Source organism: Scardinius erythrophthalmus, assembly GCF_964197995.2.
Source record: "Scardinius erythrophthalmus genome assembly, chromosome: 22".
NCBI lineage: Eukaryota > Metazoa > Chordata > Actinopteri > Cypriniformes > Leuciscidae > Scardinius > Scardinius erythrophthalmus.
The window spans coordinates 26,505,893-26,577,981 of NC_138242.1; the positions used below are offsets into that span (position 1 = coordinate 26,505,893).

The 72,089-nt window shown below is 37.3% G+C and overlaps 1 protein-coding gene across 2 annotated transcripts; it reads right to left on the reverse strand.

Moving 5' to 3' along the window:
• Window positions 1-975: 975 nt before the first annotated feature.
• On the reverse strand, window positions 976-16,692 carry ptbp2a (polypyrimidine tract binding protein 2a). Of its 2 annotated transcripts, none has more exons than XM_081352348.1 (14): window positions 16,503-16,692; window positions 15,358-15,385; window positions 13,384-13,453; window positions 12,837-13,021; window positions 12,554-12,694; window positions 11,777-11,899; window positions 11,503-11,613; window positions 11,167-11,377; window positions 9,909-10,024; window positions 5,336-5,369; window positions 3,941-4,033; window positions 2,340-2,556; window positions 2,179-2,256; window positions 976-2,098 (listed from the first exon to the last, which is right to left on the reverse strand). In XM_081352348.1, the coding sequence occupies exons 1-14, from the start codon at window positions 16,508-16,510 to the stop codon at window positions 1,969-1,971; spliced, it is 1,545 nt and encodes a 514-aa protein (XP_081208474.1). In that variant the 5' UTR covers window positions 16,511-16,692; the 3' UTR covers window positions 976-1,968. The 2 variants fall into 2 exon arrangements, with proteins under 2 accessions (XP_081208474.1, XP_081208475.1); XM_081352349.1 differs by having other exon boundaries at window positions 11,179-11,377; window positions 16,503-16,680.
• Window positions 16,693-72,089: the final 55,397 nt, after the last annotated feature.

Genomic DNA, 72,089 nt, shown 5'->3' on the forward strand with positions numbered 1-72,089 from the left:
ATGAGAAATTGAACAGGTGTTCCTAATAATCCTTTAGGTGAGTGTATATATATATATATATATATACACACTCTTTTTTTCTAAGTGTGAAGGACATTTTAATAATCTGAAGAACCACTATAAAGAAGCCAAGATTCCACGGGGGTTAAAGGTTCTTCATGGAACCATAGATGCCAATAAAGAACCTTTATTTTTGTGTATAGCAAACACCATATAGTTCACATATGAGTGAATTTGAACACTGCACATTATGTACGACATCACATCCTGAATGATGAAAAACTAAAAATGGATCTGAAACAAAATCTTCTAAATTCCATCTTCAGGTCTGGCTTGTAAAAGAGATTACATGCCATTTTTTGCATTTCAGACTTCAACAGACATAATTAGCGGATTTCAGTCAAAAGACAAAAACAATCCTTTGAACACTTGGTCCACCACTCAATATCATAATTGAGGTAATTATGAATTGCTTGGTGTTACAGCAAACAAAGAGATCAGTCAGATCAACAAACATTCTGAAAAAAAATGAAGGTCATGGATTGGTTTACAAGTGCAAGCAAAATTACAGGTTAAAATAAATGCATCAAGTTCAGACCACTTTAAAAGAAAAAAGGTCATGTGATTGCTGAGAACTTCACTGCAAGGATCATTGTTTTTAATAGTGGAAGGGCAGGAGCACATGAACATGTGATGCAGAATCAGGTGTCAACTGAAGTGATCAACTAAAAGGCAAAGCAATAATCCAGGAAGGATGGATCGCTCACAAGCGGAAAGGATTTACAGGGTGGGAAATTGTTTCTTAACACTTGTGCTGCCAAACAAATATTTTTGTCCAAATCTGTTTTGCCAAAACCTTTGTGACTTCAAACTTCCTGAAGTTTTTCCCACCCTGGAAGAGAACAAGATGTCAGAACCATAAACGTAGTGAACAAACAGGAGTGAGGGGCGGAAGAGAGACAGCGAGAGAGTGAATGCAGAACTACACAAGTGTTTATTGAGCATGCTACGGATAAAAGCAGAAAATAGGAAGGAGAAAGATAAATCAAATCACAACAAAGTCAATCTCCCCACTTTTGTTAAAAAAAAAATCATTTAATTGTGCCACATCCAAACTATACCGAATAATACATTTCTACGAATGTAAAAAAAAAAAAAAAAGAATACACAAGATCCTTTTGTTCCTCTAAAAATATCATAGTGTGGATTTCCAATCAATATTATTTATTCTCATAAGCCTGTTCATGGGTCTCCTCTTCGCAGTAAACTGCTCAATCATGGAGTAAATTAAGACTATAGGCACATAAACTTTGGTCCCTTCTACTGTAGTTGTCTTTCCGAATCACACAAAGAAGTGATTTCCAGTCAATGCAACACTAGGAATAATGATTTCCTATCAATAACGTGAGGTTTGGCTGGATTGGTGAGTTAAGAGCGGGCCTAACATCTCAGTGATGAACACTAGAGAATCACAGGTTTATTTACAATTCCTAAACCAAAACATCACAGCCATTAAGAATTGAACAAACATAAAATGCAAAAAAAGAAAAACATTTCAAAGGCTTTTACACACTATACAGACACGAAAGGAAAAAAAATTTGTCTTAACAAAACTTAGTGTAATATCTCACGCTCAGAGGACTGCCTGGGTTTGAGAAAAATGAAGTATGAAAAGATTTATGTAAGTTTTGTAAGGCACATTCTTTTCTGCTTATTATAAGAGGTTCAGCCTTTACATCACGACACCCTTCCACCACTGAAGAGTATGTGCGTCAGAGCGCCAGTAAGAGGGAAAACGGGGTTAAAAAAAAAAGGTCCTTGAAAACAGTCACAATATTTCCTTCTTACAACATCTTCTTGAGGAATGAAACTTGGGAGAAGAAACTCAAAATTGTGGTCCCCAGTGTATTTGAACAGTCAACAGGTAACACTAAAAAAGAAGTTGGGAGCAAGACCTTTTGGGTTCCTTTAGATGGTTGATTTGGAGAAGGAGACCTTCAGGTGGTGGTTATTACCCATGTTGTAATTGTGAAGGTCGATCAGGCATTGAATAGCTTCTTCCACGGTTGTCATCTGAATTAGGGCCATTTTGTGATCTCTGCAGAGAAAAATCACGGCAAAAACGGTCACGCGAGAGAAAGAACAGGCAGAAGTGTAGCTAAATGGCGACATACTTACTGGAAAAACTTGAAAGCTTTCACAGTGCCACCGGAATTGGAGAACAGGACTCTGAGGTCTTCTTCACTTATGTCTTGCCTTCAAAACATGACAGAAAAATGACTTAGCTCTGCGACAACTGACACAAAGATTGACAAGTGGCGAATAGCACTTTTACTCACGGGATGTTTGACAGATGCAGTGTGCCAGAAGGAGGGAAGATGTTCTGAAAGTTCTTGGAGCCGGGCTTTTTGAAACGGTGCAGTGGGGAGTTTGTGAAGTCTTTTGTGAGACCCTGGTCGTCTAAACCATCTCTCGGTAACTGAACGGTCTGATGCTTCGACATCGTAACGCGAATGATCTTTGAATACATCTTCTGACCGTTTAGATGGCTCATAGCTGAGGATCAACCAAAGAGAAATGAGAAAGACATGGAGACTCATGACGTAAAGTGCAGACAAAACCCACTACCGTTTGGGGTCGGTATGATTTTTTTTATGTTCTCTATTTTAATATATTTTTATTCTGGTGATGGAAAAACTACATTTTCAGCAGCCATTTCTCCTGTAGCTGCGTTTACATGGACCATTTACATGTAATCGGACTTGTAGCACAGTCAGTCAGAATTGAAAAAAGTCTCATGTAACCATGTCAATCAGAAAGAACTGGCCAAATCCGATTAAAATTTTATTGGGACTGTAAGGAGTGGTTTAAACCTTTTCTAATCCGGTCGAGAGGACATGTAAACACTTGATCAGATTGAAAACCGAAACTGGAAAGTACTGGGCATGTGCAATGACGTCGAGATTGGCGTACTGACAAATGACGCGTGGAACGAGCTGTTGCTGTTGTCGAGTGAAGTGTCATAAATGACTGTTTTGTTGATCTAAAGTTTTCCTTCCACTCGTCTGTGAAGTGGAGTAGGACAACGTCCCACCAGTTCTTGTTTCAGACTCATTCACAGACGCCTTGTTTTAGGTGCTTGATAAATAAAAGCAGTATGGCACAACGGTTCATGTGCTCGTCGTCTCCCTAATTAGGACCCGAAATAAATAACTATTACTGATCTATTCTTTAAAGCAAAGAAGCAACATAGGAGAATGCACAAACAGCGGGAAACTCTGTATATTTGTTCAATGTTCACGTCAAAAAATATTTTGAGATTTGAAGCTTATAACAAATGCATACATCAACACAAATCACTTTATTTAGCATTCATGTAAACACTAAGTGTGCAATTAATTCATTCCGATTGAAGGAAAGGTGACAGTAGCTACTATCACATGATCCTTAATCCTAAATAAAGTACTAATTTATATCAAAATCTTACTGGCCCCAAACATTTGAACAGTAATATATATAAAAACCCACCAAATGTATAAACATACTACACACTAAGCATTCACAAACATTTAACTTCTGGAATGCGAGTTAAATTCAGAGGTAAATAATATGGACGGGGCCCAATTCCATCCATCAGGATTTGAGTGTTTTTCAGAAGTTTTTATTTTTGGTTAATATTATTGAGCCCCACCCACACTACCTTGGGAAAAGTTGTTTAAGAGGCAGCGAAAGCTATTCGATTTTGATGGATTTTTTTTCATTTTGAATGAATCCTGCACAATCAAACCAAGGACATTTATTCTGAATGAAATGAAATGTCTATTTTGATTTGATATCATCTTTAAAGCCTGAATGCAACTCAATTGGATTTGACTGGCGTGTAAACTTAGCCATGACAATAACTGTTGTGCTGTTAAGGATGTTTCTGGATGCATCTTACCAAGCTGAGCCTGGTTCATATCAGCCATCTGTATCAGTGCGCTGTCTTTCTTATTAAAAAGAATCTTCACACGCTGCACGTCCCCGTAAACTCCTGCGAACAGAGCAGCCAGCAGCCAGAGGAGAAGCGAGAGAGAGAGAGGGAGGAAAAAGTGAGGAGTGAGAGAGTGGAAAGATAGAACGACAGACTCAAAGAACGTTCATCGAAATGGAGAAAACTAATAACAACCTGACAGAAGACTCGGATATATACACCCTCAAATTCAAAATAAATTAAGAACTAGGATGGGACATAAAAACTGTGCAAACTGAACAAAGATCACATGCACTGAAACAAATTGTATACTTCAAAATAGTGAAAGAAAATAAAGCAAAAAACTTTTACTCTAAAAGCCAATTAATGGTAATGGTTTAAAGTCAGCATGAAATTAAATTTATAATCCATTTATACTTACATAATGTATTACCAAGAACATTCAACAAGAGAAAAAAAAGAAATGTAGGGCTGGATTTGAATCCATTCAGAACTGATTAACGTAGTGGACGGTCTATGCTAAAACAGAGTCTCAGTCGATTGTGAAGGACAACACAATCACTAGTACCCACTTTTGAGGTTAAATTTAAAAAGTTCATTGTTATTATGAAGTTAAAGGGATAGCTCACCCAAAAATAAAAATTCTGCCATCATTTATTCTGTCATCAACATTTCATCATCATCGATTCACCCTCAAGTTGTTCCAAACCTGTATGAATTTATTTCTTCTGCTAAACACAAAAGAAGATATTCTGAAGAAAGCTGGTAACCAAAAAGTTGATGGACCCCATTGACTTCAATAGTATTTTATTTTGTTCCATACTATGGAAGTCAATGGTGCCCATTAGCTGTTTACCCATATTCCTCTTTTGTGTTCAGTAGTTCATACACCCGTTCATACAGGTTTTGTACAACTTGAGTAAATGATGACAGAATTTTCATTTTTGGGTGAACTATCCCTTTAAGCAACAATAGTTATGGGTAAAATTTTAGAGAAGTTCCCTCAACAATTAATAATTAGCTATTTGACTATTGTTCACCAATAATAAACCCATATATCAAACCAATAACCAGTATTTAGTTAATCAGCTCTTTAACGTTAAGTTTACAGAAAAAGTTAGACATTAATTCTTTGTTGAGTGTGCTATATGTAGTCTTAAAGCAAATTAAATTTTTTTAGAAATTGCATATGGGTTATCAGACAAGCAATATCTATAAATAATAAATATCTACAGAAACGTGCATTATTGCTGGGTCAATTTTCATTTCATGTTGACTTTAAATAAAAGAATTAAAAGCACATGAATAATAATAATAACAACAGAAACCAAATGAAAAAATGTAGAGCTAACGAGAACATACCGAAGAGGGTAAACAGACTGTGGGGCGTAACCATCTTTAGAAGGAGAGAGGAGCAAGCGGACAGAGAGAAGAGTCGAGGAAGAGCGGAGATGAACAGATCATCCATAACGGAGGGTGGTTTCCGCAGAATGGTGAAGTGGTCATGGATCATGGTTCAGGGCGGTTAATTGGGGGGTCCGAAGTTTTGTTCAAGCAAAAAAAAGCATGAACAACGAGGTGTGGTCAAGGTGTGGCAAGAAGAAGGGACCAAAATTTAAAATAAAACAGGACAAGAGGGGGGAAAAGAAAGAGTGAGAGAGAGAGAGAGAGAGAGAGAGAGAGAGAGAGAGAGAGAGAGAGAGAGAGAGAGAGAGAGAGAGAGAGAGAGAGAGAGAGAGAGAGAGAGAGAGAGAGAGAGAGAGAGAGAGAGAGAGAGAGAGAGAGAGAGAGAAAGGCAGGATGGAAGAGAGGGATGAAATCAAAATGAAGAAAAGAGGGGGAAGCAAATGCAGAATATAAATAAAGGGGGGACAAAAAATATAATACAGGTCAGTACACAGGAAATGCAGGAGTTTGGTCAGAGAATGGCTGCTTTATGCATTTTTACATTATACAAGCAAATAATTGTGCCAAATGTAGTTACCCAGTTCCAGGGTAAGGATACATTCATACCAAAAAATAAAGAGGAGAATCTGATAATGATAACAATGATCTGAATAACAGCAGAGTTATGAAGTTTTAAAGATGCATGCAGGAGATTGAAGATCAGGAAAAGCCGAAAGAGTCACAGTTTCAAGCATCCGGTTCTTTGTGATTGCCATGCTTGTGTGGACATGAAAACCACCTTTTAAAGTTATGGTGTGAACAGACAAAGTCACTATTGACCTCACAGCAATACGTGCAGTCTGACATTTAAACAACACAAAAATTTGTCAATTATATCAAATGAGCGGAGCAATCCATGGTTCACTAACTTTCGCAGAGTGAGAGACAGAGTTTATAAAAGAGAAAATTAGTTGCTCTGTGGAACTTGATGGACAAACAGAAAGCTGTCAAAACACACAGAGACAAGCACTAACGGATAACTTCAGATAATACGATTAATGAGAGTTCGTTGTTATTCTAAAAACAAGTAGCTTTAAGAACGACATAAGCTAAACTCACAAAGAAATGCCTCAGTCATATTTCACCCCAAAATCAAAAGTAAAAAATCTGAAATTAAAAGAAAATTAAGTCCACTAAGTTGTATATTCCTTACAACAAATACCATGACTGAAATGTACAATTATATTTAAATTACAAGCAATAAAATTCACAAGTAAATATAGCATATATTAGTGGTGCATCACTAAACTCACGGTTTGGATCATATTATGGTTTTTGAGGCACGAAAGTAAGTGTGTGTGTGTGTGTGGGGGGGGGGGGGGGGTAATGTAACTGCTTTTCTTTTATTACTTAAAGCGCACTTTAAGTACTTCAACACCCCAGCAAAAATCTAGCTTTTAATTATAAAACATTATTAAAGACAAGTGAACACAAATTACATAAATACAATCTAAAGATATACAAATAAAGTAAGGACTAACAGTAGTATTCAGGTACAGAATTGTAATCATTAAAAGTAAAATAACACTATAGTGTTGACTGTATAAATTAAATATAGATTAATATTTGTTAAAGATGTGTTTTGTTGTTTGATTAACATTAATGACGAAGACAGCAGCAGATTTTTATAGGCTGCTGTCACTTTAAGACCTAATAAACGGATCACATTTAATGATACACATCGGATTTCTTTCTCAACTGTTTATGTTCACTTAAGACATAACCGAGTAGGGGTGGTGAAAAAAATCGATTATTGATTAATCGCGAGTATGTTATGGACGAGTATGAATCGATTATCAAATTTTCAAAAATCGATTTTTTATAAAAAAAAAAATAAAAAAAAAAATCCACTCTGCGTGCATTTAGAGCATGTTATGTTATGAGAGGCGAATCACAACTACTTCAGAAAACCCAGCACAGTATAGGAACTACCAGGCAGTGACGTATGTGTACGCTGAAATAAAAAGTATTTCACCTCAGAAAAACGGACGTTCCTGTCCTGTCAGCCGTTATACTGTACTCGTAGCGCACACTCTTCAATTGCACGCGCAAATGCGGAGGGGCGCGCCGTGTATCGCTTCACTGTATAGTGCAAAGTGCAAAGGAAACTACGAGCATGCAACGTTGTTCGTTGTAAATTAGTAAGTCATGAAATAAAAGTAAAATACCAATAAATCACGTTACTGGTACGTCGTGTGTTAGCTGAGAAGGATTTGCATGCAGGCATGATTTTCATTCTATTCACCAGGGGCCGGTTGCACCAGCTGTGCGTAAGTTATAACTTAGCCTAGTTTTGACGTAAATGGACACTAAGTTACGACTTACGCACTTCTAAATATTTTTGCGTTGCACCATTAAACTTAGTTGAAGCGTAACTCTACGTTTAAACTAAATATTTACGGCAGCCTCCGATCAGGAGTAACGGCTGGAATAAAATATCAAACACACTGAACTGCATCAATAAGCTATTCTTTTACCTGACAGACTTCAATTCTTAATACATATATAATGCAGACATTTACACTCGCTTACATTTTAAGAGAGAGAACATTATGTGAAAAGATTACTTTGTTAGAGGCTATCTTTAACACAAACCCATCCTAAACAGCATGTCGCTGTGTGCATCGGTCCATGGTGTGCATGTCAAATAGCCTATCAGTCATAGTCAATAAACGTAATTTCTTATGCTTTTTGTATCAATATTTATTTATTGATCCTTATTCATTTCATTTCAAATAAAGTTTCTGAATGTTACATATAAAAACACTTATGCTATTCATGATCAAGTATCGTATTTAATGGAAACTTATTTTTACCGTTAGTAACGTGAGGCAAAATAATGAAGGATAAACTGAAATTCACAGCATTTCAACACAACATCTGCTCACGTGTTTGAAGGCTGCTATTGGATAACCGAGGCTAAACGTCATATTATGCGACTACGAATTACTTTACGGAGAGCTTACGACCTACTAGCTACGTTCTGCCTTACGAACAAATGGTGCAACGGAATAAAGTACAGAGTTAGTTACAAACTAGCTAGTAGTTACTAAGCCTCTAGTGTGGACTTTACGTTCCAATTTAAGAAAGAACTTACGAACGGCTGGTGCAACCCTACCCAGGAGCAGTTTCCATGTTTCATTAACAGTTCTTGTTAGTATTGTGTATTCACCATGGTAACTGTCGTTTCAATATTAACGCCAAAATGCCACTTTATTTTCACTTTGTGTTATTTTTTATATTTGTAATATACTGTGGTGGCTCATACCAACATTGTATTAAAAGCTAGTTTGGTTCAACTTGATGAGTCACAACACAATGTGATGTATTCATTTCTGTGTTCTACAGAACATAAGCTACATACAAATAATTCTGAAGTTATAACTACACGACACAGAAAGTGCTTTGAGTTGTTACTCAATAAAAGAGTTAAGTAATTCAGCAGCTGACTTTTTTTAATACTGCAATCACTTAGTGTATTTTTGTTTACTGTTGTGAACTGGAAAATCAATAATCGCTAATCGAAAATCGTTAATAATCGAAAATCGACTGTAATCGAATCGGGACTTCAATAATCGTAATCGAATCGAATCGGGAAATCAGACAGATTAACCACCCCTATAACCGAGCTTACGAGAAATTACTAGCAGAGATGGGTATTTTAACATAATTTTGTGTGTCCATTCAAGCGCAAGAAGAGGAATCAATTCGGTGTTCACGCGCTATCTGAAACGCGCCTCTCCGTGTCGAGTTCTCTTTCGCTTCTTCTTTCTGGTTTAAAATCGCTGGAATGTGTAAATTGTCAAGTAAAATGATTAACTTTTACTCTATGATGGTTAAACTTAGCAATTAGTCTACAAATGGGGCCGGGTCCGTAAGGGTCACGGATCAACTGCAATCATTGCACACCTAATATATATTAATTAATTAGTTACATATTTAAAAGATTTTTATATTTAAAACTTAAGGCTTTTTTAGCGCAATTTTCCAACGGACAAAATTGCGATTGTTAACTCATGATTTCTGTTCTGTCTGTGCGCACCAATCTTGCACTTCTATCTCCTCCTCAACCAGACCACCTAGAGACTTCGGGTTTTCGGCATTATGTTAAGGAAGGTCTAATCTCGGGAACGCACAAAAAAAACAACAAAAAAAAAACATAAGATTTACTATCTCTTAGTGTTGTGATCCCATGACGTCAGAAAATTGCGCTAAAACACTCACTGGGTTTTTATTACTTGTTTTATTTTGGGGTTCAAACATGACCAGGGAATTTCAGTTGAGTTTTGGTTAAGTTTTTGTATGCATTACATGTACAGAGTGAATGTACAAGGTAAAATGAGACTACAACACTCGGCAATTACAAATTGGACAATCTTATAGTTTATAAGTAAAGGAAGTGTCACTTTCTGAGTCTAAGCAAATAACATGGCATGACAAACAGAAATATGTAAATGTGAGGGAGAGGCTGAGATGCAAGCACACTGACCTCTTCGTTTAGATTGCTAACAAGCAGCACTCCACCAGACCCCGTGTGCCCGGACAGAGCGACTCTTCCAGCCGCTGCAGCAGCCGCCGCGGCCGCACTCAATGGGCTCAGGGCACCTGCAATCACACAGGTACACATAAATAGGCATTCTACTCCAGAAGTTCAATTAAATGTGATATTACATACATGAACAGCACAAAACAAAGTTCTTACATAAAGTAAAACATATTAAGTTCTTTATCCTGATGTTAGAGGGACCTGGTTGAAACCATGTGGGGTTTTAAAACCTAATAATTTTAAGCCTAATATCAATAAAATAACTGCTTGATTATGTGACAAGGGAAATGTCAAATTGCATTTTTAAATTAAGAGGCCTTATGAGCAGATCTCCGGGAAAAGGTCACTCGAGCACTCAGAGACACAGGCCTACATGACATTTTACAGTACTTAAGAGCACATTCCAATTATACTCAGTCTTTCATAAACACAGCTTTCTATTTTCATTTTCATACTATTCAGCTGATTGAAATACTGTCCTTATTCAGCGGTGCTCAGAATCAAGCAGGTCTTAAATGGGTGATGGTTTGGATGACAAATAAATGTTTAGAATTGAACAGACAACCAATGATCAACAGATAAATAGACAAACATCTTTGGAAGCTGCATCACGCCTTGCTATTTTTTAAGCATCTCGCGCCATGAGCGTCACGCTTTTTAAGAGCGAGTTGTGTCAAGCTTAAAAAAAAAGTTCCTTTAAAAAAAAAATCTCTCTCAGGACACCTTGAGTGAACACCCCAGTGTGTTTAGCATAGCTCTGGACTGAAAGTCACTGCTAAGAGTGTTTATGCAAATTTAATCCTGAAAATAATTTATTTGTAATGACAATCGACTGTATTAACAGTTCTCGAAAATATATTCTTCATGTCAATGAGACAAAATATTTGCACAATTACTGTTGGTAACACTATTTCGATGGTCCACTTTAGACATTACTTGTCAACTTATTCTACTAACCTGAACCTATAATATAACAGTCTACTAATATTCTAATGAGAGTTAGTTAAAATGTAGTTGCAAAGTTACTTATAGATAGTAAAACATCTAAAGTGGACCATCAAAATAAATTGTAACCATAGTGTTTCCTTTTCTACAGGTTTGTAACGTGGGAGTGTTAGGGCATGTGAATGAAGACAATAAACACTGGATCACATACAAAATAGATAGAAAAAAAAAACAAAAAAACAAGAGAGGCAAGTACCTGGGATCTTACCAAGCAGGGAACTGGAGTCTTTACCCAGGGCAGCAGCCATAGAGGGATCCAGAGAGGGCTGCCCATCTCCAGCAGGAAGATCCGGTCTGGTGTAGTCCCTGCTCTTATCGTTATTGTATTTCACATTCAGGTTGACAAGTTTTGAGTAGTCTATCCGAAGGGTACAGCAGGAATTGTAAATGTTCTGACCATCTAGAGCCTAAAAGACAACCGAAAAAGATAGAAAAAAGAGCAAGGTGGAGAGACAGAGAGAAAGAATGTGTCGTCTTCGTAGAGCACTAAAAACGTGCTTTTCACATGAACTTCCGCTGAGAGCAAACCCACCACTTTAGCTTGCTGTGCATTGGTTGGATCGTTGAACTGCAACAGGGCCTGAAACTGATTGTTCTTGGTGAATGTGATGATTTTCATGACGGTGCCAAACTTTGAGAAGATCTATTGACAGAGAAAGCAGAGCATTGAGGGGAGCTATCAACAGAGGGGAAAAAGACATTACAAAAAAAAAAAAAACAGAATTAACACACAGCATCACCAGGACATCAACTTGTCACTAATATAAACTGAATAAGAGGCTGATCCAAACTGTGGCGTCCCCCACCTGCTGCAGCACATCCAGGGTGACGGGGTAAAACATATTATCAATGATTATTCTCAGCACTGGACTGGAGGGCGCACCGCCACCGTTGCTAGAGTTGGACCCTGATGTGGGAGTACCACCTGACTGGAGATCAGACACAAGCACGATTTAAACATACAAAACACAATAACTTGTCATTTGGTCCTCATGGCAACTCATTCTGGCCAAGAACTGCCCATTTAGACAGGAAGAAACCGTCTGAATTACATGTAAAGTGACTAACAACAGATTGTTTTTTTACTTGCCATTACTGTTATTTTTAATTATATACCACAACAATAGAAAAACAGTCAAAAGTTTGGGTCAAAAAAAATTCAAAAAAGTAAAAAAAATTATACTTATATTTAGCAAAGAGACATTAAATTGATCAAAAGTGACAGTAAAGACATTAATAATGTAAAAAAGTTATTTTAAATTGTAATAATATTTCAAAATTATTATTATTTTTACTGTATTTTTTATCAAATAAATGCAGCCTTGGTGAGCATGAGAGATTCTTTTTTTTTTTTTTTAAAGCATCAAAAAAAAAATCTTACAGATCACAAACTTTTTAACAGTAGTGTAAATTCACTATGCACATGCACACCGTAAATAGTAGAAACTGTCTATTGACTGTTTTTCTCAAAGCAAAATCTCACTGGTCCAAATCAGCGCTGTTGGCTTTAAAGATCAATTATCTTCTGATTGGCTGTTGTTTGAAGTATTTTGACTTTATGGATAAGTTAAGTCATTTGTTACCTGGTTTGAATTGTCTGTCTTGAGTTCTTTGTGATTAGAATACTGTATGTAGACAGGCATGCTACGGACGTGAGGCGTCACAGCCGAGTAATAATTGACCATTGTCATGGCAGCTTCCTCAGTGCTGAGCTCCAGAAACGCCTAAAGACAAAGATGATTTCAGTGAAGAGGCAAGATGAACTCAATGAACTCAAAACTGTTAGTCGGACCAGAAATAGCAAATCTCTCTCAAGAACCAACTCTGACAAAAGTGAAATTGAAAACATTTCAGCTGGCCACGCACCTGGTTTTTGCCTTTCAGCGTGAGGATATTAGTGACCTTTCCGAAAGGAAGCCCAAGGGCAATGATCTCTGTTTCCGAGACATCATTGGGTAACTTTCTGATGTGGAGAACGCGTGACGGTGGAGCTTCGCCGACTCTTTCTTCAACTCTGAGTTTTTTGCTGTCACTGCCATTGGATGTCGTATCTGCCAAAGGTGGCCAGAAAGTGGACATTACACAGGGAATCAAAAGAGAACACATTTCTTTATAGAAGGAACCCGAGAAACAAAGATTCCCTTAATTGTGGAAAGGCTTTCGTCTACTGAATAGGATACTGAAACTATTGTTGGAGAAGCTGTAATAAGATGCAGAGCACATAATCTCAATTCCGGTCACATGCTTTTAAGCGTGGGTGCCCACCTACAGGAGATCGTAAGGTTATTCGCAGATTGGATCTTCTCAGATCAGATATCACGCTGAAACATCTGTTATAATTTGATCATTCTAATGCGGTTCATGGTGGAGAAAACGGCATATTTTTGGGATGAGGGAAGTCAGGGACACTTACCGCTGATACTGCTCAGCCCAGAACTGGGGCTGTTATACATGCCGCCGGACAGCAGCTCATCTGATCCTCTCTGCGGAGGCACACAAAGAGAAAGATAAAATCCCGCCCTCCAATAAAGACATTCTACCTTCACAATCTCCTCAACCAAACAATGAAATACAGCTCTCTGCGGACAGCTTAAAGAATCACGGCACATAAAACACACGTCCAGGCGCTCCAGCCTTTCCGCCTTATTTTTCTAGATTGTTGCTTTAATCTTGTTGAGTCTAAGATGTCAGACACTGTCATCTCATCCTGAGCTGCCCACGTTCCCAAAGGGCCCCGGCGCGATCAGGCCGCCGCTTGAAGTGCAGCTAAAAGTGAAGGATGGGATGGCAGGCAAATAACGAACCGGCGCAAACAAAACTTCCTAATAGGATCATCTCAGGTTCGTGCCTCCCAAAAATTCCACCGAATTGTTCTTTATGGACGTGGCTTTTACACCGCCAATAAACTCGCCGCCGCGCCTGCCTTCTGGGCATCGACGCTACAAACAATCAAGGGAATGGTGAAATTTTACATCGAAACGACAAAGCAGAAGAATGTATTAAGAGATGGCAAGGTCTTAGCCTCAGCATCAAAACTGATTAGAAAGGAAGGGTGGAAAAAAACATAACTTTAAAGCAATAAAATCAAATGCTTCTTTTTCCACCTGCTTTCCCAGAAAGACTGGATAACGTTGTTTTCCGGGGAGGAAAATTCTGTTGTTGGCAAACAAACCGAGTTAAAAGGCATGTGTTCAGAAGGCATCTCTGAGAAAGAACAAGTTCTTCTCTAACTACCTTGGACATAAACTGCCCCCATTCAATTACTACCAGCCTAATTTTATGAAAAGCGGAGATGGAGACCTGTAACAGGCCTGTATCTAATATATAAGGGACAATTCTACATTTCCGCACAACACTTTTCTTTCAGCGACATAATATCCAATAATGCACTTAAATGGCTTGGCAATTCTTTGTCCATTCAAAAACAAATTATGTTTGCATCACCCAAGGCTTCTTTGTCTTTTTTCTTGTGGATTTGACGCCACACAATACGCAAATAAGTTTTTAAAAAAGGGAGACAAATTATGCCCCTGACAGCAATACTAAAAAAGCATACATTATATTTTTGAACGAGGTAAGTGTGAAATTGGCGAAGACATATTCTACCCTATAGCTTGCAAATCAGACAGGACAGCAACAATTAAAGACAAAACTGCACTAACACTAACACACATATATGTAATGTCTGATGTCAGCACTGAAATAAGGCCCCAGCCGACACCATCCCATTTCAGAAGTAATTATTAATCTCCCTCCAACAATGTTTGTGAGGGAATGGCATAATGCATAATAATTTTCCAACATTTAATAAAAATAATTAATCAATATGTCATTGCTAAAATATAACATTATGGGTGGCTGGATTCCATACAACATGAAACAGAAAATGTGATATTTGTACATCATTTTAAAAACTATTAACATAATAGGCTAATAGTAATTATATTCCAGTTCTATTTTTGTGTACAAAGCATTAAAATCACCATTTTACTATAAGGTTCAAAGAACCATGTGAATAAATGGCTTCATCTGTAATTAAGCTTAAAATGCCTGCCTTAAAATCATGACTGCCATATTATTAAATATTTCATTATTTAAAAAATGCCCTACTTTGCTATGTAACAGTGGCAAAGGAATGCCAGCACTGCTCTCGTATCCATGGGGTCAAATTTCTGTTGTGGTTTCCACTTGGTCTCACCAGTGCAACAGGCAGGCATCTATTACAAAACTAAATTCCACAACATTATGATCATATTCATAGCAATGTTGTACTGTTTCCTTTGTCAGGTTGCTATTGCACTGCAAAATCCCCCAAGAGGTTACTTGAATTATTCATCCATCAGCCAGACTACATAAATGCAGAAAGGAAACTGAAAACAGTGTTTACCTTTACACCAACTGCGACATCACCAATGCTGTTGAAAACAAAAGTGAGATTTGATCAGACAGATACTAAACACCAGGAATTGACATGCAAGAGAGGGAGGGCTTGAAATCCTTTAATCTGAATCTTTTCAAATCCCCTCCATTATTCAATGACAACAAATTAAGCTGATGAACATTTCACCATTTCATTACTGTATCCCACTCTTCCTCCAACAGGCCAGGAATGCAACTATAATGCTCAAAAGTGCTGTCTAGGTAGGCAGCTTAATAAGGCTTCAAGACTATAGAGTTCAAAAAGGTTGCTTAGATATCTAGCAAAATAGATTTTGAGACATAAATACTAAAAAATGCTGTCTAGATAAACAGATCACTTGGTAACGAGACTCAAAACATGGAAACTAGGTAGGCAGATCAAAAGTTTTTGGCACCATGATGTCCAAAATGCAGTCTAGGTAGGCAGCTTTCTAGATTTTGGGACCGTAATGTCCAGAATGCAGTCTATGTAACAACCACTCACTAGTCACTAGGTTTTGACACAGACCTAGAGTACAGTCTTTAGTATCAAAAAATTTAAGTTTTTCCGTTTTAAATTCAACTCTAGAGCTTTGATAGCCACTAAAAGGTTGATTGATTTTATTAGTTTAATTAAATATGTAAGTTACATTTATTTGTAGGTAACGTTACAAAAGCTAACGCGAGGCTAACAAAAGAAACATAATTACAACCTACATAAACCCATAATGAGGTCCACTGGGAAATTAAATCACATTCTAGCCCATTAACGTAATAATTACAAATCAAACTAGTCAAAAGACTTGTTAAATTAAACTCATGTTTAATTGTGTGTGGACAACATGAGCAAACACACAGCTAGTGAAGCTAACCTGCTAACGCATGCTTTCTGTTGTGGACTCATTTTTGTTATGTTTACTAATATGAGGTATTGCGGATTTTTTCTATTGACATGTTGTATAAGGCAAAACCACCGATACGGTGAGATTATATATTTACAATTGTTTAGGTGTTTCAATACAGCGTTAGCATGTTAGCAGCGTTAGCATTTCAATAAGTGTGAATACACTCTTCTAATTCACATTTAAATTATTATTTCATATACACATAAACGAAGAGCGTTTTGATGCTCACCCGTCCATTTCTGGTGATCTGTATAAAAATAAACCCGCTGAAGAGTGAGTGTGTTATTCCTCCTCACTGGCTTTAGCTCAGACACACAAACACACACACACACCAGTTACAAAATGGAGGCGGAAACTGAGACGTGAGTAACACACACACACACACACACACACACACACACACACACACACACACACACACACACACATACACACAGCTACTGTAAACACACAATACATATGAGACACATACACACAGCTATTGTAAACGCAAAGACCATGTATTGTTAGCCGGTAATGTATAAAATAAGGCAGGTATTAAGCACACACATACTACCAACTGTAAATAGGCTAGTGTAGCCTTATATTTTATTGTAAACCAGCAATACATAAAAAAATTATAGAGGAGGTAATAATGTTCAATTGCTCAGTGCTTGTTTTTTCACATTTCAGGTGACTTTGAACTTTTTCCACAGATAGAATTCCTCCTATAATACTTCTGAGGAATAAAATAAACACAAATGAGAAATTGTTGCATAATTTAATCTATACAATTTAGATTGGATAACTCAAAAAAAAAAAGTTGCTGCCATACATTTTTAGGTAGGATACAACCAACTTCGATATCGAAGTAATTTCAACTTAAAACACATTAAACTGACTTAAAATTAATTGAATCTTGTATAGCTTTTTAAACTTCTTAACTAGGCAATGTAAAAATATATGTTGTCATAACTTATTGATCATGTCTTTTTTTTTTTACAGTGGAGAATACTGCCATGCATTATTACAAGTCATGCATCATAAACCAATACATAATTTATTAAATACATTATATGTGAGACAGTTTTATAATCCACCTTCCGTAAACATGTAAAACAATTTTTTGTCAATAATATTGTTATTTAGTTTTTGTTATCACTTTTGTTTTCATTAAATAATAATAAGAACATAATTGTAGTGAATTACGTATATATCTTAATTAAACTGATTATGCATAACACTTAATATTCAACAAGTCAGTCAAAACCACTGTAGCAGGCAGTTAGATATCATTGACTGTGACAGACTTACATAATGGTATGTTGGCTTCTTGCTTGATGCCCCAGGTGAAATTAAAGTCTAACAGCTTATCTTAAAGAACTTGGGATTTAATTAAAAATGACATTTCCCAAAACAGTTGGGTGTAGTTTTGCTTCTAAGGCTGCCATGTTGGAATTAGATTCCAGGATCCCTTTGAGCAAATCCTGAATTCTGAGGAAATAAGAAAACCGTCAGCTGATCAACAAATCTCAAACGTTTATCATTTGGTTCTTGGCAAACAACAGCCTGGCAGTTCTTGACACCAAGTCCCAGCTGCCATAAAACAAGCAACATTCCTTTTAGCAGAATCAGGCAATGTGACATGATTCCCAACACATTGATAGATGACCTCAACTGCTGTAACTGTGCCTATATACTTTTTTCTATATATTTAAAAAAAAATTCCCCACCAGTTTTGGTTTCTTTTTTTTCTTTTTCAGTTTACTACCTAAATAGCCTTGCAATATGACAAATTAATTTTAAATGTACAAATATTCTCTATATTCGCTCAATTAAATTTAAGTCATAAAACAGCATGTATTACAGTTCAAATAATAACGAAAGAAAATTAATGAAAGGTTATTACCATTAACTAAAACTATTGAAGACATGTTTGTTAACTGAAATAAAGTTGAAATATAATAAAAATATTAGATGAAAAACCTAAACTGAACAAAAATTTGAAATGTTGCAGCTGAAGAATTACTAAAACTAAAATAAAAATAAATGTAACAATGTACAAAAAAATGAAAAAGCACAAAACAAAATGACTAAAAAATAAACAAAATTAATTAATAAAAACTATAATAACATAATACTAAATTAAATTTGCTTTATAGTTCTGTCAAATTGATGAATCGCAATTAATCACATTGAACATAAAAGTTTGTAAATGTAGTGTGTGTGTGTGTAAATATAAATATGATAAATATAAAATAATCATTTTGGCAGCACTATTTGATACATAATAATAGAGACAAAATTTGTGTTTAAAATAGTTTTAGATGGCGTATAGCATGTCACACTTTATTTTCCACTGTGCCCAGTAATCCTACTGAGGCATAACAGAGCTTTGTCAACAGATGTGCCACTGTCATGTTTTGTCAGGCATGATGTCATTCTTCTGATATCATCATGGGATTGATAGTCAGGAGTGATATCACTGTATCTGACCCCAGTGTTGTAAAATGTACTCTGAACTGACAGCCTCGTGTTAGAAATACACACAAATCAAATATGTTAGCAGTCTGGTACATCCTTTTAGTTACCTTACATTGCAGTGAAAGCTGACCAAGATGTGGAATTCTCCTCATAATGACCTAAATATATCATAGGGTGCTCAGAAAGCGATTGTTAGATCCCAGCAAATCACTATGTAATTATTATATACATTCTGTACAAGCAAATTCTGCATGAAACTTCAATCATATGACCAACCTATAGAGAATAATGACTGACAGGTTTATAGATTCATTTAAAAGACCTTTTCGACCGTTCTCCACATGACTGCTACCTCGGACCATTCTACATTAATGGCATTGTGATGCCTGCCATTTTCTTTAATTACCAAAGCAGCACTGCTTCTGCAATATTAAAACCTTGCATTGATCTTAATTTTTCTACGTACGTGTTCTTGCGTCTCACCTGCTTCCAGGACGCAGGGCTGCCATCTCGGTCCAGCTGTGCCAAATCAATGTCTTGATGGCTGCAAAACCCGCTAAAATTCCAATTTAGCACTCTATTGAAAATCTTGCAGCCATCTTTTGGAAAGGCCAAACTCATCCCCATGGCTCTGTTTGTGTATTCGATCATATCGTGTGTTTCTTATAAAGCATTCTGATGAAAATGGTTTTTTGAGTGCATTGCACCAGGCATAGAATTGAACACCATCATGCAGTGACTACTGTTACCTAGTATGGGTATTTTCCACCAGAACCTGAATGAGTTTACCTTTTGAATGTTCTCCTGAGAGTGTGTGTTAGAGAAATGTTTTTACACTGTAAAAAATGATCGTAATTTTAACGGTAAAAGACTGTAAAAATGCTACAGTGAAAAACTGTTAATTGGTTAACAGAAAGTTTCCGTACTATATACGGTAAATAACTGTGATAGATCTAACGGTACATTTAATGTAATTTTACTGTAACATACTGTTAAATTTACAGTTTTTGAAAGTGAAAAAACAACTCATTGTATAATTTACAGTGAAAAAACGTAAATTGACATTCCCACAATTCCCTGTGACACTTCACATTTGATGTATTTTTGTTGAAATAACTATGTTTGTTTCTTCATAGTTTTCTTCGTTTTTTTCTAATTAGTTATGCACATTAGGGGTTTATGTTACATTTAATGTTGTTAAATTAATGTTTATTGCATTTTTAAAATTTCATGTGTTACCATGATGGTGTTTAATGTTTGTGTGAATGACACTGTGCAGCTTCTATATATATTAGTATTAACTTTCTTGTGGAAGAACTGCTTGTGTTGAGCTCTGATTGATCATCTGACTCTCATCACTGCTGTGATTGGTGGTTATCAGTGTACAAAACAGATATTAATACTTCAATAGGACGGTAAATTAATATTATATCATATTACTGAAATCCAATGTTAAATATACCGTTTTTTTCCCGTAAAAACAACGGGAAGAAATTACCTTTTTTTTACAGTATTTTTCCGTTTTTTAACAGAAATTTTCTGGCGCCCCTACTGCCAGAAAATTGCCATTTTTTTTTTTTTACTTTTAAAAAGATGGATGGATGGATGGATGGATGGATGGATGGATGGATGGATGGAAAAAATATTTTGTGCATACGCATCATATGAACACACTGTGTCATATGAAGGATCTAACCAAAAAAGCCTGATTTGAACATAAAATCAGAATTGAGCATGTTTGATTTGCAGTGTGAACATATAGCCAAAGGAAATATGTGTGACAAAACACAACACGTTTTGGTCAAATACTTTCAGAAACATTTCATTATTGACTGTTGAGTCAGTTTAGTCAGAAAGACCTGGCAGCCTTGCTGTTTGCTGAATTTAATCACGCCAGATTTCAAGCTGTGTGGGAGACGCAAAGCATGGCTAACATGGGCAATTGGGAAATATGCATGTTGAAATCTACATAAACAGAACATATAGCAACCTTGCTGATGGTCCAAATTATAATCAGTAATCAAAAGTCCAGAAATATGAATGCTTTCATCTTAACGTTTAGTCTGTCTGTGGAATACTGATAACTTGCCCTTACATAAATATCTTCCTGTTTAAGCCAAGATGTTGCTTTGTAATAAAAACAACCGCATGTCTGAAAATGGAAATGTTGCTTAGAAGAAAATAAACAGCATTAAAGATCCCACACAATTCAGAACTATTACATTATTTCAGCAGTGACAAGATTATCAAAGGGAATTTAACATCCGTTGAAGAGTAATAAACAGTCGGTCGTGATCACAAGGTCATTTATGATCAAATATTAATGTGCCAGTGTGTTGGCAAATGAGACTATTGTGTTGGTCTGAAGGACATAACACAGTTTTCAGTTTTAAATTCATCTGTGTGGAGACAACACGTCAACACTGAGTGCTGTTTTTAAGAACGGGACACATGTAAATATATTTTCTTACTAGTTTTAGACATTTAATTTTTTGAAGACGACGAATACGAATGCACTGCTATCTTGCAAGTCGGTTGCAAGTATGAGGGGGAGGCTTCTGATTGGACAGAAATCTGTGTAGTGCATGATGAGTCATCAAAATTGTTAATTAACTGTAAAAAAAAAGTAATTTAATGAAAAAAGCTAAGTAAATAAATAAATAAGACCTATATGGTTATTTAAAAGAATAGACAAACATTTCAATTTAAAACTTTAAAAGTCTTTAAAGTGGTGCACTGTTGCAAATATTGTCTCTGCATCTGAAATCACGTACTCTCTAAGTAGTTATACATTTGAATTAACTTTGTGACCGTTTCTTTCTCTACCGAATATAGGTAGTATGAATGAAATTCGGATGTACTACATCCGCCATGTTGTCACTGTCATGTGACCAACCAGCGAAAGTTGCGTCGCTTCCATTCATAAATCCCCTCCCGTGGCCTCAAAGGATAGTAAAGTGTCCATCGTATGCGCATCTCAGCGGAAGTAGTAGGTCTTTTCGCCTACTGTTTTTCTAATACTACGTACTCGGTTTTGCCGTACTGTTTTTCGCATACTATATAGTAGGGATTTTGGATGCAGCGAGTGTTTCTTTTTTTTTTTACCCATGAAGCTTAGTCAAGGGAATGTTAGTATAGTGGAGGGAAATAGAATTGGGTCCATTTTTCTAAATTTGATCCAATTTCCATGATTCTCAAGTCTCCCTTTTAGACGCTCATTTAGTTCCATGCAGAGCCCAGACCTGGACATTTCCTCTGTAATATAATCATGTTTTCTCCTAATGTGGCCCACACAATATTGGCACAGCTGTAGCTCTAGGATGCCTTATGATTATGAAAATGGGATAAAACGGAGAACAGCAAGCTGTCATGTGTCTCTTGCGGTCCATCACCTTCATGGCAGACACGCTGAGACCAGCACCAGCCACTAAACCCGTGCCGGTGCTTCCTGGTGTTATTGTTCTCAACCATTACCTTACCCTCCATGTTGCCTTTTATTGTCTTTATAAGCCATTTGCCTGTGGTGAAAAGCCCAGTGAGTAGAACAGCCTGTGTGAATTTCACAGCTGATGAGTCTTGCGATGAGATGAACAAGTTGCCAATGTTAACTCGCTCTCTGACTTTTGAGAGATAAGCACAGATAGTGTTGATGAGCTTCTAGTAAAGTCAAAAGGTTAACAAACAGATCCATTAGTTGTGGTAATCCAGTGGTTTAGAGCAGATTTAGCTGGATCTAGCCCCTGCTGGAAGATATCGTAACAACACCATTCACCAACGACGCGCCTGCAAAAAAAAAAAAAAAAAAAAAAAAAAAACTATAAATACAAAAGATTTCATTAGATTAAAGTATGGCAGATGTTTTACCAGGCATGGTTAGTTTTAGAAGGCTCTTAAGTGTGAAATTATGCTGTTCACAATTAATTTTGAACACCATTGTACAGGCTTCTCGTTCAAATGTGATTGCTTCATGTTAAATTGACTTTGAAAGGTTACTCTTTGGCTTAACTCAATATTTTCATTCTGAAAGAACACATTTCAATCAAGTAGCTTGATCAAAAAAAAGGGGACTTACTTCACATACTGTTCTTCCAGGGCTGAATGTGCCAGTCAAGCAATTGCCATTTAGATGAATGGAAACAGATGGGAAAAGTAGTAGCAGCACATCACATGTGAAGCTGACATGTCACTGACAGGAAATTAGATGTATCCAAAGCACGTAGGAGTGAAGCTCAGCGGAGAGACAGAAAGCCCAGCGAGTGGATCCAAACAACGAGGACGATAGATGAGGCCAGTGACCCGTCAAGACCTCACTAAACTCAGCAATCAAAGATGAACCAGGGCTACAAAAGCTCTCATCACCTCTATCCAGAGCCCTCACAACACTCATTTCTGTCCACCAGGTTCCACCATTTTGATCATAATTTAAAAATGGACTCCTTTCAATTCATGAATTGAAATTTAAATTGATCACATGATGCACAGGATTGGAGTTCACAGTCACATATTTTTTTGCAACAAAAACAAATTACACTTATTTGGACTAATTGTGCTTTTTTATTCAAATATTTTTGTTTAATATCTTATTTAAACTTAATTAAACAACTTTTTTATTAATATCAAAATATTAAGAATACAGCGGATTATAAATATTTCTCTAAACTATTTTGAAAAGTAAAAAACAGCTTTTAATTTTGTTATAGGGCCTACTGTATTAACTGAAAAATACTTATAGTTTTGAATTCATTTTATATAAATGCATAGATATAAATTAAATACAAAATTGTAAAGGTGGCATTTCAAACATTACTAATTAATATAATCGACTGTAAATATCCCATTCGTTGTGTATATGATGCCATTTATGAGAAATGCATACAGAAAAAATGTCTTAAATTCTTTGAATTTCTATGAATCCTGCATTAAAAAGGCAAACCAATGGCACACAACCATTTTTATAGATAGCTGGATCGAAATAAATATTTCCCATCAGAATGCAAGACAGAGTGTTTCCCTTGTTGAGATCACAATATTTACACGTTTACACAGTATTTGCATATAGAAGCTTAGAGGCATAAAGCATGTTTTGTCTCAAATGACAGTGTTCATGGCTTCTGGGCTTCTCAGTGTCTCACGGCTTTCAGTCCTGAGAAAGATAGATGATAGATAGATAAAGAAATGTTCTTTATTGATCCCTGGAAATTCAGGAAAATCATTGTGTGCAGCATATTGGGCCTGCGGAGTTGCACTTTCACCTATGGGGCATTGCTGCCAAGGGCAGGATGGTGTTAAAAGTCAAAGGGCAAATATTGTTTTTGTGGGTTAGGCGCACACGCACACACACACACACACACACACACACACACACACACACACACACACACACACACACAAAACAGAGGTAGTGGGGGGGGGGTATTTCAAAGTGCAAAGTAAGAAAATGAAAATCTGGGTAAAAAACTTTGTTGTGTTGAGTTGAGCTGAAGCTAGCAATATTATATTGTCCTTCTCAAGCTAATTATTGGCAGGGATGATCAGCGATTAGGTCAATTGCTCGGTTTTTAATATTCATCTACTGTAAATACCAGTTAAAGGGTTAGTTTACTCAAAAACGAAAACTCTTGTCATGATTTACTCACCCTCATGTCATTCCAAATTGTGTTCTAATGGTGAATGAAAGTCTTATGGGTTAGGAACAACAGAATTTTCATTTTTCGGTGAACTATCCCTTTAACATCTGCTTCTAATCAGATAAACTGTTGATAAGAGTAAAATAAGAGTTGATAAGGATATACAAATTATTTAGAAGGCTCTAGGTTGTAGTTCTCTTCTTCCTTACGAAGTGAAATCTTTTTCCATTTCCTGGCACAAAAGAAACAACTATACTGCTCAACAACTTATCATGCATTTACATGTCAGCTTTATTGTTGTGGAGTGTTCCTTTCTTTTGGTGGTGTAATGGCTGCTGACAGAGTCTGAGGTAATTTGACATCGCTGCATGGTTTCCTCAGACTTTCTTTCCTTCAAGAATTGTTCTGTTGTGACAGCAATATAATTTCACCACAAGGTAACCAATTCAGACCGCATTTTAAATCAACAATTCCTCTTTAATCTAAGTGGCAAAGACATGTGGTTTAAACGTTTAGAGTGATTTGCATATGGCCAGTGTGCCTCTTATATCACTATGACTCTCATTCAACAGGCGTATTTTATCTAAAGTGACTAACAGTTCTCAAATTGCATGGGTACTGCTGCTGGTGCGTCCAGGGGTTAAATGTTTATCTCATAGACACAATGATAAAGCTACATCATTCAGCTAAAACTATTCAGATCATTGTCTTCAAAATGTTTTCATCATAATCCTGTTCATAATCTTCACCCCAGATGATGATTTTATTGCTTTAAAGTTGTTCCTTTATAGCTCCCTACTGGAGTTCTCAACTATATATCTGATGTTTTTACGTAGTACACTACAATTTTTTTTTTTAATAATAATAATATCTTGTTTTCCAGTACAAATATCTAAACATTCTTAAATCAAGATATGTTTATTTCAGAAGCCAAATGACAAGATATTAAGTCTTGTTTTCTATATTAAATGTATCAAAATTAAGTGAGTTTTTGCTTAAAGCTACACTGTGTAATTTTTTAAGTTGATTCTTAGCAAAAAACACTTTGTTCTTTCAAAATGATATGTGCTCATTAATGTGTAATTACTTCAACCAACTAATCAAGTATTCTCGTCAGCGTAGAATCTGGCGTTTAGAATATAAACGAGCGAGTTGCTCGAATGGCGGCAGCCATGTTGCGCCTCCATCTTGAAAGTACATTAGCCAAAGAGGGACATACCTGGAAATTCAAGCTTCGCCTTTCGCGTTTTGACACTCAGTGGCACCGTGACGAATGCGAGGGGGAGATTACTCATGACTGCCGGCAGATTTGAAATAATACGGCCACCGTAGGAGTTAAAACGCCCTCGAAATGGGACGGGCAAGAAAGTAATAGTCAGTTGGTAGTCATAAACAATTTCACCGCTAGATGGGAGAAAATCCTAGCCTGGGAAAACCCAGACTACTTCCGGCGAATTTTAATTCTCTCTCCAGGATAGTCTGGAGAAGAGCCCATTCAAACTCATTTCTGTGCCGCCGAAATCGCGGCACCAATCAGAAACGTTTGGGGAGGGATTTACATGATGACGACAGCGCAGCGACACTGAAGGGGATTTCATTACAAAGATGGATGCCGCCGTGGAACATCACTCGTTCGAATCATAGACAGTATATAAACGAATCAGTTATCGCGTCTGTTTTGAGCGATTTAAACTTACCATTTTCGTTAAAACCGGAGCAAAGAACAACACTCAAAGCATCTCCTTCATCGATCTGATTGGTTTTAAGACTATCCAATTGCGCCCTGAGGAATTTGAGCTACGTCGGTTGGTGACGCCCCTTTGGAAATGATTTGTCTACATAGCTTCGCCAGACCCTACACTCAGTTTCAACTGAGAAGGGTCTGGTTTTAACCAGGCTAAGAAAATCCTACACAGTGTAGCTTTAAAACGGGAGGGAAAATCTGCCAACAGAGTAAGAAAAATAATCTTTGTTTCCCTTTAAATCAAGTTAGCAGACCCAAATAGCAGATATTTTTTCTTGACATTTTTTGTTTGTTTCTCAAGTAGCCTAACTATATCTTGGTTTAAGCATGTTTAGATATTTGTACTGGAAAACAAGACAAAAAATACTAAGGAAGAAAATATTTTGCAGTAGGGCTGGGTAAAAAAGGGTAATTGTAAAATTATTCAGAAAATATGTGAGCAAGTAAGACATGCTGCTCCTGTACAATATAGCGTACATGAATTACCCACAGCAGATCTATACAGGTGGAGCTGGGGAAGGTGAAGGGTTTCTGAATGCGCACTGCAACTGCTACACTAAATGCTGAGCAAGTATTTGAAGGTTGAGCAGCGAGCTCATTGGCTACTGATACAGCAGGAACCAATCAGCTGTGCCCTATTGAGAACGATGCGATTGCAACCAGATTGAGTTAAGGACCTATCAGCCTGCGCCATCTAGAGTTTCATGACAGAACTTTGTATATCTCTACAAATGAGATATTGAGTCATAATATGGATGAACACAACAAGCAATGTGATTTGATGGCACAATGTGTGATTGAAAGGACTGTTGTCTTTACACTGCTCAAAATTCATCTGAGGACCACTGTGTAGTAAGATTCTCCACAGGCAATTTAAGAGACTCACATGTCTTTACAAGAAGGAAAAGAGGACAGACAGAATAAAAACGTCCTATTGATTAATGTGCAGAGAAAAAAAATGAAATGGGAAGTGCAGCATCTTCCATTGAGAAGCAATGGAAGAATCTGTTTCCTTTCAATATTTAGTTTTTTACTCTATAAATAATGGGCACTAGGGCTTGTCCTTTTCAAGCAGTGAGTTGCAGGACTGGAAAAGACAAACTTATGACACAGTCTTCAGTGTTTATACACTGCAGTGCTTCATCCTTCAGTCGACAGACTGCTGGAACCAGAAGTCAGCGCTGTGCGTTTCACAATTCTGTCCGGCTCCACAGAAGCCTGTGATTAATCAAACATCCATCTCGGCTTGGAAGAGCCGAGACACTTTAATCATTCCACATACTTGTGTGTTTAGCTGTAATAATTTGACTCTATCATGCTAGGACAGTTCCTGCGGTGATTTATGGGCGGCTCTCGACTGCCAGTAGACACATAGGAATAAAGCACTCTCTCGCTGCATTTTCCTTTCTCTCAACTCACGGCTCATCATTTTTATTCATTCAACAGGAAAATAAACACTCTGTGTCCAAATATGTGCACACTACATTGTATGCAAAAAGCAGTATGTTAAATGAGCAGGATGTTCAAATGAATCACCTGATGATCTACTGAGGGTTTTATACATTTGAGCGGATGCATTGGGCCAGATTGAGTCTGCGGCCTTCATCGAATGACCTGCACCAGAAATGATTGAGAGGAGTCTGTGTTTTTCATGACAGATGAAATAAACTAATAAATGGACAATTAAGCAACTCTCAATGTCTTAATTAATCAAATGCCGTCCATGTTTGAACTGAAGTCCATTCCTCCGCTAAACTCAAAGAGTCTTCTGTATATACCAGGATTGTTCTTTATTCAGGGTGATTAAAAAAAGATTAATTGCTGTGCTCATATGCAGTGTTGTTCTTTGATTAATTAAGCTTGAAACCCAAAGGGGTTGAAAAATGTGAGACGCAACTGGCTGACAGTTCCACCTGAGTTCTCACTTTTACGACATTCTTGTAGTATGCTTAGTGCTGTCATCACATTCATACTTTTAATGTTAATCTAATCATTTTGTACTTGTTAGGCTAATTGTACAAATTAATAAGTGGATAACAATTTGTACTTTCCTATTATTCTCAACTATCCTTTCCATTAAATGCAAACAGTGATATATATAATATTTAATAAATAAAATGTTGATTTTAAAACAATAGAATTTATTTATTAAATTATCAAATAAATGAAAAACAATGACATGGCTAATTTATTTTTGATGCTCATTTATCAACAAATGAATGAAGAGGTGCATGCATATGTGCTTATAAAATATACACACCATACATTATGTGATGCAAATGAAGCCCTACAATCAAATTCATCCTGACAAGTCTTTGCAAACCCCTGCTGCAGTCTCACACAATTATCCCACAGTAGCTCCAACAAGATAATGGCAGCGGCCACTCAGGCCTCAGGAGTGAGAATGTGATTAAACAGAGGTTGTTCTCCCTGTAGCTTTAGGGGGTTGAATATACTGCCTGCCGAATAAACAAATGCTTAGTTTAACTGAGTGGCCTTTAACAGAGGAGCTTCCTGGTTTACGATTTGGCTGTTGGAAATGTCACGGTAAAACTGTGGTGTCTGCTCTTGTTTATCTGACCATCTTGAAATGCTCAGCACCGAAAGCAGGTTTGCTGGCCCTGAGCTTTACAGGCTAGTTATGGGTTGGCCTTTCCGTTCCCGAGCCGCGCTGCAATTTCTCGCACGCTGACTTTTAAAAGCACATGACGGATAGCTTTGTTGCCGCTGCCCCCAAAATAAGCTGGAAAACGTATCGCTCAAAAGTTTTCTGTATTAAGCAAATATAGGCTGTAAAATGGATAAAATGGATTGGAAGACCTCCCAGTGAACCCGAGCCCCGCTGCTATACAGATTTAAATGATGCCACACATCAACGTGAAGAAGAAGGCTTCTCTCTCTGCGTCTGTCTAAAGCGGTCTGGAAACAACAGCAGATCCGGTCGGGACAGCTTCATTCAAATGTTGTTTTGAAGTTGTTAACCTTTTAAGAGGGCTATGGTCTTTTAAATTTTAGATTCAATGAGACTAAGTCTGCATGCGCCACACTGTGAGACATTAAGGAGAGCAGAAAGGCTGTTTTATTACCAGCCTAATAGTTTGTCTGTCAACTTTTAAAAAGCACCAAGCGCAACTTACTGTAATGTGTAGATGCAGATGAGAGACATGAGAGAAGTTCAACAACGTGAATGGAAACTCACTGAACATTAAACCAAATGTATCTGAAAAATAAAACATAATGCTGTGCCCTCAACATAAACATTGTCCCTTAAAGGAATAGTTCACTTTGAAATTAAATTTTGGTATGTTTTAGCTTACCTCAAGGGCATCCAAGATGTAGGTGTCTTTTTTTCCGCAGTAGTTTCAATTTTTATATTTTTAGGTCAAACCGTTCTTGTCTGACAGTCCTATAATGCAGGTCTATGGTCACTGTCTCAAAGAGCATGCACAGAGTCCAAATTAAACAATTCCCCATCGTTCAAATTAAACAATTCCCCATCGTAAGTACACATTGATGGCCTAAGACACGAAACGAGCGGTTTGTGTGAGAAAACGAACAGTATTTATATCGTTTTTACCTCTTATAACACAGCCACGTCCAAGTGATCTGAGGGCGCGGGCGCTTCCTGCTGTGTGACGTGTGCGCAGACTGGTGCATAGATATATATACACTAGATGTCGCCTTGGCTACAGCAGTTCATTGGAACGAATGTCTTTAATGCGACATCTAGTGTATATATATCTATGCACCAGTCTGCGCACACGTCACACAGCAGGAAGCGCCCGCGCCCTCAGATCACTTGGACGTGGTTGTGTACAAGAGGTAAAAACGATATAAATACTGTTCGTTTTCTCACACAAACCGCTCGTTTCGTGTCTTAGGCCATCAGTGTGTACTTACGATGGGGAATTGTTTTAATTTGGACTCTGTGCATGCTCTTTGAGGGGGTGACCATAGACCTGCATGATATGACTGTCAGACAAGAACGGTTTGACCTAAAAATATCAAAATTGAAACTACTGCGGAAAAAAAGACACCTACATCTTGGATGCCCTTGAGGTAAGCTAAAACATACCAAAATTTAATTTCAAAGTGAACTATCCCTTTAATGCTAAGTTTAACCATTTAGAGACACTATGAAATGGCATTCGCAATGTATTTAACTTCCTTGTGATGAAATTCTGAGTAAAATAGAATATTAGGTGGGAAATAATTTAGGATGGGACTTGATTTTATGTTAGCATTTCCATCTTTAATCTATGGAAAGTGTGTTTCCACTTCAGAGTCAAAAAAAGATAATTAAGCTAGTCGTGACTCATCATTGCATGACATAAAAAAAACTATAATAAAGTAATAAAATTTTAAAATATATATTTTAGACAGCTTACTCTTTTAGTAACTGAAATTAAAATGAATTAGAACTAAATGTATATACTGTATATATATATACATAGTTCTAATTCATTTTAATTTCAGTTGTAGTTATTGTGTATATATATATACAATAACAATATAACTAATAAACATGACAAAAACACACAATAAAAAAAATATAAAATAATTAAAAATATTGATAAAAACTATAAGAGTATCTCAGTTATACTAAAGTAACATTGGTTGTGACATAAAGGTATAAAATAATAAAAAAAAATTGTTATGTATAATGTCATACTGTGAAAATATAGTTACAATATGGGATATAAAGTAAGTCACAATTATTATTATTATTATTATTAGTAGTAGTATTTTTATTATCATCATTTACTCTGAGGTGGAAAAAAGGCCTTGGTTAAAGGAAAAAAGGAAAATATATTTTAGAGGCACTGTTATAATATTTTGATTTAAAAAAAAATATGAAAGTAGCATTGAAAAGTATGCACAGAAGAATGGGAGCCTTTACTAAAGCTAATAGATTGCATTTTTTCTATGCTAAAATACTTGTTTGTAAATGTCGCAAAATAAGGTTCAGTCATTCATTCATTAATCGAGTGATCAGCTCCAGAACACGTCGCAACACTACAACCTCAACAAATCGATGAGAGGCCTTTGAGAGCATCATCTCAAGGGTGCGACAACATCTGTGAGATTTATATGCATGAGGTGGGAAGGAACAGGAAATGGGTGTTGTCCATCTCATTTGATGCCCATTGATTCACCAGAGGGCAAAATCACTTTCTCTGTGAATATGACCTGAAAAAAGCAAGTCAATAAGTGCTCATAATAGCAGCACTTCTCTGCTCGCTTTAATCAGCTACTACACAGTAAAAAAAAATGTAGTGCAACACAAAATAAGGAGCATGTTGTTTTTAGCATTCGCAATCAAAAAAAGACTCAATCATCAGCTTAAATGAAGCCATTTCTCAGCCTGCATGTGGCAGTGGGGGTTTACTGGCCCTGAATATTCAGACTTGGCTGTCCTTTTCTTTTACTTTCTCACCTTCATCTTGTTCCAAACCTGTATGGACTTCTTTCTTCTGCTGAACACAAAAGACGATATTTTGAAGAAAGTCGGTAACCACACAGTTGATGGACCCCATTGACTTCCATAGTATAGAAAAAAAATAAAAATACTATGGAAGTCAATGGGGTCCATCAACTGTGTGGTTACCGACTTTCTTCAAAATATCGTCTTTTGTGTTCAGCAGAAGAAAGAAGTCCATACAGGTTTGGAACAACTTACACCAATAAAGGAAAACGGTTTAACGCATTTACACGCCCACACGCATTGTATCGAGTGCGTTTACATGCATGTTCTTAAACCAACAGAGGAAAAATATCATTGGAATAAATTTTCGAACGTTTTTTATTTTTCTAGCTGATGAACATCGACAGCCAATTAGAATCCACCCAACTTTATGTTCATATGATCCAAAATATGATGACTCCTTTGAGATAAATAAAATATAATGGAACATATATAATTTCATGTACGTATAAAGACCCATTTATACTCTGTGAGAAAAATATTAAACGTTATATTATGAAGAAAACAAGCTGTTTCCAAAACGGTACAAAAAGCACAGCAAATCATTAAAATATGGATTGTTTCAACTCGTGTTTGGGTCAAATATGGACAAACCCAAACCAACATAATTTAAACCAACAGTTGGGTTTGTCCACATTTGACCCAAACATTTTTTAGTGTAAAGAATATTCAAATTCAAAAACTTGTTAATCTAATTATGAATGTAAATAATTTCATAATTTTTAAGAAAGCATAATAAAATAATAGCAATATCATCAAAAAATATGATTTTAAACATAATTAATATCTGTCATAAAAGTTAACATGGTAACTCTGAAAACTCTCTAATTTTCAAGATTTTTTTCAGAAAATGTTCACATTTTCTGCAGACCTCTAAACACCCCTGCTGGCCCTTCTGGGGGGTCCCGGGACCCTAATTTAAAAATCCCTGGTATTGCTTTTTGTCAGATAGCATCAACAAACGTCTGTCCACAATGAAGAAAAAAGTAGCTTAGCTTCTTCTTAATATCTATTTTCCACAGAACAAAGAAAGTCATACAGGCTTGGAGCAACATGAGTAAAAGATGACTGGATTTTCTTCTCAAACTATTCCTTTGATTCATTTCAAGCGATTTGATTAATTCCTTTAATTAAATTCACTAATAATAATGAAGCGAACAGTGTCTTTATTTGTACGCATTCAGTCTCTAAACAGCTTCCCAACAGAACAGTTAAAGAAGTCATTTTTCACTGAAAATTTCTGGCTATTTAGATGTTTGGGGCTTTGGGAATGGAGGTTGCTTTCACACACACTCTCTCATGGCTCAACTGTTATCTCACAACCATTGGGATAGAAGAAGTGTTCTGTCCCCCTCTCTCTCTCCCTCTCTCCTCTCTCTCTCTCTCTCTCTCTCTCTCTCTCTCTCTCTCTCTCTCTCTCTCTCTCTCTCTCTCTCTCTCTCTCTCTCTCTCTCTCTCTCTCTCTCTCTCTCTCTCTCTCTCTCTCTCTCTCTCTCTCTCTCTCTCTCTCTCTCTCTCTCTCTCTCTCTCTCTCTCTCTCTGGCAACAGTAAACTCACCTTCTCTTCATGAAATGCTGCTTCTGTGTTTGAGAGGCAGTGGAATCGCTCAGGGGAGCAGCACAGGACTGCAGCACTGCCACCACAACTTTACAGCCCCATTTTTCACCCGCGCAGAAATAAATGAAGAATCAGAACACTGCACATGTTATGAAAATGAAAGGAATGGAAAAAGATTTCCAAGTCATTTCCACTCTAAAGCAAGGAGACGGAGAGCGAGTGAGTGGCTGGGTGAAACGCTCCTCCAGGTGAGTCGTGAAAACAAAGTCGGCTTCGTGTCCTGAAGGCCAGTGTCGTGCACACTTCTCAGAGGCTCCGCCCACAACCAATGATGTCATCCACAAGCGTTTGTATCTGGGATGAAATAGGGTGGTTTATTGTAGAAGAGCAAGAGATTGGAGCAACATTAGGTGATTCATTTCATAATTGTGCATGGAAAATACCATATACACAAACAAAAATGGACAAATAATAAAACTTACATCATAATATTTAAAATGTAACTTATGTATTATATTGAGGTAATAGTTGAACGATCTCTTTAAGTGTACATTATGTTAATGTTCTTGTTAATGCAATAAAAAAATTAAATAGGGTGGTGCAGGAATGACCTCAAATGCCAGAACACACATTTTTTTCAGTCTGCTGTGTATTCAAATCATTAATCAATCAACTGTTTCTTGCTATTGTGATGCATGCGTAAATGTGTATCTCCATCAATTGGCTAACTAAAATTGCTCGATTATCAAATTTAATCGTAATACTGCATAATTGGCTCATAATGCCGTGGGCCTGCGTGGGCGTCCCGTGCGCCAATGCTGAGGGCCTTGAGTTTGGATGAGAAGCCGAGATCTTCCAACTACAGGGCAAGAATTATGAAAAAGCGACCCCTCGCTCGCTTTACCAAGGAAACTGAGATAAGATGTGTTTGTCTTAAAATGGCTCCTTAGCCAAAATCAGTTTTAATTCAAATTCAATTCCCCCAAAGACATTTCCATGCTGAACAGATGCAGCCATAACCCTGAGGCTTTATTGTAGTAATAATAATAATAATAATAATAAAAACTTTATAAAAGTTATCTGATTCCAGTGGTGTAAGAACAAGTTCTTGTGTGGCGCATGAGCTCAACTTACCAATTTTTTTTTAAGATTTACACATTTCAATTAACAGTAAAATTCCATCAAATTGAATTGAATAATTTTTACACATTTTAATTGAATAATTGATTAAGGATTGTTCAATTATTCAACTAAAATGTGTAAAGATTATTCAATTCAATTTGATGGAATTTGACTATTAATTTTATTTTTATTTCATCTTAAAATAAATAAATTATATTTAGCAAAAAATATATGATGTATTTCATATACTAAATGTATATATTTTTAACAAAATAAAACCAATTTTTAGGTAAATTAAGCACAATTAAGTGACTTTTTAATAAATAAATAAAAATCAGGATTTATTTCATTTTCTTTATGTTGTGTGAAATGTGTCCTGGACATGTTTTCGTGATATTTACCCAATTGGTTTTGTAGCTTTCCCTCTGCTGCGCATCGCCATAGGAACCAGGAGCAGCACAGACATATGACATCACAATGGATCAACGTGCAACACAGGGCCACCAGTCAACATGAGAGATGGGCCAGGAGGCAGAGAACTCTGGGAAAGGAGAAGGAGCGGGTGAGACGGTGCAGGTTGGTTGGTTCCTGTGTGAGCGTGTGCGTGTGGTGTATCTGGCTCCTGTGTGTGGGTTGAATCAGCTGCACAGGCCTGTCATGAATTCTGTTTTCCTCCCACTGTCTGTCTGTTGTAACACACTCCGCACACTTTAGCCTCGTCGTCTAACCACGTTAAAGACTTGTTTATTTCTTTCCTAAGGCACCAGGTTTTAGTTAGTCAACAGGATGGTCAAGCTAATGAGATTTCCTATCTTAAAATGTCTTCAGCTGATTTATATATACAAGATGACCAGTGCACTCTGAGATGCTTTCATATTAATTTGTGGATTTCAAAGATATCTGATGTGAAACATATTTTTTTTGGGCCAAACAATACTCCACCAATCACAACACTATAAATAAATAAACTAAAATGTATTCATATATTATTGATTTTAGATATTTCTTGATATATAAATATATTAAATTAGACCTCTGATGCAAAAGCCTCTAAAAGCCACCTCTGTCAAAAATGAGATAATAAAATTGAGTGAATGCTCTCTGCACATAGTATACGTTCATACGTTATATACTGTATATATATATATATATATATATATATATATATATATATATATTTAAAATTAAATATAATTTTATATAATTTTAAAATTAAATATAATTGTGTTTTTATGTATATATATTTATATATATAAATGATGCATCATTTTTAATGTATTCATATATATATATTTATAAATAAAAAATATTCATAAATACATTTAAACATGAGTTTAAATTTTATTTTAGATATTTCTCGACACTATTTGTTTAATATATATAAAATGTATTTCTAATTTAGATATATAATAATATATGAAATGTAAATTATTCATATACAGCATGTAACTAGAGAGAGACCATAGAGTGATAAGACACATCAACTTGGAAATCCAAATACATTTTGTGAAATAAAAATATGGACTCATGAATATCTATTCATTTTTAGTGCTATTGAGTGACAATGATGCAAACTAGGCTGGACACGATCTGGATCACCTGACAAGATCTCAAACAGGCCGTTCACATATTACAAACATTCATTTTTACATTTTCAATAATCTTGCAATGAAATATTGGCCACTAAATACATAATCCAATATTCAAAACCCATCCAATTTACCTGAAAAATCAATGACATATTGAATAGAGGATTACAACGGGGCTTCTTTTTATGTTAGCAAAGCATGTTGTCGGTGTTACTCTTCAAACAAAGAGAGGGAGTGTGAGGAAAGGGTAGAAAAAAGAAAAACACATATAGAGAATCAGTGTCATTGACCTTAAATCACTCTCTGGTGTCTCCAGGGAAAGGCCTTTATAAACTAATGGATGAATTGCCTCATTTTTTCACCACGGCACAATTAAGTTGCCTGAAGCGCAGCGTGGCTTTTCCAGCAAGAGCCCCTTTATAGCTCTGAATATGAGGGAGACTTGATTTATTCCGCGGAAAATGTGTGGAATATGAAACGCTTTAGTTGCCGACAGAAAAGGAATAAATATTAATTGTCTCTCATTAAAACGGCGACGTGAGAGATTGTTGTCGTGGAGATGACAGTAATATTTATCATGAACATAAAGATATGATTACGGTCATGCTAACTGACGTAGCCTTGAGTGATGGCTGAGAAAAGCGCTGAATGCTCCGAGTTCAGATTGTTCTAAAGAACTAAAACCTTTTTTCTGTCTGTCAATAACGATTCTCAGTGCGCTTTGTACTGCATGTTAACAGCGGAATCGTTTAAAGCATTACACACATTAGCCTGCATGCTAGCCCACGTATTTATTAGCTGTGGCTGCATGCGTGTCCCTGCTGAAAAAGAAACAGCTTAAAACAGTCGTAGCTATAAGCACCAGAACTAGTCTGCTGGTTTTAGAGGGGTTTTAGGCACAAAACAACATCTAAAGTTTAGGCTATCTTTGAATTACACCACCTACGCACTGAGATCATCCATTACCAGATGGTGGAGAATATGCAACTGTTTGGGGATGTCAGTGCAAGAACAGGGTTAGAATAAGAGCAACAATTGTGAATTTAAATAAACACATTAAAGAGGCATTTTATGCCCTTTTACAAAGTCAAAGTCTTTTTTAGGGTCTACTGGTTTTAATGCTTGAATGCTCAAAAATCACATTCTTTTACCACATATTTTACATTGTTGCAGCACCTCTCTTCTGTCTGTAACGCCTGCTATGGCAATGATTTCGGCAATCCTATAAAATCATTACAAATCACATTCACACAGGACTAATCTAATAAACTTGGGAACGACATGTATGTAGACTGTACGATGATGACACCTATTGAATCTTAAGGCCTGTTCACACCGGGACGAATTTCGCGCGCGATATTCGCCGATGTTTAACGCCTCGTGACTAAACAAAGGGCGCCAATGTGAGTGTGCACACCGACGCGAAAAACGCCACGCGTAAAAGCGTCATTTTTTAAAAAACGCCTCGGGTTCGTTTTTTTGGTTTGACGCGCCGCGTCAAAAACTATCCGACCAATGAGATTGGCGCTTTTGCTCACGTGTCTGGAGCTTCTGAAGTTACAGTAAAACACAACTTGGGGGCGCTCAAACACAAAACGGTCTTGCCGAGCAGCACACATACGTAACGGCGAAGAAGATATATGCCGAGTAGCGTCTAAACACTGCCGGGAAGAAATAAGACGAGGAAGATGCAAGGCAAGATGAATGTAGAGTTGCTGGTCTCGTTGTTGTCTGAAAATAAAGAACTATATGACAAATGCGACAGCGACTACAAAAATCTTGATAAAAGAGAACTGTTATGGAGTGGTATTAAGCGCCATCTAATGTCAGGGAATGAATTTGCATGTTCACTCGGCTCATCGTCAGCGAAAATCGCTTGGGTGTGAACACAAAAAACGCGTTGAAAAACGCTGGCGAATAACGCGCGCCGATATTCGTCCCCGTGTGTACGGGCCTTTAGGCTACGATGCAAGTTAGTATAGAAGACGTCATCTGCATTTGCTAGTTGTAAACAAATAGAGCCAGATGAATTTCCTTCGCTTTGGCAATTGTGGTTTTTATGTGCACTGAAAAAAAAGAGGAAGCGAAAGAGGAGAATATTATGGACACGGTCAATGCTAGGGAAAAGAGGCCAACTTGGCATGACAATCTTGCAAATGGAGCTTGAGGTAAGTCGGTTTAAGTTTTAGCGGCATGTCACTTTGATCAATATACCATTTCATGTTGCATTTTTATTGGCTAGTCAGTGGACGTAGGTTGTACCATCAAACACACTGTAAGATGTTCATGCTAAATTGTCAGAAAACTGTCAGAAAAGTATGGCATGCTATCTTTGGTCGCAAGACCGTGAAAACCGCCATCTTTGAACCTGTCTCACTGTACGACATAGGACCACCGGTTAGGACCCACGACCACAGAAATCGCCACGATTGCTCATCTTTTATCTGGGACAGCCCAAAATCGTACAATGTGTACGGGGCATAACACTCTGGGGTGCGTTTCCCAAAGCCAATGGTTGCAAGTTCCGTCGTTACCATCAGAGTTCAATGGAAATTGCGACCATAGTTGGCTAACGATGCCTCTGGGAAACACACCCTTGTGTCATTGTGAAGCCCCTCCTTCCGAAAAGCTCAATTAGCTCTGATTGGTCGGCTGAACCGGGTGTGTTGTGATTGGTCAACTGTTTGAGCGTGTTTCGAAAACATCACGTCCCGTATCATGAGTTTCAACACACTAACGCAACTCAACCAGGCCTCGCCCCCTTTTTTGCCGTATGATTTAGGCGGGAATTATTTAAATGAAGATTATTTTAACATGTAACATTTATGGACATATGTACACTGAAAGTCAGGCAGTAAACAGCCCACTCACTCTGCTGCATATCTAACCCTGCTTTATCCGTACAACACCATCTCTGAATCAGATCAGATCAAACAAAAACCCACTTATTGAAAATGAAACCAAACAACAAAGCAAATTCATTTCATTAATGCTAGAATGTCTAGGCTGAAACGAAGCGTGACGGATGATTTAGTCATGAAAAGGAAAGTAAAAAGACCCTCTATGATTGACACAATCCTTGTTTGTACATGTAAAACCACCCAAATTTAATACAGATAAGGAAAGAGAGAGACAATTACGGAAAGCCACGGTGGCGTGAACGCCGATTTAATATTCCACTTTAAATAACAACGTCAGCCTATGAGGAATGGCTATTTGCACAAGCAGAATGAAGCATCATTAAGACAGAGGTCAGGCGATGCTGTTCGTTCCTCCACAACATAACAAGTACGCAGCAACACAGCTCGGAAAATACTTAATGAACCATAAATAGTGATCTAAAGAAGCTGTCTCGTGACGTAGGCTACAGCGTGTGACTCTCCAATGCGGCTGTGGGCTGTTTGCGTCTTGCCAAGGGTCAGATCTCAGTTCTCAGAGAAATCTGATGATCTATACCCTCTTTTTTTTCCATTTGTTTTCTCTTCGTCCTTCTTCTCACCTCTTCTGATTGTTTGCTTATTTGCTTTCTCTTTTCAAGTTCCCACCCAATATATTATCTCTCCTGCTTGCTTTTAATATAATACAAATACAACGTCTTTTCAGTTCTAAAAAGCACAAGGCTGCCTGCCTTCACATTTTAGTCCGATTCCGCCAATTGTTTAATGTAAAAATAAAAATAAAAAAAAAATGCATTTTTCCACAAACAAATCCCTCGGAGATGCATCAGCGAATAGAACCCCAAGGCCACATCCGGAGCCAGCAGCATTAACTGATGGTCTTATTAGCGTTTACAGCCCTCTGTCGTTCTCAGAAGTGCCATGACAACATGTGTACGTCCTAATGGGCATCTGTATCTTTCTATGATTGCTCCCACTGACTGCCAATCAGCTGAAACGCAGCAAGAGCCTTAATAAGTACAGCGGGCTATTTACCAAGCACCGGGAGCGGAGTGACGGATGGGTCATAAATGCGTACCTTTCGGATCCATCATATGGAGATTTTCGTTTGATCGCATGAGGGCTGCCTTTATTTGCTCTCCGAAGAGCTATGGGGCATAAGTGTCAGGCCTGAGATGAGTTCCACGGAAGACACGGTTGGAGATGGACCGTGTTTGAAGGCTTTTTTTGCACCACACATTTTGTGTGTTTTCTAAAAGGGAGAGGAAAGCGAAAACGCCGCCCTTGTGTGTGTTTGCCGCACCTTGAGCGAATCTCCTCTGGGCCTGTCATGGAGTTCCTCCGGCAGAACACACAGTTGGTCCTGTGAGCTGCACTATTGATTTGAAAATTACTGGCCTGCATAGTCACACCATCTGTTGTGTTTACTGCAAATGCCAAGCAACATTTCCACAGCGAGGAGGAGAAGCTCTCAATCTTTATGTATCTTACGAGCACGCATGTCTGTTCGTGGGGAAAAGTGGACAAACAAGCCAAGTGGACAAAGCAAACATGCATATATTGAAGGGTTTGGGGTTGTTTGCTTTTATATTAAAGATCTGTGATGCCAATTTGAATGCATAAAAATACGAAAAAAGCTTTTCTCCGATGGGTTATTCATTTTTTTTGCTCTCAAGGTCTCAACGCAACATAATGGGTTCGATTCCCAGAGAATGCATCTACTGAAATTTGCTTTGGATATAAATGCCTGCCAAACGCATAAATGTAAATGCATTTTTATGTTGTTCATAATGTTTTTCAGAAGGTCCTTTCAGTGTTCGGACACACAAAACCACAAGGTTTTTGCACCTAATGCACACAAAGAAAGGGTGAATAAGATTAAAAAAGGCCTCACATTCACATGATCTCACTAAAATGTGACTGTGCAGTAAATTAAGAATGCGTGACATTAAGATTTTGGAAGAAAATAATATCTGATTTAGCTTGTAATAAAAAATTGTTTTGGTTCTAAATAATTTGGTTCTAAAAAGCAGAAGGCGTTCAAGTTATAGTCCCATTATTTAACGTAGTTTTTCCACTAACAAATGAATGAGATTAATCAGCAAATAGAAAAGGGGCTCACGTTCACATGAGGTCACTAAAGTGTTTGCAAATGTGCCAATTAGTAGGGATTCATGACATAGTTTTTCTCCAGATTTTTTAAAAAAAAATTCAAACTATTTTTCAACTCATTTTTATTCATTTGAATTTTTTCATACACTAACATATTTTGATGAATGTAAAAATTCAGAATTGAGTTCAGAAAACATTATACTGTACTAATGTGTTGTAATTGCTATGCATGTTCTGTAAACAGCAAAGCATGCTATTACATATTTGTAATTAATTTGCCAGGTAAAATCTATAAAAATCCTTATAAATGTATGCAACATTTTATAAGATATTATGACTAGTTTCTTACTGCACTAGTTTTTTACTTTTAGGTATAAACAAGTCAACAACAAATCCTACCATCTCATAAATCAATCTTGTTTAATGATTATTAGATATTTTTAATGGACTAATTAAAAAACTAATTAAGAACTTTTTTTTGCACCATAAAGACCAACATCCTCTTAAATCACGTTATTTACACAGGTGCGCCTCATGAAAGTTCATGTTCTTTATGTAGAACTCTTGTCCGTGTGTCATGCTAATATGTTATGTGTGTGAGTTTGTGGACATGTGTGTCGTCTCTGTCACTCTCTCTCTCCTCGTGCCCTCCTCCTTTCAGCAGCAGGCTGGCTTGTTATCCGCTGGCGTGAGGCGGAGTGTGACAGCGTGATAATCCGTGCAGATATGTGCCGCTGACCCCGAGATGTTCCTGCCTGCTGAGAATACAGAGGGAACTCGGCCGTCTCTCTCTCCCTCTCTCTCTCTCTCTGCCCCTCTTTTTCTTCTGCTACAAATATTCCAGCGGACATATGCTTCCCCAGTTCACTGCAGAGCTTATGGTGTTTGTTAGTCCGACAGATCCAGGCTCAGGGTGTGTGAAAGTGATTTGATCTTCCGCTCTGGAAGCTTCATTACCTGGGTCACAGTCCGACTCTGAGGCTGCGAGGTGTGATGCTGGATCTCCGGCAGGTGTGTGAAGAACCGGAGTGTTATTGACACCAGGCCTCACTGACTTCGTCTGACACAAACAGGAACTGCTCCCGTCCTGAGAAACGTGCATCCATGCGACAAATCTGAAGACGAAAAAGGAAAATTATTTCAGTCCCACTGTCTTTCTGTATTAGTTGAGCAATATGGTCAATATGGTAAAATGAATTCTACATGATCCAAAATGGAGTTTTTCAAGTCACCTTTATTAATCCCTAGGGGGAAATTTATATCGCTTTATACAATACAGATTGTTTCAAAGCTGCTTTTCATTGATCAGTTCAGTGTTGATTCAGTTTGGTTTAATGTGTAAAGTTGTGCAATGAGTTCAATTCATCTATAAATCAGCTCTGGAGAATACAGTGATGTCAGCATCAGCGTAGTTCAGTGAATTTATGGTCATTAGTAGGGGCCAAGCTGGTCAAAACTGGTTATTGGTGGGAATACTAGCTAGATCTGGTTGGGGCCTGCTTTGCCAAGCTGGTTAAATATAAAACACCATAAACAAACCAGGAAACATGTTCCAAATCCATCTCAAACTGATATGAGCTGTTTTTCCTACCAAATCACTACAACACAACAATAAAAACCAATAATAATATACTGTATTATTGGCAGCGTTGCAATTAGATAGACTGTGTTTGTGTTTGTGGCCTGGTAAACCCTACATTATGGAGACAAAATGTCCCCACAAAGATGGCAATATCCAAAATGCTTGTACTTGTGGGGACATTTTTTGAAAATGTTTTTTGAAAAAAAGCTTATAAATCATACCAAGTGATGTTTTTTTGAAAATGTAAAAATGCAGAAAGTTTTCTGTGATGGGTGGGTTTAGGGCAAGGGGACAAATCGTGCAAAAATGTGCAATTTTTTTTTAAGTATTTTGTAACACCATTTAAATACCATGATATATGAATATTGTAATCCTAAACAGTAACAGTACGCTACTATGATACATATTCTGTATATCATATGTCAACATAACATGGTATTACCATCTGGTATCATAAGTGAACCATGGCGCCGCCATAGTTTTTTTTATATATATATATATAGTGCCAAACAGCCCAGCATCACATTTCACACATTTCTCTAAAGCATGGGCCTAAACTGGCATAAAACACTCCCAAAGACACAAACACACCTCTCCAGAAGAAAGACATATCTAGAGCTCCCTCTTATGGCCACCAGCTGTGTCGAGCAGCAGGTTAAATAAATCCCCTCCCATCCGTTGGTGAAAAGAATGAAAAAGAGGAATGAAAATCCCCCCTTGCTCCAGCCCCGCTGAAATGCCAGACATCCAGAGAGAGGCACCTGAGATCCACATTACAGTACCTTCACAGACTGCAGGCCTTACCCAACATCTGTCCACTAATCACACACAGATGACAGTAATGTTAATTAAAGTTAATGTAATCAAACTCCATCCATATGGCCTTGTCCCTGATTAGTAAGAAATGTTTTTTTATCCTGCTGTAACTTGTTAGATTAGCGCCACGCTTCATCACAATGATGTCTGGAACCAAACAACTCACAATGGGCCATATTGCAAGACCTTTAAAGATTAAAGTAAAAACATGCACAAAAAAACAGACAGCAACAGACTGCGAGCACATTTAATAAGTATTGTGCAATTAATAACTGTGAGCATATTTAAAGCCTATAAGCATTTTATAGGCCTATGCAATATATATATATATATATATATATATATATATATATGTGTGTGTGTGTGTGTGTGTGTGTGTGTGTGTGTGTGTGTGTGTGTGTGTGTATATAATTTTAGTGCTGTTAAGCATATCTTTATTTCTATAATGTAAAAAACATAATTAATAAATAAATATTTAAATATATTAAACATACATATACACATTGACTATATATATATATATATAGTATACACACATTATTTTAGTCAATTGCTAAATACTCTAGGACAACATGACAAAATGAATTTCATTTCCAAATTGGAATAGTTGTTTTGCCTTTTTATGACTGTATATACATTAGGCTACACAGTACATCATATGGATTATTATTTTTACAAAGGATATTTTGTTAAAACATGTTTAAGATACATTCAGTAGAGTTCTGGAAAAGAAAATACAGATTTCTTTCACACTACACATCAACTGAGGCTTCCCACAACACAAAGCGACAACCAGTGTGGATTACACACGGCCTACGGGTTACAAGCTCCCGATCGCCTACTCCGACAGGGTTTGCCAGGATTTCTGCAAGGACGCCCACTCTCTGACTACAGAAAATATTGTGCATAACCGTGTAAATGAAAACTGAAATCAGTGAAATGCAATTATGGCTAGAGAGAAACAAATAAACACATCCTGTGTGGAACGCGTGTTAAAAGCAGTCGGGCAGGGAGATTTACGACACGGGTGGTGAATTAGAGCAGCCTCGAACCAGTGGCCTGGTGAATCGACCGTCCATTTATTGGCCATAGAGAAATGAGCCCCAGCTCCCCTGAGCTGTCAGTAAATTTAGGACCTCACTGGGGTTGTAAAAGACTGTGTTGCTTGTCATTGTGTCATTAGGCTATTATGAGCCTATTTCACCCCCTTTTCAGTCAGAGTTTAAGATGTCTTCTCTTACATAAGACCTATATTGATGGAAATTATGTTGAATGAAATTCAAAAGGGGTCGTTAAGACATTTTAATGTTTTTGAAAGAAGTCTATTTTTCTCACAAGGTTGCATTTATTTGATAAAAAAACAGTATTTTAAAATATCACAATTTAAAATGTTTTCTATTTTAGCATTACTTCATTGCAATTTAAATGAAATAGTGCAGACTTTATTATGTGAACGTAGAACTTGACAGAAGTAACGTTACTCTAAGCATGCGTATTGTTTAATTATTATACATTTAATTATGGGATCATGTGTATTGTTTAATTATTAACTATTAGAGATCCTAGGTTTAGAGATCTAAATTACTTTGTTTGGTTTGAGGATTCAGTACCATTTTTGTATTATTACTTTGAGAAAGTGTTATTGAGATTTATTTGTAACTAATTCATGTTTTGTTTTGTTTGTGTATCTTAAAGGTTATCAACCTATTCTGTTTCATCCCAAATCTATCAAACCATCTTTAAGAAAATAAAAAATCATAAAGTGAACAGATTTGAGTTGTCCTTTGCGTTCATCAGAGATAAAGCAGTTTTCAAGTTTGGGCAGAGCTGTGGTCAATCAGAAAACACACAAAACTTGACACTGTCACATGATCCTTCAGAAATCATTCTAATATGATGATTTGTTGCTCAAGAAACAATTTTTACTATTATCAATGTTGAAAAAAAATTTTTTTTGTCAAAACCATATATGTGTGTGTGTGTGTGTGTGTGTGTGTGTGTGTGTGTGTGTGTGTGTGTGTGTGTGTGTGTGTGTGTGTGTGTTTATAAACTTGCTTCCGATCACTTTCGATTCTAACCAAGAAATTTTTAATCTGAACCAAAAAGTGCAAACACTGTGGCACTGTTGTGCTTTCAAACCCAACAGAGCAACATTAGTTCAGCCAATAGTGTGAGTTTGGGGGCGGGGCTATCTGTTTGGATGACCAATAGCAGAAGGGAGGCATGCTCTATTTGAAAACAATGCGCAGAAACAGCTTTAAAGGGGCTATATGCTTTTTTCTGAAATTTAAACTCGCGACTGACACCTGTGGCCAAAAAACGGAACTGCTCTTCCTTTCTGCTCGCTCTCGTACGTGCACACTTCACAAGTCCTCCGCTGCAAAGAAGTCAACGTTATGTTTACAGAGGTAAGAACAGTCAAATACATATATTGTTTGAGAAACTAAGTTTGTTTGCTGACTAGCGGTGGTGGCAGAGTGATCTGAAACATTTAACATGAACGCGCTTGACGTCACATCCGGAGACAGCGCGCAAAAAATCCGACCCGACAGAAAATAGGAAAAATAGGAACTTATAGGTGCACCCACTGTGAGCTGACAAGGTGTCAGTATGCTCATCAGGAGATGTTTGAGTCATACATGGTCAAATAAAAAGGCTATTGTTACGTTTATTTTGGGGAAAAAGTTGCATATAGCCCCTTTAATGTTGGATGGATGGATTTTTCTAATAACATTATTTTCATTACACTTTAAGATGTCTGTGTTACAGTATAATTATCTATTTAACTACGGGGTAATAATAATTAACTACATACTATAGGGTTAGGGTAGGATTAGGTTTTGGTTAATTGCATGTAATTATGCATAATTTACTGTTATTACTATTGTAATTACATGTAACATATGTAACAAGGACACTGTAAAATAAAGTGTTACCGCAGTTTCTTATTTAAAGGCCTAATGGTTAAGGTAAATGAATGCATAAATTCAGGGAAAATCTGGGTCAGGTCCGTGTTGACAAGATGAAAGACAGATGATTGACTTCTGCGATTGATGTTCATTCCGTTAGTGCCACGTGGCTTAGCCCTCAGCTGGGTTAATAATGCCTTCAGTCCAATCAATAGATGGGAAGATATTACTAAACAAACATCTTTGTTTACCAAGGAACAGTAAAACAATCACCGCAATTTGATTTTTTGGTCATTACTGCAAATGTTCTTGTCTCTGCCGCTCGCCGACGGTAATGTGGAGATTTAGAGTAATTGGAATCGATGAGCACGTCGTTGCACACAGAGCCTGTGCTCAATAGCTTCTCTCCACAGACTAGATGCACAAGTACCGGCGTGCCACAGATTACGAGATTGCGCAATCGGCGCAAACCACCGTGTTCGGTAAAAAGCTGCCAGACAATTAAACAAAGCAAATGTTTTATAAGCTTCCCGTTGGCCTGGTAAAGTAGAGCAGGTCATCTGAACTTTTCAAACAAAACGCTTTATTTCTGAAATGTATTTGGCTCAAGACTGTCATCTCCAATGACCCTTAGCACTGCATCAAGGAGGGAAAAAAGACAGAGAATAAAAGCGAGAAGAAGAAAAAACGCGTTTCCACTCAGTCGTCCTGGTGTCTAACGTGCTGGGTGCACTGATGAGCTAATAAAACCCACCAAAGTTTTGGCCCATTTCTGAAGATGATTGTGTGTCTGTAGATGAGGCTCGGTGCGAGTGTGACACTAAGATGCCCCGGCTCATTAAGGGGTGGCTTCTCTTCACACCTCCCCCTGCAAGAGGTGGGGGCCGCCCCATGCCAGGGCCCCCATCTACGACTCCCTTTTGTTTCTTAATGTTCAAAATCGATTAAGAGATGATCTGGCCCGGCAGCTAATTAAAAAGGAGCAGGTGCCAGAGTGTAAACAGCCGTGGCGCCAGGAGCTGACATAGAGCGGCACAATTATTCATCCCAAACGCTCAGACCTCATAAAGGCGAAAGGCGCAAAGACAGACTAATGGAGAACTGACTCACCCTCTAACACACTCACATTCTTCCTAAGAGTCTGGAGCAGTGTGAGGCAAGACACCTTAAATGACAGTGACGAGACTGAGGGAAACACATACGTCTCTCTAGGTTATTCCTTTTACAATATATTGTCATATTCTCATCATATATATTATATTAAGGGCCAGATTTACTAAATGGGGGAAATTAGCGTGAGACTGCAAAACTGCAAGCATAGGGTCGCAAACAAGCAAAGCCACTGATAATCAGGTGCGGGAGATCTTCAAACAACAAAGGTGCAAAATTGGGGAGTGTTAAATAATGGCGCAAATACTAGTAAATTGACTAGCGCAAACCTTAGTAAATCACCTTGCATGATTCATTTAAATACTCTCCTCCCTTAAGTTTTGTGTCTGAAAGGGAAACTCCTACAAATGCATATTCAATAAGGTCAGCCGCAATATAACCCTGTCCAAACCCTTTTAGGGCTAGTTTTTCACTGTGTGTCTTTAGTAAACTAATGACAGTAGTTTTTTAATGCCAAAAGAGGGTTTGTGCTTGCGCAAGCTGTTAGTAAATCAGGCCATAAACGTCTTAAAAATTCGAATTTACTCACCATTCATGCCGTTTCAAATCTCTATGACTGCTTTCTTCAGTGGAACACAAAACAAATGTTGTTAAAAAAGTTTTTTAGTCAATGGGGTCGAATGATGTTTGGATGTTGAAATGGTCTGAAAAGTGGACAGGGCACATTATTATCAGCATGTCTCATGAATATTAATTGATGAGACGTGTTATACGAGTCAATGTTATAAATAAATAAACTCTTAATCCTTCAATGAGTTTTGCATAACAGGAATGAACAATAGCACTTTGGAAATGTGAGTTTGGCCTGTTCTTAATATTGTCTCCATCTCATTATGACAGAGTTATAATAAGAAACAACGCTACCACGCTGGGCCGGCACATGTCACTGTGTTACCAGAGCCATCTCCATCTTATTGACAGACAAGGGAAGGGACATGAAATTTCATTAAAGTGTAACATAGCAGAACATAAATCAGTGCCTTTGAAAACACACATGAGAGTGATAGACAATGGAATAACTCTCTTTGACATGTGAGTTCACAGCCGCACAGGAGATACTGGGAGATTTCAACGGAGCCATCAAAGAGAGCCATCCAAGATTTGTGGCCTTTCATGTGTCCCAATGGCAGTGCCACAGCGCTAACCGTGAAATTTAAACGGGTTACTGTATGGCGCCTCTGAGTCACTTTAAATTAAGGGCTCTGTAAGGATGAATCTGTCAGAAAGGAAAGAGTGTCGATACTGTAGGGATGTGTATGATAAATCTTTCTCTTGGTTATTCAGTCTCTGTGTGACCTGTACTCATAGAAACCATTAAGCCGGCCGAGTTTATAAAATTCATACAGAGTTGAAGAATCAGCCATGGTTTTCTGAGCCCACGGTAAATGGTTCTTAATGGCAATCTGAAACCATTTACAGCTCGGCTCGAAGGGCAGCGCATGCTGTGCGGTGGTTTGCTGAAGGACAAACTTTGGAAAATGCTTTTCGAGAAACTGAACAATGTCACTAAGCTCTTATAATGCACAAGCACAGGTTCATGCACTCAGAAATCTTTATACCATATACAGAATATTTCATTGGATGCATGCACATGTATATCTAACATGACATTTTGTGCTATTTGCATATAATGTTTATGTTTCCATCCAAGTTGCAAATTCTGCATAAAAAATTTTAATGAGAATAAAACCCCATGTATTCAAAAGAATAAAAATGGAAGTGAAAGGTGTAACCACTGTGGGTCTTTCATTAAATGTAATGAATGCCTTGTGGTTTAGAGTGCACAGAGAGAACAAAAAAACTTTTTGTAATTTTAGTTCATTCCAAATAATTATTTTAAATTATATTGATAATAAAATAAAATATTATTCTATTGATATTATTCCTTTGAAATAACATAAATATATATTTTTTTTATTAAAATTCCCAAAATGTGCATAAAAAACAAACTTGCTTGAGGTGGATCTATTTTCTTTTTTTATTTCATTTTTTAAACAATTATTCAAATAAAATTGTATTCAAATGTGTTAAAATGTACAAAATGTGCATATATATATATATATATATACACACAGTGCTATGCATAAGTTTAGACACCCATGCTAAAGTTGACTAAAAAGAGGAATAAAAAATCATCTTTTGGAAATTGAACTTAATGCCTTAATTAAAAAAATTAGGAAAAATCCAACCTTTAAGGACACCAATTTTCTTTGTGAATGAATAATGTATTGTAAATAAATAAATGTTCTTCCTTAAAATATAGGGTGCATAAGTCTGGACACCCCTATGTTAAATTCCCATAGAGGCAGGCAGATTTTTATTTTTAAAGGCCAGTTACTTCATGGATCCAGGATACTATGCATCCTGATAAAGTTCCCTTGGCCTTTGGAATTAAAATAAATAGAATGGTTTGATTTGCATTGAGAGATGATCTTATGGAAAGTACTCCATGCCAATCTCTAGGTATGGTGAAGGCTATGTGATGATGTGGGGCTATTTTAATTAAACCTTGTCGTCGGTCCATTGGTCGTATTTTTTAAACTCCATTGTTGATTCGAATAACAGACGACTGTTACTGCATGCAACGCATCAGATGGTGGTTAAATAAAATGCTGTGTGGAGTCAACCAATCAAAATGCGGCATGTACTCAACCAATCAGCATGTTCAGCGCCCCAGTCCCACCCCTGACTATTCTTGAACTTTGAAAAAGTACTACCTCGCGAGCAGGGACTTTCGGAGGGGGAAATATTTACCCGGAACTTCATTTAGACCCTGGTTCCTGCGGTGTAAACACACCGAGTACCACCCCAAAGTTCCTAGTTCCTGGGGAAAGTTCCTGCGGTGGAAACACGGCTAAAGCCTGAGAGAGGGAGCCTCCTGCATGGACGGTTCACCCATAGAGACAGAGAAAGAGAGAGTCTGGCTGGAACTCACAGAGTGGCACCACAGGGGGTCACAGAGAACGGAAAAATTACTTCACACGCGGATGGTGCAGGGTTCTCCGCTGACTCGGTTTTGTCTTTCTCCATTACCGACCGTTTGAAGCAGATAAAACAGTCGGTGTGTAATGGTGGCCCGACCGACCTGTGTGGCGGCTCCTCTGTATCTGGCAGTTCCTCAGAGGGGATTGTGGGTAGGAGTGGGATAAATGGTGGGTGACTGCTGGCGAGGTGGAATGGTGGATGATATGAAGCTTTAAAAAAAAGAACATGTAACCTTTGATCGTGCTTCCGGCGGATATGCACGCGTGCCAGTATCGTCACGTGCATCTCTGCCAAAGCCTCTCCGGCAAGTCAGATTAGAATGATAATTGACCCAGTGAATCATAAAAGCCTTTTATATGAGACGCAGTTGGAGCTCTCCTCAGATCCAGGTGCATCAAATCCTATTTCAGTGATCTGAAGATCACAACCACTGCTACAGTATCTCTCGCTCTCCATCACACAATCACACATGTAGAGGAATCTACAAAACAAAAAAAAAGATCCAGTGTTGACAACAATGCTATTTAAATCAATTTCACTTCAAATTGAAAAACATCATTAAAGTCACATTTTTCCTGTTGAAATTGGAAGTTGGAATGAGACAATACTTTTTATTTATATCGCCAAATAACCTGACTATTTTTGTGGACTGAACAAATTATGTGCATTATCTCATTACAAAATGCATTTTGTAAGTGTTCTGTGGAGGACGTTTGCATTTTGTTTACAAAAGTGTTTTTCTGGATCACAAAATGCATTTTTTCCACTAAATGGTTTTTGAACATTCCATTTCATGATTCACAAGATCTTGATTGATTTCCTCTACTGGAATTAGGACTGGGAATTGGCACTGATTTCCCAATTTGTTTCCATTCTGATTCACAAGGTTGATTTGATTTGATTTGATTTGATTTGATTTGATTTGATTTGATTTGATTTGATTTGATTCAATTCAATTCACTTCAGATTTGATTTGAGTCTATGCCAGAAACTAGGAATGGGTATCTCCACAGATTTCCTAATTTAGTTCAATTCTTGATTCAATTTGTTTCAAATATGATTTGTTTTGACACCAGGGTCTAGGGTATCAACACAGATTTTGAGAATTGTTTTATTTCAGATTCACAAGGTTCACAAAATTGATTCACTTAAATTTTTGAGAATTGTTTTGTTTCAGATTCAAATGGTTCACAAGATTGATTTGCTTTGAGTGAATGCCAGAAACCATTTAATAATTATTTCCTTTCCTGTGATGACATACTTCCATGTTGAAACATGAAGCTGAGATGAGAAAATATTTTTCACTTATATGGAGCGCCTAGTGTAACTTGATTTACACCAGAAACAAACACTGATGTACTATTTTATTTAATACTGTGAAGCTGCTTTGATACAATCTGTATTGTGAAAAGCGCTATATAAATAAAGTTGACTTGACTTGACTTGACAATTTTTTTTTTGCCACACAAAATCTAGTTATACTTTAATGTATTTTTTCCAATCATTGTTTTTTAAATGTTCCATTTCATGATTCAGAATGTCACAAGATGCATTTTATCTATGAAATGATGATTTTGTGTATTTTGTTCATATATTTCGTGATTCTCTTTCATGAACAAAATACATATCATTGAATTCACATCTGGTCATATTTAATGCCAAAATCAGAATAAAAAATATTTTTAGTAAATATTATATTTTGCAATTTCCATAAATAAAATGAAGCCTATTTTAAGACCATTAAGGTTGTTTTTGGCATTGTGACATTTTTTCATGGTAATTAAACAAGCTCCATCCAAAATGGGCCTGAATGTTTTATTATTGAGGTTTTTTAAACTGCTCTCCTATGAGAGATTAACATTACAATTGTCTATGTGTGTTAAATATGAACATTAACAGTCACATTTTCATATACAACATGTTATTTATTTTTTGATAAGGTTTGACATCCACCAATGAAGTTTGTATATAAGATTATGATGATATGATTTTTAAAGTAAGCAAGATTGCTCCTGTACCTGACCCCTTTGACTTCTCCAAATACTTAGAAACGGTACAGCATTACATACCCAAAAACATTGTTGGATGTCGAACCTGACAAAAAATGAATACCATGTTGTCAGTCACAAAGTTTCAACAGATCTGTTAATTGTCTGTTATGAGATGCCATGTGGCTGTGATAGTCCTCTGGGCATCTCTGTTGTTTGGTGTGGCCCTCTTTCTTCCCATCATTCCTTGCCAAAGCAGTTCACACAAAAGAGTGAGAGCCAAGAGTAGTGACTCGGACCACAGACTGTTCAGCAAAATCCTGGCCTGGCTTGAGACATACCATACATTTACTTTGGCAAAATGGCCTGCCAGTTTCAGTCTGTCACAAAGCAGTACTGCATCATGATTTCCGCATGATTCTATTCTGATTCACACAACCTTGATTCATTCATTTTGATTCATCGGCTGGAATTAAGACTGGGATTTGGCACAGATTTCCTCATTTGATTCCATTCTGATTCTCAAGGTTTGAATTAATTCAATTCAGATTTGATTCGATGCCAGGAACTTAGACTGGGCATCGTCACTGATTTTCCAATTCAATAAAATTCCAATTTAATTTTTTGTTTTCGTTTCACAAGGTTCATGAGATTGATTCAATTCAACGTAGATTTTTTTGCAGGAAGCTAGGACTGGATATCATGATTCCATTCCATTCGATTGACTTCAATTGATCATCTCCTTTGACTTCTCACGACTGCTCAGCGGCCTCTTCTGCCTTCTCTGCCCTCGATGAGGCCGCAGCCAAATGGTACACTGGGGTCCCCCCCGGTGGAGTGTTCTGTGCTGATGCAACTGTGTCCCCACAGCGCCTCCACCTGGCATGGCCACCCTAAGCACCCCTCCAAAGCCTACAGCTTTTCGTCTACTCTGGTGGCGAGGACCTAAAGAGCTGCGGGGCAGGCTGCCTCCTCACTGCATGCTATGGCCATCCTCCAGGTCTATCAGGCCAGGGTGCTCAGAGACATGCACGAGGGTAGGGCTGATCCAGGGCTCATGGAAGACCTCGCTCTACGGGTGACGAAGGGGACCGCACCCTCCCTGGGTCAGGTGATGTCCACATGTGTGGTCCAGGAAAGACACCTGTGGCTTAACCTGGCTGATATGTGGGAGGATGAGCGAACACGTTTCCTCAACTCTCCCATGTCCCAGGCTGCCATTTTCGGCGGCGTGGTTGAGGACTTTGCCCAAAAGTTTTCGGCAGCCCAGAAGCAGAATGAGGCTATTAAACATATTTTGTTTTGCGCCCTCCTGCGGCTCCCACCCGGCCCCTCCACCAGGAGTGTGGCTTCCTCCTGGGCTCTAGCGCATGGCGCATCGCTAACAGACATCTGCAGAGCTGCAGGCTTGGCGACACCCAACACTTTCGCGAGATTCTATAATCTCCGCGTAGAGCCATTGTCCTCTCAAGTACTCGCTTCCACTAGCCAGTAAGTAGGACCTGCTCGGTGTCAACGCTTGCTGCGCCATTCCACTCCGCGGACTGGAGACGTGCGCTATTTCACTCAGATGAGTTCCTCCGGCACTGTTGATGCCGTCACCAGAGTGCATTGAGAGTGATTGGCTAGATGCTCCATGTGCATGGTTCCCCTGTTGGGCAACCCCCTCATGTGCTTTCCATGGTAAGTCTCCTCCGAGCACGTGTTTTCCTTCGGCAAGACCCCTCTTGCCATCTTGAGGTTGAAACATTCCACCCTATATGCATCCCGAACTCTGGTCATATTTGTATTCTAAGTCCTCCCTACGGGTAGGCGCTGTGTTACATATTCCACCTGGAATATGCCACCCAGTGTGCCTTGGTATTCCTGCGTTAAGCCTAGCCCTTCGTCCGTGCTAGTCTCACGACAGGTAGCTCAGTCTTGCGCAGGGTACTGGAAGACAGCCACTATGGCGTGATTGAATTGGGACCCCCATTTCGTCATTCACTGACTTAATTCGCAGTGGTTGAACAAAAGGGAGCGTCTCGGTTACGTATGTAACCCTAGTTCCCTGTACCGCTGGAACATCCAGGTGTTCAGTCTCGGCTCCTCAGCATAACATAATGCGAGATTGCCGCGCTGCCCCTTTTATACCCACATGGTGGGGCGGAGTTGCACTGTGCAAAATCCGCAGACCCATGGCATTTCCCTTGCCATTGGCTCATTTTGTAAGAACTCGAAGATGATAGGCTTTCACTGACGTAACGTCTCCGTTCCCTCCTCAGGGAACGAGGGTTACATACGCAACCGAGACGCTTCTAATGCTAAGGAAACAGGTCTTTAGAAACTCAAAAACTTAAGTAATCAAATCTCCAAAAACACAAGTATTCTTACAAAAGCCTGTTTCCACCTGAAGACATACAGAAATAGGTACATTTTCTATCCAGCACAACCACCAGCCGTCCTCTGTTCTTCTCAAGTGCCAAATGGACTGTGAGCAATTGAATAAAGACCAGGGTCTTAATTGAGCCCATTCGTCTAGACTCTTATAGCCATTCTTTTCTGTCTAATTACCTGTGTGTGTGTGTGTGTGTGTGTGTGTGTGTGTGTGTGTGTGTGTGTGTGTGTGTGTGTGTGTGTGTGTGTGTGTAGTTGGCTGGACTACACCTCCTCTGATGAGAATTGTATGAGACACAATACACAGATAGCTCTGAGTGGACATTTCCTTTCCCAGAATTCTTCTGAACGCATACTTCAGTATAAATTTACCTGAAATGAATCAAGCATGTTTGCTGCGATGGAGAGCTGTCTTGACTGGTCTTGCTTTTGTCTTTACAGACAGAAATAAAATATATTTAGATACTTATATTTTACTAGATTCAAACTATAGTTCCCGTCCGCAAAGTAATTACTTATTCAAAAGAAGTACAGATTTCGTTCAAAAACAGATTCATTCAAGAACAAAACAAGTCTTTTTGAGCAAGTCATTGAATTAATCGTTTAAAAAATTCGTTCAAAAAACTGACTCTGAGATGGTCAGAGATGGTCACTGTGGCTTTTTTAGGAAATAATAGACAGAGTAAATGACAACATTTTGATTGAAACATACAGTAAGATTATCAATATTAACTGTTTCTATATTTAACTGTTATATAGCCTACATAATATAATATAATTAATAATATAACATATAACATATTACATTGTATTGTACTGTATTGTATTGTATTGTATTGTATTATACCACAGACAGTGTGATCGCATTTGACTGTGAATGGGATTTTTTTTTATGTCTCTCTCTCTCTCTTTTGCCTTTATGTCTGAGTGCAACTACAGCGAGGTCATTATGACACAATGAGTCAGACGAATATGAAGTCTGCAGTGTGATATGTTTGCTCCCTGAGCTCATAACTTCATTCAAATATGGGGTGTACGACATTACATCACCATAACACACTGTAATATTGTGTCAAAAGGGCTCAAATGGGTTTAGTGGGCCACTATGTTTCAAACGTAAAACCTTCAGTAGATAATAAATCACAGGAGTCATGGAAAATAGAAAAAATAGAAAAGGATTCAGACTCACTTATTGGATCAGAATAAAAAGGAACGGTAGAACGCTGATCTGACCGTTACCTGTATCTTTCCGCTTCAATGAATCGCTGAGCACAATGACAGAATTTCTTACAGTCGCCATCAATAACTCACTTTGCGTGTACATCTCAATGCATTTAACAAGCTGTCAGGCCCGTGTGTGTTCGAGTGGAATAACTAGATGGTCAGAAACAGCTTACCAGTAATTACGCTGGCTAAGGTATAATTTCTTTCCACTCTCATTTTGGTTTCTAAAGAAGGAAGGAGTGATAAAAGTGAGTTGTGGGAGGTATTTCCAGGTGGTCTCAGGTGTGGACACATTAGTCCTAGCTCACTTTGCCACGTTAATAAGCAGATTTATAGGCCACAGACCCTCCGAGAGGAAAATGAACAGCATGGAGCCCAGAGGAGACAGCACCTCCAACACATGGTCTGGATAAACCCTCCCTAAAGCCAGGGATCTGATCTCTCACAGGGAAGAGGGTTTAGGCAGAGCCAGAGAATCTCAACCTGTCCAGCTTGCCTGACCCATCACCCCCTCTGTTTAATTTGAGGATTACCCAAAAGAAGCGCTTTATTGCTCAGGACAGATGTGATCTTAAAAAAGTGGGGTGGCAGAAATACGAGAAAATGTTCAAATATAACAGTCAGAAGTACAAAGATGTAACATGTATTGCTCTGTCATATATCAGGAGAGTTAACCGAGTTCTCAGTTATGTTTGATTTAAAGATGAAGTGTGGCACTATCAAAACCTTGCCCCAACACATCACCGGGGCTATCTGTTTGGCTGACCAATAACAGTGGGGTCAGGAAACCAGTTTAAAAACTGGTGGCACTAGTTTTACAGAAATTACTTCACCTTTAAGACTTAAACATTAAATTATGTAGGGAAAAAATATGAAATAATTGTTGACATACTATAAAAGTATAGAACTATAAAAATGAATGTGGACTGCACCCTAAATAGGTTGGTATTGGAAATTTTTGAGTTCATATTGACTGCAGACAATAAAATATTAGCAGACTCTTAACTAAGGGTACATGAAAAAGATGTACTAAAAACGGAAAAGTTTTTCTTTCGCGTTTTCAAACGTTGTCAAAACGATCCATTCACACGGACGGATCCGTGAAAACGATTAAAAACACTGTATTATACATGACAGGCCAGTAGTTGGCGATGTCACTTTGTAAAGAAACCTTACACAACTATAGGCTGAACACATAATTTGCTTTCACAAATTCATGTTTTTGTAGTTTACAGGGACTGTATCGTTATCAAAAACTTGCACTTTGAAACCAGTTTTCAAAAGTTTGCGTTTTAATTCCCCTAAATGCTCCTGTCATGTAAATGAACGGCCAAAATGTATAAAAAGTAAAAAAAAAAAAAAGAAAAAAGAATTGAAAACATTTTCATGTAAACGGCCCCTAAAACTATTTAAAGTTGTTGTCAAATGAAAAAAGCTGAAATAAAATTGATTAAAATGAAAACTGATTCAAAATATTAATAAAAAACCACAATAGTATACAAATAACGCTAAAAAACAGACATTGTTGAGATATTTTCTGATCTGGTGTTCATTTCTCAAGAAAAAAAATCTGATATATAAAAGTCTCAATTTGATGTCATTGCTGTCTAGAGGAAATAATTCTAGACATCTAATTTTGGGATTTGTCTTTCCGACAGGTAATGACAATGTACATCGCCTGTGACGGCTGCTGAATTCTGAGCAGAACCCAAAGCTGTTTGGTGTTATGCATCTCCAGAAAACAATTTAAATGTATGAAGGCTAATGCACTAATATAAATTATAGATGGAGTATTCTAATTTCCAGGCTGTTGGTGTCAATGAGCTTTGCATTCTTTTATCTTTGCTCATTAACCGTCAGTGTGAGATAACTATTATTTTTCATTAAAAAGGAAAGTTGAGTGTGTTATTGGTCTCATCCCTCTCCAGGTCTTGATGTAGTGTTTAGTCAGGTGTAACAAGCGTGCTGAGGGGATGTTTGTGAGTACGGCTGTACTGGAGCAAATGGAAGATTAGTATTTGTCAATCTATCATTAATAAAATTTGATTGGATCAACCATTTAGTGTAAAATAGCCGATGACCGCACATCAATTCAATTTCATATTAATGCACCAAATTGCTATGTTGCTTAGCAACTGTACAGCTGGACCATATTGCTTGGTGAAAAAATAAATATTTTATTAATGACAATAAAACGGGTGAAAAAAAATCCCACAGATTTACACCTAAGGTAAGAGATTTATGAGTGGGCATTTTTGTGCTATAATGAGCAACCAATCAGAGCACCCTAGCAACTCCATAGCAACACCCTAGCAAGTACCCAAACCACAACACTGATCAAAAATAAATTAGAACAAGTGCAACTGAAGTCATGTAATATACGACTACTAGTGAAAGAACTAATCGACTAGTCTCCCTAACAAACAATTTTCAAAAGATTTTCTTTTCATTTTCAAGCACATTGTGCAAAAAGTCTAATAAAACACTGCAGCTTGTTTTAATAACTCCTCTTTTCCCCCCAACTGACATTTACCGCGCTGGGCTAAATGAGGTGAGTAATATTTTATGAACACAGCTTCCTTTATAGAAAGATATGGCAGAGGTGGTATAGTTTAACCTTGGTGTGGGGCATATATCTGTCTCTCGCACAAACCCACAATCCTCGGAGGCATACAAAAGACAGCACTTTGGATCCAGACCCCAGTCTGAATTCAGAATGAACGATTTTGGTCATTCCTCAGTGGAGTCTACCTTTAATCGAGGTCTCTGTGGACGTCTTTCCTTCAGTCAACTGCACAAATATAACTGTGCGCAGGCAAAGTTCCACAAGTCATGTCCGAAATTGTCTCCTGGTTTCCCACTTTGCTTTTGATGAATATTTAATGTGCTAGAATAAAAATTTTGGGGGCAACCAAACACATTGATTTTAAGATGTGGGGACAAGCACACCGAAATTAGATGTCAACGTCCAGATGCCGATGTCTAAAGTGAAATGTGGCTGTTTGTTTTCCCGACCAGGCTGTGAGAGGGCAGATCCGTTTATTGAGAAACAGTCGCATCTCGGTGTATGAAGAGAACATTGCATGAATTTCATTAAGTGTAAACCAACAATATCTTAAATCAAATCATTCTAATGAACCATTTTAATTTGGCCTTGGTAGCATTTCAGCATCACACCAATGCTGTCAAATTTCAAAGGAAAAATATCAACCAAGAGATCAAATGCTAACAATTCCATGCTTATGAGCTCGTTCCTCACATCCAGCTCTGAGTTTGAGGTGGGCGTTGAGGTTTGGTCTTACAATGAATTTAATGAAAAATGAGAGTTAGTTCACAACTCTAAATACACAGCTAATCTCATGAACCAAAGACTTTGGCCCGGTTTCACAGACAGGGCTTAGATTAAGCTAGGATTAGGTCTTAGTTCAATTAAGCCATTTAAGTACTGTCGCTTTTATAAATGTGCCTTAGAAGCAAACATTACTGGTGTGCATCTTGAGACAAAACAATGTCACTGATATATTTTAAGATATGTCAATGCAACTTGTTTTCAGTTAAAACAGCTCAAACATGCAGTTTAGTCTGAGACTAGATATAAGCCTTCTCTGTGAAACCAGGGGGAAAAGTTTAATCCACAGAATAAAATAAAATAAAAAATACAGGAAAAAGACAGCTAGCTTAATAGAAACTAATTGTTTTCCAGATCATAATTTACACTTTTGTTTCACAATATAAATGGGTCTTTATACATGAACATATAATGGTGTCTTAACATTTTAATTTTAGGAAGGCAGTTTATCAAAATTCGAACAGCATATTTGGGGGTGTTTGGCATTAAAAAGTTTTAAAACTCCTTATAGTTACGATATTCATTGAAGATCAAAACAAATAAAGAGGACATTTTGGAAAATAGTTGGTAATTTCCCCAATTTTGACTAAGAAAAAAATACATATATTTCTTAATTTGGCTGTTATTAAAATTGAAGACAGTGGGTTAATGGCAAAATAGACCTTTACTTCAGTATTTTATCAGTTCATTCCCTGGGAATCAAATTCATGACTTTGATTTCAGAATTATCACTAGAGGTTGGGCTCTTCCCATCAGGAATCCACCCAGAACATCCATGCACAGTAAACTGCTCAGCTAGACTCACAAACCAAAGACTTCGGTTGTGCTCTGATGTCTTAAATCAGTTTGAATAGGTAACAGCGCTGTTATTGAGTTCCTCTTTCCTGACCAGTTCTTTCAAACGCCCTCATTCTCAAGGTATTTACTCCGCAACGGACACATTGATTTCAAATATGCCTTGTGGTTTGTGCCTGACGTTCAATGCGTGCAAGGAGCAATTCTAATTGACAACATCAAACTTTGAGCACTGAATTGATTATATGAGATTGTTTAGCAGAGGGCTGAAAGACCTCTGAAAATGAAGAAAGAAATGTATTCCTTTTTTAATCTTACATCTAATCTAATGGATTTGTCTGGGTGGCATAATCATAATATTTCAGGTAACACTTTACAATAAGGTCTTATTGAACTAACTAACATGAACTAACAATGAGAAATACATCTGTTCCAGTATTTATTCATCTTTGTTAACGTTAATAAAAATACAGTTGTTCATTGTTTGTTCATGTTAGTTCACAGTGCTTTAACTAATGTTAACAAATACAAAGTATTGTTCATTCTTAGTTCATGTAACTAATGTAGTTAACTAATGAAACCTTATTGTTAAGTGTTACCATATTTCATTAGGTGAAACACATAAATACTGTTCTCACGCATGCAATATTTAACACTATATGGATAGGAGGAGCTTTCTAAATTAGCCTGTATATTAATAAAAAATAATAATATTATGAAATAAATAAAAGACAGTGGGTCTCCTTCACCAATCTGCGTATAAACATATTCACGAACAAATCATGATTCACCAAAATCTTTCATACTAAAATCACGTTAAGAAGTTATATTTCATCTTAACATGACTATTATTATATTATATTATATTATTTTATATTATAGACCCAGTGTAAAAACTTTTTTCTGATTTTTTTTTGTTGCCATTTTTGCCGTTTTTGCGATAGTATAGAGAAGACAGGAAGTGAAGTGGGAGAGAGGGGGATGGGATCCGGAAAAGTCCGCAATGCGCAGTCCACGAGGGAATCGGCTCCAACCCAGATTAAGGTTTAATAATGTTTATTTTTCACAGTATAAATGGGTCTTCATATGTGACAAAATAAAGCTGCTTTTATAGTTTGATTTTAGGAAGGCAGTTCCTTGAAATAGGAACATTTAATTTTGGAGGTGTCGTGCGTCGCATCAAAAAGTAAAAAAAAAAAAAAAAAAACTCCCTAGTTGCGATATTCAATGAAGGTCAAAACAAATGAGGAGAAGGTTTTGAAAAATAGTAGGCAATTTCCTCCTCAATTTGACTGAGGTTTTGCAAGAAAAATAAATAAATGTTTGATTTGTGCGGTATTAAAATGACAAAGTATATGCAACATCCTCAGGGAAAACTACTCTGGTCCAAATAGGGATTTTCTCTGCCAATCAAAAAAAAAAAGTATTTACACTGCTTTCAGGAATGACATCACCTGGCGAAGTGAAGGAGATCTTGGTAAATCTCCCAGGATGCAGTTCAACCCTGCGTGAACCGCTAGCAGTGAGTTTAAGTGAAAAAGGTCTATGAGAAGTGAAATTCACCCCGCTCTTTCCTTTCAGAACTAATTGCTGTAATTAATTTGCATGACCTACAGTCAATCCAAGTTCTTGTTATCCCCTGGTCAGGTTATTAGCGAGGTGTGAAATGAATTTACAGCTCTCAGTGGAGGTGAGAGCACAGCAGCATCAGCTGAGCCTGAGACGTGTCATTGCAGTAACTGTACCGAAATGACAACTGAGACAAAAGAGCAGTTTAGCAGGTAGGAGGAAAGAAGAATGGATCCTGCGATCTGATTGGTTGTTCATGATACCTGAATGCATACTGTATACGCATACAGTGACTAATAATATAGAATACGATCATCATTATAAGAGCCGATTTTAGTCAGATACTAAGATCTTTTTTTTTTTTTTAAGTGCTTTTAAAGGGATAGTTCATTAATTCTGTCATTAATTACTCACCCTCATGTCGTTCCAAACCCGCAAGATTTTAGTTCTTCAGAACACAAATGAAGATATATCCGCTAATCAATGTTTAAATGTGAATAAAAGCCTAAATTAAGTCTGTTCATCATATCAATCGATCGAGTCTCTTTTTTTTACTTAACTGCTCAATTCATATGGATTAGTTTTACGATCTCTTTATGAACTTTTTGAAGCGTCAAAGTGATAGTTGCGTATGTCAGTGAAGGGACAGAAAGCTCTCGGATTTAATCAAAAATATCTTCATTTGTGTTCAGGACATGAAGGAAAGTCTTACGGGTTTGGAACGACATGAGGGTGAGTAATCGATGACAGAATTTTTATTTTTTGGCTGAACTATCTCTTTAATGGTTGAGGGTTTGTTAAAATCCCTAAGTTGAGCAACAGCTTTCTTTATATAAACAAATTACGTTCCATAATGCACTTTCCAGTCATTTTGATCCAGAACATTTTCAATCACATGAACATTTTAGCTGATGAAAAACAATATTTAGCTTATAAAAATGATGTAAACCACCCTTCCACTCAATCTGACAAACCCTTTTGATTCAGACCATTTTCTGAACCGATCAAAAGAACAACTTGCTCAAAAGGACATTTTACAAGAGTAATATCTAGCTAGCTAATGAAATTATGGTTCCCACTCTTTCTGACTTTTCCAGGCATTTCTGATTGCTTGATAAGGATTATAAAAAATAATTTTGATTCAATTCACTTAAAAGAACAATTCACAAAAGCAATATCTAGATGATTAAATATTTTAGAGTATAGAGCACACCTCAAAATAATGTATTTTCACAGCAGAAATCACAATTTTAATATTCCACAATATTTCCATGATGCCCATCAATTAAATCTTTAACTAAAGACTATGAAAATTCATTCACTTAATCTTAAACCATTTTTCTATTAATCAATATGTCAAAATGACTGTATTAACTAATTAAATTTATAATTAAATTTTTTATTAATTATATCTTACTGCTTAGGGCAGGTTGTAACAGAAGCCCATCTGTTCTGCAGAGGATCTAATGGACGTAATTTACTAATAATCCCTAACATGTTCAAATATCACTCTGCCTAGTTCTTTGTATAGCTATATTGGTTATTTTTGCAAACCCAAACAAAAGAAGCTTTTTCTACCTGGCTCTCTCAAGGAGGTTATATCTCAACGGTCTCTGGAGAGGGGTGGCATCATCGCGGGACGTGCCAGAACAGCTTGGCTGTGTTTGCTCAGTGCTGGATGCGGATAGTCAGCGGAGGAGACGCAGATAACAGGGGTTGCCAGCATAACTAGTGACCTTTTCAAACTCCCCACAGGAGGCGATGCTGGTACCATTCGCCACGTTTCTCGATCTCTGAGGCCAGTAACCCTGCTGTCTGCCACAATCAAAGATGCCAGTGAAGGTCACCTGGAGGAACCCCAGCATCATTCCTTAGCATGACATTGATCTGTCAGGAAGATGAGACAGTGTTACATGGCACAATATATCAGTGATTGATTATATATGTACTAGGCCAAGGCCAAACAACTACATTTCTGTCCAAAATAAATGAAAAATAAAATAAAATGACACTTTAATCATTTGAGGCAAAATGCATGCACCTATTTTGGACACCTACTTTAGCAAGATAAGACAAGACTGAAAAAAAAAGCTAGATTTTTAATAAACCAAGCAGTTTCCATAATAAAATGAATAAAATAAAGTCACATTCTGAAATGTTTACATTACATTACTCATTTAGCTGATGCTTTTAACTGTAGAAACTGAAATCTGAGAAGGTATAAATGAGCACAGACATTCGTGGTTTAATGCCAAGTACATTGTATAATTTTGGGATGTCCCAGATTAAAGAAGATGACCCATCTTGGCGCTTTCTGTGGTCGTGGATTCTTAACGGTGGTTCTACGTCGTACAGTGAGAGAGGTTCAAATATGGCGGTTGTCATGGTCTTGCTAACAAATATAGCCTGTGATAATTTTCTGACAGTGTAAGAAATTTAGCATGATCATCACTCAATGTGTTTGCAGCTACAACCTACATCGACTGACTAGCAATAAAAATGCAACATAAAATGGCGTATTGACCAACGCGACATGGCGCTAAAACTTAAAACTAAATACCTTGAGCTCTATTTGCAAGATTGTCATGCCAAGTTGAACTCTTTTCCCTAGCCATGACCGCGTCCATATTCTCCTCTTTCGCTTCCTCCTCTTTTTTTCAGCGCACATAAAAAACGCAATTGCCAAAGTGCGATTCATCTTGCTCTATGTGTTTACCACAAGTGCATGCTGATAATGTTTTGTTCTTCTAACTTGCTCGTAGCCTAAGATTAGATAGGTGTCATCATCATCGTACAGTCTACATGTCGTACAAGTTTACTAGTACAGTGAGATTTGTATTGATCTTATAGGATTCCCGAAATAGGGGAAACAGTGACACCAGCTTTCATAACAGAACAAAGCTATTTAATATCAAACAGTGCATGTTCAAATTTCTCACAAAAGACAAGTGTTTATACTAAAAGCAACCCCATCTCTCCTCAGCACTGATCATGAGATGAGATGTGATTGGCTGATCCTGGAGATGCTCCATTTATATGCAGCGTGGCTCTTTACAGGGTGAGTTTTTGGCCAAGCGTACTTCAGTGCTTCTGTAAGACTCACCATTCAGTGTGGATTTGAGAGCAGGTCGAATCTTTCCAGCCCTCAAACAAAGCATAGTGGGTGTCCTGACCTGCCCGTAGCCCCTACCTTTCAAAGGGGCAGTTGGGAATGTAGGTCTGTTCCTCCTGTGGAGCACCTGCAGGTTCACGGTGGTTCAGTTCACAGCGTTCCCGATTGATGTCACAACATGAGAGCCGGTACGAGCGTGCAAAAGCACATGAACAAGTCATGCGGGGGAGATGAGAGCAGGAAGACAGTGTGTTTGTGTTTGAACATCCCTTAAAGTAAACATGAATTTATATTTATTTACTATTTACTTTTTTATTACATGTTTCTGGTCTTATTGTGAATATTGCGCATATTATTTCATTGTAAATCATATAATTTTTCCTTTAATTTTTTTCAATAATTTACTTCAATGTTTCTCTTTCCGAAACAAATTTTGCAACAAGTTCAAGTTGGTCACGCTGATCAGTGTTGAAGGATCGCATTTTAGTACAGTGTCCCATCCATAAAAGCAGACAAATGTGGATCTGGTGTTTTTTAAAAGTCCCCCTGTAGTCAATCATTTTATCCCTTAAAACTCATCTTTGATCACCAAAATTAATGTAACTACACCCTTGCTTCATTTAGTATGCACAGATCTATGAATGTGCATTTTAGTCCCCGCCTCCACTCACTCACACCAGCTCAGAATACCTTCACTCAGTCAACTTTACTGTAGTAAATGTCACACAATGGCAAGTGGAAATATCGGTTTAATTCAGCCATATATGTTTGAACCAGAAACTATGGAAGCTTGTTTCCGCCACAGAATAAAACATTTTAAGAGATAATTGCGACTTTTTATCTCACAATTGCGAGTTTACTCGAAATTCTGAGAAATAAAGTCAGAATTGCGAGATATAAAGTCAGAATTGCGTGAAATAAAGTCGCAATTGCGTGTTATAAAGTCAGAATTGTGAGCTATAAAGTCAGAATTGCGTGAAATAAAGTCGCAATTGCGTATTATAAAGTCAGAATTGTGAGATATAAAGTCAGAATTGCGTGAAATAAAGTCGCAATTGCGTGTTATAAAGTCAGAATTGTGAGATAAACTATTCTGAAGTAAAAAAAAAAAATCTATTTTTTCCCCCTTAGAATTGGACTTTATATCTCACAATTGTGAGTTTATATCTCACAATTCTGAGAAAATATGTCAGAATTGCGAGATATAAACTCTCAATTGCATGTTATAAAGTCAGAATTGCGTGATATAAAGTCGCAATTGCGAGAAAAAAAGTCAGAATTCTGACTTTATAACACGCAATTGCGACTTTATTTCACGCAATTCTGACTTTATATCTCGCAATTCTGACTTTATAACACGCAATTGCGACTTTATTTCACGCAATTCTGACTTTGTATCTCGCAATTCTGAGAATTAAAGTGAGAATTGCGAGATTTAAACTCGCAATTGTGAGATAAAAAGTCACAATTATGATTTACATTTTTTTTTATTTTGTAGCGTAAACAAGCTTCCATAAGAAACTGATTCAGAAGAAGTGGAAGAGCGAATTATACAGGCTCATCTACAAGTTGATGTATCAGTATGGTAATGCGTTTTATGTATTGCTCTCTCTGACACATAACAGTAAATTGATATGATTACGTTGGCTGTGTTATCAAACAGCTAATAATGGGTTGCTAATGTTTCACAAACCATGTTCCCATTCACCATCTCAGAGTCACACAACTGTAGTAACTGTTAGTTTAGGTTGTGCTCACTTGTTCTCAAAACTATTAGAACAGACAGAAAATCCCACACATTAAAGTGCCCCAATTACGCAATTTTAAAGTTTCCTAATGCTGTTTTGGAGTCTCCTACAACAGGTTTACATGCATCAAAGGTCAAAAAACTGTTTAATTTCCTCATAATTTGCACATCACCACATTTTCAATGACTCTCAAACGACTTGTCAGATGAATCAATCTCTCTAAATCCCTCCTTTCTGCAAGCTACTCTGCACTGATTGGCCAGACAGCTCAGTCTGTTATGATTGGTTTACCGCATAAACATAAACGGCCATTGCCATAACTACGTCAACTCTGCCTGTCCTTGGCTTATACCGTAAACTAAACACGGTAACGTCGATTTTACCATATCAATCCGAGCGCGAGTCTGATGATGAAACATTGGAAGACCTAGTTATTCAACCCGAACCTCCATCGCAAGGATGAATCGAGCAGGATATTTGTCAGTGATACACTACTCAGTCTGAGGTACATTATGAGATGTTGCAACTGTAATTCCTCACCATCAGCATTAACAAGTGCATGTCCATCAACAAATTATTTTACAGATTATTATACAGATTATTTTACAGAGTATTTTTCTAATTTACAGTATTGCGGTGGACATGTGGAAACTGTATCAATAACTGTTGACTGTTGAAAAGCTCTAGTGTGAATGACTGATGTAACATAAACGGTGGTAAAACAAATCTTGCTCCATGCTTAATCTTTCCTCAAAGTAGTGAGAGCGACAGACAATCTGCATTAATAGACACAGTTTTAGGTAATAGTGGCCCACAGCTGATTAGCAGAAGTATTTCAGTAAGACAGTGATAATGTGAGTTAACCAGTTAGCAGGAGACCAACACAATATAAAACTCAAAACTAAGTTTTTGAACACCATCTTTCAAGAGCAAGCGGTTTGCGAATCCTGCATTGAACTCTGAGATTTGAGAAGCAGTCGTCAGTGAAATAAAGGAAACACAGCAAAAGTTTAGGATTATACTGCTGTGGTGTTGTGGTAAAGCTTAACTTTAACTGTTTCTCACTAGCTTGTCCTTGGGCAGTGATAAAAAACTGGCTTTACCTTCACATTATGGAGCACAGCGTCTTCTCGACATGATGCTATCCAGTATCCACAGGAATCAGCTGCAGGTTTGAGGTTTAAGTTTCCCCTGGTGTCTGCGCGCACAATAAGTGGGTGATATGCTAATGTTTCGTCTTGACGTCACAACGAAACGGCTTATGACTCGTTTGAAAAACGATTCATTTCATTGACTCAGAGTCGACTCTTACTTTTGAAAGACAATAACTTTATACGGATCAGATTTAAAACTTTGCAGGATGTTTTCATTCACTTAGAGCTATGTAACACATTAAATGAAAGGTCATTTTCAAAAATTCATAATAGTCTCAGGTCAATACTTGTAATAGGCAAATATATGTTTTCCGTTAGCAGAGAGGAGTTTTCTGTAGTGTTGTATTGCGGTCTATAGGCACATTACACACACACACACTTACCCTCACATCCTAAAGCTTCTCTTATGCATATTAGGGCCATTATGTATTTGTGAAAAATGTGCAATGAGGGAAGGCAGGAAGTACAGAGAGCTCAGAGGTATTAATATTCTTCCAGCATCAGGATATTTCCCTGGAGGGCCCCCTTTAGGCCACACTGTTATTACCATGTCGCTCCATTATCTCCAGCTGTACTTGATATTAAGACAATAATGGAGACAGTGGGATTACCGGCAGATGACAGGAAAGCATAAAAGCGATTCGGAGAGACGGGGCGTGAAGGTGTGTGTGTGGGGGGGGGGGGGGGGGGGGTTGGTTGGTTGGAAGGGACAGAAACATAAGATGATGGGATCTCTACAAGGGCCTTATCAGATAGAAAAACTCAAAATGAGATCTTTGCACTCAAGATGATTTTTTTTTTTCGTTAATGAACACCACATAATCTAAACATCTTAACCCTGACGAATTTAAGCTGTCAGCGAGGTGAGAAGGCGATTTCTAGAAATGTGAACCGTTCAAGAGAACATTGAGGCTCTTGATAAACCATGAAGAATCAAGCGTATCACCAATATACTCTTGTTAAGTTTTGGTGAATTGATCGCTAATTCGTAGGCCTGCGTTCTGCTTACGCACCACTGATGGGTAGGTTTTCTGAGAGTGACATGTAAAGGCCAAGTTTGGTAACCCTCGGAATCTGTCCTCTGCGTTTAACCCATCCACGTTTGTGCACATGCATTAGGAGTAGTGAGTAGTGAAACACACCCAGAGCAGTGGGCAGCCATTTTGCTGTGGCGCCCGGGGAGCGATTGGGGGTTAGGTGCCTTGCTAATTTTCTGCAGGTATTGAGAATTGAACCCCAAACCTTCGGGTTAACAACAGTCTGGCTCTCCAACAATTAGGCCATACTATTATACTAGCTTTTATCATTTATATTTTTAGTTTATATCTTAATTTTAGCCTTAATTTTTTGTCATTTTGTAATTTCCATTCGTTTTTTTTCTTTAATATTACTAGTTATCCTTAATTTATTTTATTTCAGTTCTGTTTCAACTTAAACTTATTTCAGATAGTTGCCAAGGCACCATTTATTTTCATTTAGTTTATTAGTTTTTCATCTAATATTTTAGCTTTATTTCATTTAACAAAAATATTTCTAAGAGTTTTAGTTAACGATAATAACCCTGACTTTCATGCATAAAATTGTATGTTTTCGTATGAATCACATTGTACAAATTTGAAATCATCACCTCATAAAATAGTTTTCTCATGATATCGGGTTGGAGTTGGTGGATTACTTTACGCAATTTATGATTTTTCACTTGTTGATCACCATACGTGGAGATTAATTCAGAAACAATACATAATATGATTTATATTATTATGACTCATATGGCAAGACTTCTAAAGTGTTAAAAAAAGTCATATAAAGCTTTGTACAATTAAAAAAGAAATTATAAATGTAAAAAAATTTAAAAAGAAAAGAAAAATTGCAAATATTTTAATATTTATTAATACTTAAATATTAATAAATATCATGACCAATATACATGCTTTTTATTAAATTCGTTTTTTTTTTATTTCCTTCACACTGACCTCTATAGGTGTCCTATTAAAATGAGATAGAAACAGTTGGATCCCATCATCAGTGCAAATTAACCCTTTCCTTCAGTGATCAACGTCAATGACTTGACCAGGTTCAAAATAACCTGGCCATTCAAACTCTTAACCTCTTTTCCAACTTCTGTCCAGTGCTCATCAAAAGCTAATTGCGGCAGCAGAATCAGGCAGGCAAACAGCAGCGGTGCGGTTCAGGCGCGTTTCAGGCTCCGCTCAGGACATGGAGGAAGGGAACAGGAAATATCAGGCCTGTTAACAGGAGCTTCCATCTTCAAACACTCGCTAGGAGTAAATCAAGGCCTAATGAGATAAAATGCCCATGCTCAAGGTTGTTTTTCCTGCAAAGTATGGGAAAGCCTTTTCACCGTTTTTCCAGTAATTTGCCTCTAACCTGACCACCTCCTGCTCACCCATGAACACCATCCAGTTGTTTTTCCACCTGAAACTGAATAAAACCATCATAAACAGATGGTAAGCACACGCCGAAATGTCTTTAACCTGTTGGCTATACTTTCCGTAAGAAGTGAATTTTTATAAGAACTGTATACAAAAGTATGAGGCCATATACTGGGATTTAAAATCTGATTTAAAGCCTCAAATAATAATAATGATATATTAACAGATATTTAAATAAATAAAATAAGAATTAATCATTTTTACATACGTTTTAATGTGAGGTTTAATGAAACTATCACGACTTATTATTGTATTGTTGTTTAATGCATTTTTTATTTTACAAAACTTACAAACAATGAAACACGAAATTATGAATGAATTAATGATTTTTTTTAAAAGGTTTATTGAAACAATCTGATTCGCAAAAATGAATCTTGCCGATGCTGCTGTTCAAAAGCAGGATTGTGATAATGTAATTTAAAGAATTTACAGCATATTACAATCTTTCTGCCAAATGCATTGCTGTATGTTTAACATAATTCACATATTGTTTAATTGTAAGTAAACATTTGTGATGGAGCATCCAGACAAAAGCAGAGATGTGCTTGTCTGTGTGTGTGTGTGTGGTTCCGTCTGACTGCCATTTACATCAAAAGAAAGCTTTTCATATTTGGCAAGGCACTCATACAAAAATGTCAATGCATGTTGCCATGGAGATCTTAAAGGGCCACAACATCAGGCCAGAATCCAAGGCACAGAAATAAACAAAGAAAAGGCTTAGAAATAATGGACATCAGAAATGCGAAATCGAAATCACAGTCATTTGCATCCTTTTTATTCTTGCAGCATAACACAAAGTCAAAATAATGTGCCTTATAAAATCATGAGCTCGGCATTGACATAGTGAAAGCAATTCAGGGTGCCTAGGTCGATGTTTCAAATCAAATCAAAGACCCAACATTGTGCACTCTCCACCTGACCTGTCTGTATAAAACACACGGGTACAGCCCACAGCTTTTAGTTAGGTCAATTGGCTCCCTAAGTGTACTGGACTCTCTCACAAATGGCACATCACAGGGGAATCTTTTACTCTACAAGGAATGCTACAAAGCGAGTGGCCGTCCATGACTTCCATTAAGAGCATTAGGCCCATGTCGCCAACCGACCCATCTTACAACTTTCAAGTGCTATGACGAAATCACTACAATTTCCTTTGCGGGACATTAACCGAGGCAGAGATTAACAGGAGTCCACCTTTGTCATGGTGATGGTAACACACATACCATCTGAACAGTTAAAGAGCATCTCTGTTCATGTACGAAAAACACTCTGTATCTGGTCATAAAAGCTAGTAATCAGTTTTGGGGAAAGTTACTTTTAAAAGTAATCCATTACAATATTGCATTACTCCGTTAAAAAAAAGTAACTAATTGAATTACTTGCGTTTTATGGAAAGTAATGTGTTACATTACTTTTTCTCACATGGGCTGGGGTTGCTTGTTTGTTTTTTAATAACAAGAAAAATGATATTTTTGGCAAACGTAAAGCCCCTTTCACACCAAAAGTGAAACATTTGGATGTGAAACAAAAGTGAAACATAAGATTCTGAGTTTGCATTTTACATTTTTATTCAGTTTGAGGATTACTGAATATGTTTTTGTTCAAGTGAGATGAGTAAATGCCTGCTAACATGTTAGCTAATACATTAACTAATGAAACCTTATTGTAAAGTGTTACCAGAAAGTCAAATACAGTGAGGAACGGTGATATTTAGACTAGGGGTCGGCAAGATTTTGGAATGCTTGATTTACGTCTCTCATGCTTACCAAAAATATAGAAAAATAGTAATATTGTGAAATATTATTACATTTTTTATATCACTTTTCTATTTTAATACACTTTAAAATGTAATTTATTCCGGTGATGCAAAGATCATGTATGTCTAAACCACACTAAAATATATTGAGTAAGGGAGAGCATGTTTTTTTTGCTTAGCATGTCTATGTGCTTGGCTATAAAACAATACAAAGTGACATATAACACGTTCCT

What these genes read in the sequence shown, in the direction of transcription:
- ptbp2a (XM_081352348.1), bottom strand. An exon ending in CGCTGAAAGGCAAAAACCAG is followed by an intron (nt 12,695 to 12,836) that starts GTGCGTGGCCAG and finishes CTTTGTCTTTAG; the next exon opens with GCGTTTCTGGAGCTCAGCAC. An exon ending in AGACAGACAATTCAAACCAG is followed by an intron (nt 11,900 to 12,553) that starts GTAACAAATGAC and finishes TCTGATCTCCAG; the next exon opens with TCAGGTGGTACTCCCACATC.